Raw genomic sequence first — 72,089 nt, forward strand, 5'->3', positions numbered from 1 at the left:
AATCTCCACCAGAAGATTTATCATTCACAACTTTTATCCAGGAAATGGCTGACACCATACCTTTCACTTTGGTCACAGAGCAGGACGTAAGGCAACAAACATTGGAGGTTCTCCAATTTGTAGACCCTCCAAAGCAAGTGGTAGCCATACCAGTCCATGATGTCCTTCTCGACTTGCAACATCGGATTTAGGAACAGCCATGCTCAGTGCCTGCTGTTAATAAAAGAATGGACAATACATATTTGGTACAGTCTGCTCCTGGCTACCAAAAATCACAGCTTCCCCACCAGTCAGTAGTGGTAGAGTCTGCGCAAAAGAAATCCAAGAGGATAAGGCCACATTCCTCAAATCCCCCCAGGTAAAGATCACAGATTCTTGGATTCCCTGGGGCAAAAAGTCTTTCAAGGAGCCATGTTAAATTCTAGAATATCTTTGTATCAATTATACATGACTCGGTACCAAAGAAATCTGTGGAAGCAGATGCAGGACTTCATACCATCGCTTCCATCACAACATCAGGAAGCAGCCCAGGCACTTATCCACAAAGGACTGGAGGCAGGCAAGTACTATGACGGCTTCGAGACAGCATCCAGAGTGGCTGCATCAGGTATAAGTGCAAGACGTTGGGCTTAGCTTAAAGCCTCAGACCTCAGGCCTGAAGTCCAAGACAAATTAGTCGACCTCCCATGTCTGGGAGATAACCTCTTCGAATCCAAAGTACAGGATGCATTTGCTCTATTAAAAGAGCACACGGAGACCCTGCGACAACTTTCCTCAATTCTGCAGGATCCACCTTCACAGCCATCTCGAAGGCCTCAAAGGAAAGACCCTAGAAGAGTCTTCTACAGTCAGAGACGGTACTACCCTCCAACAGCTAGGAGCAGATCTTCTAGGCCACAACAAAGGCCTCAGCCCAGACAACCTAGGGCAACTAGGCCTCAACCTCCACCACAGACGGGACCGGCTGCTGGCTTTTGAGGCCTTTCCCAGAGACCAAAGCCATCTCTCCAATCCTCATCCAGAGCTTCCGGTAGGAGGTCGAGTATCCTCCTTTTCAACCATTGGGTTCAAATAACAACAGACCAATGGGTACTTGCAATAATATCTCGAGGCTACCAACTCAATTTCCTCTCAGTTCCAACAGATTCTCCTCCGAGACCTCTTTTTGTAAGAGAAAATTTATTTATTTATTTATTTATTGTCTTTTATATACCGGTGTTAGTAGGTACATCACATCGGTTCACATTTGAACTAAAGCATAGAAAATACATCATAACAGGTAATGGGAAACTGGGAAAGGGATAACATAAGTGCAGCATGGAAAGTTAGGTTAACAAAACAGCCAACATAAGTTGAGCATAGGAATCCTTAACGGCAGGATAGGGGTATAATACATAAATGCACATGGGAAGACATTTTTGTGATAGGGGCTATTCAGGGTAGGCTTTTCTGAATAACCAGGTTTTTAATTTCTTTTTAAATTTGATAGTACAAGGTTCAAGGTGCAGGTCTGGAGGCATGGAATTCCAGAGTGTAGGGCCCGCAATTGAGAAGGCACGGTCACGTCTGGTGGCCAGGTGGGCTGTTTTTAGGGAGGAAACAAGTAGAGTGCCTTTATTAGTGGTTCTGGTGGGCTGGGTGGATTGGTGGCGATTAAAAGGGATGTCTAACCAGTTGGAGTTGTGAGAGTGAATGGATTTGTGAACAATAGTTAGGGCTTTGTAGTGAATGCGGGAAGGGATAGGGAGCTAGTGTAGATCTCTGAGGATAGGGGTGATGTGTTCAAATTTACAGGTATTTGAGATGATTCTTGCTGTTGCATTTTGCAACATTTGAAGTGGTTTTATTGTGGAGTAAGGGAGCCTTAGGAGGAGTGCGTTACAGTAGTCCAGTTTGGCTGAGATGGTGGCTTGGATCACTGTACAGAGGTCCTGGGTGTATAGCAGGGGTTTGAGTTTCTTCAGGACGTTGAGCTTGAAAAAACCTTTTTTAAGAATGGAGTTAATGTATTTCTTCATATTTAGTTGATGATCGAGAAGAACTCCAAGGTCCCTTACGAATGGTTGTGCTGAGGGTGTGTTAATCCTAGGGTCAAGAGATAGTGAGGGGGGCAGAGGGGCTTGTGGAGAGATGAGAAGAAGTTCGGTTTTGTTGGTATTGAGTGCTAGGTGGAGGTTGGTGAGTAGGGAGTTGATGGCGGTGAGGCAGTGATCCCAGTGTTCTAGGGCATCAGCAATAGAGTTTTGAATGGGGATGATGATCTGGACATCATCAGCATAGAGATAAAATTTAAGTTGCAGTTCTGAGAGGAGTTGGCAGAGTGGGGTAAGGTAAATGTTGAAGAGGGTGGAGGATAGGGAGGAACCTTGTGGGACTCCTTGTTGTAGGGGATGTGGGGTGGAAATGGCATCTCCAAATTTGACTGAGAACATGCCATACTGGGTCAGACCAAGGGTCCATCAAGCCCAGCATCCTGTTTCCAACAGTGGCCAATCCAGGCCATAAGAACCTGGCAAGTACCCAAAAACTAAGTCTATTCCATGTAACCATTGCTAATGGCAGTGACTATTCTCTAAGTGAACTTAATAGCAGGTAATGGACTTCTCCTCCAAGAACTTATCCAATCCTTTTTTAAACACAGCAATACTAACTGCACTATCCACATCACCTGCAACAAATCCCAGAGTTTAATTGTGCGTTGAGTAAAAAAGAATTTTCTCCGATTAGTTTTAAATGTGCCACATGCTAACTTCATGGAGTGCCCCTTAGTCTTTCTATTATCCGAAAGAGTAAATAACTGATTCACAATTGCCTGTTCTAGACCTCTCATGATTTTAAACATCTCTATCATATCCCCCCTCAGCCGTCTCTTCTCCAAGCTGAAAAGTCCTAGCCTCTTTAGTCTTTCCTCATAGGGGAGCTGTTCCATTCCCCTTATCAGTTTGGTAGCCCTTCTCTGTACCTTCTCCATCGCAATTATATCTTTTTTGAGATGCGGCGACCAGAATTGTACACAGTATTCAAGGTGCAGTCTCACCATGGAGCGATACAGTGGCATTATATTTTCCGTTTTATTCACCATTCCCTTTCTAATAATTCCCAACATTCTGTTTGCTTTTTTTGACTGCCGCAGCACACTGAACCGACGATTTCAATGTGTTATCCACTATGACGCCTAGATCACTTTCTTGGGTTGTAGCACCTAATATGGAACCCAACATTGTGTAATTATAGCATGGGTTATTTTTCCCTATATGCATCACCTTGCACTTATCCACATTAAATTTCATCTGCCATTTGGATGCTCACTTTTCCAGCCTCACAAGGTCTTCCTGCAATTTATCACAATCTGCTTGTGATTTAACTACTCTGAACAATTTTGTGTCATCTGCAAATTTGATTATCTCACTCGTCGTATTTCTTTCCAGATCATTTATAAATATATTGAAAAGTAAGGGTCCCAATACAGATCCCTGAGGCACTCCACTGTCCACTCCCTTCCACTGAGAAAATTGTCCATTTAATCCTACTCTATGTTTCCTGTCTTTTAGCCAGTTTGCAATCCACGAAAGGACATTGCCACCTATTCCATGACTTTTTACTTTTCCTAGAAGCCTCTCATGAGGAACTTTGTCAAATGCCTTCTGAAAATCCAAGTATACTACATCTACCTGTTCACCTTTATTCACATGTTTATTAACTCCTTCAAAAAGTGAAGCAGATTTGTGAGGTAAGACTTGCCTTGGGTAAAGCCATGCTGACTTTGTTCCATTAAATCATATCTTTCTATATGTTCTGTGATTTTGATGTTTAGAACACTTTCCACTATTTTTCCTGGCACTGAAGTCAGGCTAACCGGTCTGTAGTTTCCCGGATCGCCCCTGGAGCCCTTTTTAAATATTGGGGTTACATTTGCTATCCTAATAGGTTTGAAATTTCATTTTGTTAGTTCCTTCAGAACTCTGGGGTGTATACCATCTGGTCAAGGCGATTTACTACTCTTCAATTTGTCAATCAGGTCTACCACATCTTCTAGGTTCACCGTGATTTGATTCAGTCCATCTGAATCATTACCCATGAAAACCTTCTCCATTACGGGTACCTCCCCAACATCCTCTTCAGTAAACACAGAAGCAAAGAAATCATTTAATCTTTCCACGATGGCCTTATCTTCTCTAAGTGCCCCTTTAACCCCTCGATCATCTAACAGTCCAACTGACTCCCTCACAGGCTTTCTGCTTCGGATATATTTAAAAAAGTTTTTACTGTGAGTTTTTGCCTCTACGGCTAACTTCTTTTCAAATTCTCTCTTAGCCTGTCTTATCAAAGTCTTACATTTAACTTGCCAACGTTTATATTTTATCTTATTTTCTTCTGTTGGATCTTTCTTCCAATATTTGAATGACGATCTTTTGGCTAAAATAGCTTCTTTCACCTCCCCTTTTAACCATGACGGTAATCGTTTTGCCTTCTTTCCACCTTTCTTAATGTGTGGAATACATCTGGACTGTGCTTCTAGAATGGTATTTTTTTTAACAATGACCATGCCTCTTGGACATTTTTTACTTTTGTAGCTGCTCCTTTCAGTTTTTTTCTAACAATTTTTCTCATTTTATCAAAGTTTCCCTTTTGAAAGTTTAGCATGAGAGCCGTGGATTTGCACACTGTTCCTCTTCCAGTCATTAAATCAAATTTGATCATATTATGATCACTATTGCCAAGCGGCCCCACCACTGTACCTCTCTCACCAAGTCCTGTACTCCACTGAGAATTAGATCTAAAATTGCTCCCTCTCTCGTCGGTTCCTGAACCAATTGCTCCATAAAGCTATCATTTATTCCATCCAGGAACGTTATCTCTCTAGCGTGTCCCAATGATACATTTACCCAGTCAATATTGGGGTAATTGAAATCTCCCATTATTACTGCAATACCAATTTGGTTAGCTTCCCTAATTTCTCTTAGCATTTCACTGTCCGTCTCACCATCTTGACTAGGTGGACGGTAGTATACTCCTATCACTATAGTCTTCCCCGACACACAAGGGATTTCTACCCATAAAGATTCAATTTTGTATTTAGTCTCATGCAGGATGTTTATCCTGTTGGACTCTATGCCATCCTGGACATAAAGTGCCACACCTCCTCCCGGGTGCTCCTCTCTGTCATTGCGATATAATTTGTACCCCGGTAGTGCACTGTCCCATTGGTTATTCTCCTTTCACCATGTCTCTGAGATGCCAATTAAGTCTATGTCATCATTTACTGCTATACATTCTAATTCTCCCATCTTACTTCTTAGACTTCTGGCATTAGCATACATACATTTCAAAGTTTGTTTTTTTTTGTATTTTCATTCTGCTTTTTAACTGATAGGGATAAGTTAGAATGTTTTAGCTCAGGTGAGTTTTTAGTTACAGGCACTTGGACTACTTTTCTTATTATTGGAACCTCACTGTCGGGATGCCCTAATTCTAATGCATCATTAGTATCCTTTGAAGATACCTCTCTCCGAACCATGCGCTGCTGAGCGACTGTCGGCTTTCCCCTTTGTTCTAGTTTAAAAGCTGCTCTATCTCCTTTTTAAAGGTTAGCGCCAGCAGTCTGGTTCCACCCTGGTTAAGGTGGAGCCCATCCCTTCGGAAGAGACTCCCCCTTCCCCAAAAGGTTCCCCAGTTCCTAATAAAACTGAATCCCTCTTCCTTGCACCATCGTCTCATCCACACATTGAGACTCTGGAGCTCTGCCTGCCTCTGGTGACCTGCGCGTGGAACAGGGAGCATTTCAGAGAATGCTACCCTAGAGGTTCTGGATCTAAGCTTTCTACCTAAGAGCCTAAATTTGGCTTCCAGAACCTCCCTCCCACATTTTCCTATGTCGTTGGTGCCTACATGTACCACGACAGCCGGCTCCTCCCCAGCCCTGTCTAAAATCCTATCTAGGTGACGCGTGAGGTCCACCACCTTCGCACCAGGTAGGCATGTTACCAGGCGATCCTCACGCCCACCAGCCACCAGTTATCTACATTCCTAATAATCGAATCACCAAATATGACGGCCAACCTAAGCCTCCCCTCCTGGGCAGTAGGGGGAAAGAACTGCAAGGTAGATAGACTATGGCAAAGTGGCATCAAAAGTGGCATAAATATTAGACTAAGGCTTTGCAAAGGGGTAAAGGGATACCAGGCTTCCAGCATTAGCAGGAGTAGAAGAGCAAAGAAGCAGCAAGAGAAAGAAGAACACAGCTGGATCAACTGAACCAAATCATGATGAGCCTGGAAGATGTGGTAGACTTGATTGACAAACTGAAGAGTAGTAAATCACCTGGACCAGATGGTATACACCCCAGGGTTCTGAAAGAACTCAAACATTAAATTTCAGACCTATTACAAGTAATTTGTAATCTATCACTAAAATCATCCATTGTACCTCAGACCTATTGATAACAATTTGTAACCTATCATTAAAATCATCTTATGTACCTAAAGATTGGAAGATGGCCAATGTAACCCTATATTTAAAAAGGTATCCAGGGGTGATCCGGGAAACTATAGACACAACCAGCACTGACTTACCAAGGCAAGCCTTGCCTCACAAATCTGCTTTACTTTTTTGAAGGGGTGAATAAACATGTGGAAAAAAGGTGAACCAGTAGATGTGGTGTATTTGGATTTTCAGAAGGCATTCCTCCCTTCCAGGAAGGAAGACTTAGAACCAATGTCAGGAAATATTTCTTCACTGAGAGGATGGTAGATGCCTGGAATGCCCTTCCGAAGGAAGTGGTGAAGACTAAAACTGTGAAGGATTTCAAAAGGGCATGGGATAAACATTGTGGACACCTAAAGGCTAGAGGATGGGAATAAATAAAGCTTAATCGGCATGGAGCTGCTGTTACTACCCTTAACATGGAAGTAACCTGCACGGAGCAGCAGTTACTACCTTGGGAAGCTTGTTGGGAAGACTAGAAGGACCATTTTGGTCTTTTTCTGCCGTCATTACTATGTTACCATCTAAAGTCCTGCATGTGAGGCCTCTAAGCAAACTAAAAAGACATGGGATAGGAGATGATGTCCTTTTGTGGATTGCAAGTTGGTTAAAAGACAGGAAACAGAGCGTAGGATTAAATGGTCTGTTTCTCAGTGGAGAGAGGTAAACAGTGGAGTGCCTCAGGGATCTGTACTTGGACCGGTACTTTTTAATATTTTTATAAATAATCTGAAAAAGGGCACAATGAGTGAGGTGATCAAATTTGCAGATTTATTTATTTATTTAAAAACTTTTATATACCGGTATTAGTATGCATACATCATACCGGTTTACAATGTAACTTTAAAGGTAGAAATTACAATGAACAGGGAGGGCGAACAAGGAGGAGTATACAAAGAGCAGGAGGTGGAGGAATTAAAGCAATAAATAAAAACTGCAACGGACTATTTACAGGAATATACAAGGCGTAGGCAAGATACTTGCAGAAGTCGGTGTACTTAATCAGGGTAGGCTTGTCGGAAGAGCCATGTTTTAAGTTTTTTTCTGAACTTGGCGTAACATGGCTCTAGCCTGAGAGTGGTAGGGAGGGTGTTCCATTGTTTAGGGCCTGCAATGGATAGTGCACGGTCCCTAGTAGAGGAGAGGTGGGCTTTTTTCAATGGGGGAATGGAGAGGGTGCCTTTGTTGACAGTGCGAGTGGGTCGTTCAGTGCGTATAGGACGAAAGGGTTCATCCAACCAATTGGAATTGTGCGAGTGGATGGACTTGTGCACTATGGTTAGATTAAAATTATGCAGAGTAGTTAAATCTCAAATGGATTGTGATGCAGGAGGATCTTGCGAGACTGGAAGATTGGGCTTCCAAATGGCAGATGAAATTTAATTTGTGGACGAAACTAAATTATTCACAGTAGTTAAATCTCAAGCGGATTGTGATGAATTGCAGAAGGACCTTGCGAGACTGGAAAACTGGGCATACAAATGGCAGATGAAATTTAAGATGGACAAGTGCAAGGTGATGCATATAGGGAAAAATAACCCTTGCTGCAGTTACACAATGTTAGGTTCTATCTTAGGAGCTACCACCCAGGAAAAAGATCTAGGTGTCATAGTGGATAACACATTGAAATCATTGGCCCAGTGTGCTGTGGGAATCAAAAAAGCAAACAATGTTAGAAATTATTAGTAAGGGAATGGAAAGTAAAATGGAGGATGTAAATGCCTCTGTATTGCTACATAGTGAGACCGCTCCTTGAATATTGTGTGCAGTTTTGGTCATCGCATCTCAAAAAGGATATAACTGCACTGGCAAAATTGCAGAGAACAACTAAAATGATAAGGGGCATGGAAAAGCTGCTCTCTGAGGAAAGGCTAAAGTTAGGGCTGTTCAGTTTGGAGAAGAGACAACTGAGAGGGGATATGATAGAAGTCTACAAAATTATGAAAGGACTTGAACAAGTTAATGTATATCGGCTATTTACTCTCTCAGATAATAGAAGGACCAGGGGGTACTCCATGAAGTTAGCAAGTAGCTCATTTAAAACAAATCAAAGAAAATTCTTTTTCACTCAGCACATAGTTAAGCTCTAGAATTCATTGCCAGAGGATGTGGATATAGCAGTTGGTGTAACTGGGTTTAAAAAAGGTTTGAATAAGTTCCTAGCGGACAAATCCATAAACTGCTATGACGGTAATTAATAAGCAATAGTAGCTTGTGATCTATCTAATATTTGGGCACTTGCCAGGTTCTTGTGGCCTGGTTTGGCCACTGTTGGAATCAGGATGCTGGGCTTGATGGACCCTTGGTCTGACCCAATATGGCATATCTTTTGTTCTTATGTTATACCTCAAAGTGCAAAAACAGGATGCCAGCAATAGTGACATACACAATGGCATCACAAGAGGCAAACTGGCACCACCCTAAGTGACATACACAATGGCATCACAAGAGGCAAACTGGCACCACCCTAAGGCACCATGAAGGGGGGAAGAAAGTAGAAAATATGGCAAGAAAAATCCCAAGGTACAGATAAAGTATAGGAGAGGTGCACCGCAGCACCCCAGATTGGCAAGAAGACTTCAAGGGGTAAGAACTGGAGTATGCCAGGAAGGTACAGTGGCAGAAAGAAGTTAATAATCCCAAGGCATAAAACTCATGCATGGCGGCAAGGCCACGTGGCACTAGGATCCGAAGGTGTAGGATAGTGGACATACCATACCATTAAGGCAGAGTGGCATGGGAGATGCCACTCATTCTGTTCAATCATACCAATGTAATCCAACACTGTTCCAGTAGTAAATCAAATACAAAAATCTATCAAACCAGAGGAATGGACAAACTAAATAAATAGGAGGATTATTAATGAGACCCTCATATGTTGGAGTGATATTATATTCACTTAATCGTGTTCCACCCTTCTTGGTGAATTCAAAAGGGAACTCAAAACATTGTATTTCACTCATACATTGTAATCATTGGTTGCAATGTGCCATGCTCAAAACCATTTTTTTAGAATTCTATTCTAATTCATTTATCATTTGTTTTTTAGGAACAAGAGCTTCCATTATTTATATTAATGATATTTATCTCAAGAAAATGTTGAGAGCCCTTTCAGTATTCGAAAATGGCAGAAAATTGCTCTGCCCAACGCACAGTGGGCCAGATCTTAAAAAAACGCACGGGCGTAGATTTGTTTGCACAACCCGGCGCGAACTAATCTACGCCCGATTTTATAACACTGCCAGCTGCCTCAGGAGTCACCAGAGGCCAGAAACTCACTTGCTTTGCTTGTTCCCCCTTTTCTTTTTTGTTTTTCAGATGCTGCACCTCCGATCCCGGTAGAGACACGCCCTGCCCCCTTGGCTGACGCTGCTGACATCAGCAGCGTCGGAAAAGCGCGCCAAGGAGTGGTTTAAATCCGGACCAGGACCAGAGGCATCGCGCGCCAGCGTCGCGCGTCGAAGGGGCGTGACAAAGGGGCGTACACCTTGAGCTGCAAATTGAACCTCCAACACAACCATCTGGAACAAAACAGAGAAAAAAAAACAAAAAAATGAATGAAAAGGAAAAAACGCAAGACACACACCCAATACAGGTCTGCCTGAACCGAGGTTAGTACAAGGACAACTCCACAAGAAAACCCAAAGAATTCTACCATGCGATAAAAACAAAAAATAGAAACTCAAACAACCTCATCCCAATAAAAAGGACATTTAGTGCAAATAATGTAACTATAAACAAATTAATGATGATGATAACTTTCCTACTAGTGAATGCCCAATCCGTAAAGAAGAGATTTCCAATAATCACATATCTACTTTACAACACAAAACCTAGTTTCATTGCAATAACTTAATCATGGTTAAAAAAATCAGACACAATTCTGAAAAATCAAATAGCATATAAAAACTACGATGTTTTCTCAATCCCAAGAACAAATAAAAGAGGTGGTGGCCTACTACTAATCACTGAAAAGAAATTCCAATGCAAACTGTTACCAAACACACCACCTCAGAATCATGAAATCGCAATATTTGAAACTAATTACATACAAATTTGCCTTATATACTGTCCACCAACCCTCCTAGAACTGAACATCTCTCCATTAATTGAATTCCTCACCCTACATCTCAATATTTCAAAACCCTCCATTGTACTCGGAGATTTTAACCTTCATATGGACGTATACCCATTATCAACTACCTGCAAAACCCTAACCGATATAATGAACGCACTAGGATTCAAATTAATTATAGACAATCCCACACACAAAGCAGGACACTCCCTAGACCTGATTTTTATCAACAACAGTCTCCTCGAACAATTAAACACAAATTACACGCAAATCCCTTGGTCAGATCACTTTCTCATTCAATCTACCATTAAGTTTCTAAATCCACTGGAAAAAACAAAAAAGGAACCTATTGAATTTAAGTACCATCCTCCATATAACTTAGAAAGACTAAAAGAAAAATTAGAAGAAAATTTAAATGAGTTTTACTATAAAAAATTGCTGCTCTGCTAGATCAGCATGGGTGAATATGACTAATATAATAACTGACAAAATAAACCCCACAAATTACATACACATCAAAAAACTAAAACATACAAATCCCTGGTATTCCGACAAAATAAAAGAAATCAAACGAAACCTTAGGAAAAAAAGAAAAAGAATGGAATAATCACAAAACAGAAAACCTAGCCAAATACAGAAAACACCTAGCATACTATAAAAAAAATAATCCTTGAGGCAAAAAAATCAATTTTACAGCTCTAAAATAGAAAAATTCACGAATAACCCGAGAACACTATTCACCATAGTAAAAGAACTTACCAGTGACAAAACAGATTCGCCCCAAAATCTGCCAGAAAACAGGTGCAACGAAATAGCACAATTTTTCTCGGACAAAATCATAAACTTAAGAAACAAAATACCTAGCACCACTAAGCAAGAGATTAAAATGGCTACAAGAGAAGTTACACAATGGACCGAATTCACTGAAACATCTAGCCCAGGGGTCAGGAACCTATGGCTCGGGAGCCATATATGGCTCTTTTGATGGTTGCATCTGGCTCGCAGACAAATCTTTAATAAAAAAGTAAAAATCTAACAAAATCCCCCACCCTCCTGAAGCCCCCCAAGACCGCCAAAATTAATTTACTACAACCCCCACCCTCCTGACCCCCCCCAAGACCTGCCAAAAAGTCCCTGGTGGTCCAGCGGGGGTCCAGGAGCGGTCCGGGAGCAATCTCCTGGACTTGGGCTGTCGGCTGCCAGTAGTCAAAATGGCGCCGACGGCCCTTTGCCCTCACAATGTCACTGGGGTTGACCAATGGCGGCAGTAGCCCCTGTGACATAGTAAGGGCAAAGGGCCGTCGGCTGCCAATAATCAAAATGGCATCGACGGCCCTTTGCCCTTACTATGTCACAGGGGCTACCGCCGCCATTGGTCGACCCCAGTGACATAGTGAGGGCAAAGGGCTGTCTGCGCCATTTTGACTACTGGCAGCCGATAGCCCAAGTCCAGGAGATCACTCCCGGACCCCCGCTGGACCACCAGGGACTTTTGGCAGGTCTTGGGGGGGGGTCAAGAGGGTGGGGGTTGTAGTAAATTAATTTTGGAGGTCTTGGGGGCGTCAGGAGAGTAGGGGGTTGTAGTAAATGAATTTGGTAGGTCTTGGAGTCAGGAGGGTGGGGGGTTGTAGTTAGTATGGCTCTCACGGAATTAATTTTAAAATATGTGGCGTTCATGGCTCTCTCAGCCAAAAAGGTTCCTGACCCCTGATCTAGCCGCACCCCATATAGTTGACACACTACCCACTATCGACATAAAAAAGTTAGCGAACATAGCCTCCCCAATGCTAACTCAGATCATAAACCTATCCCTAGATGAAGGATCTTTACCTGATATGCTAAAAGGAGCAATCATTAAACCAGTCTTAAATACTGAGCAACTACAGACCAGTGTCAAACCTACCTTTAATTGCAAAATTTATTGAAAAAACTGTACAAAAACAATTAGCAGAATATTTAGAAATCAACAATATCCTATATCCGTCACAACATGGCTTTAGGAAACACTACATAGAAACATAGAAACATAGAAATGACGGCAGAAGAAGACCAAACGGCCCTCAAGTCTGCCCAGCAAGCTACGCACTTTATCCATTTTTTTCCCCTTTTTTTCTCTCCCACCTATTACTATTGGCTTCCAGTACCCTCCAGCCCTAATTCCCCTCCACCCCACCACCAATTTAGAGAGCAGCGCCGTATCTGCATCCAAGTGAACGTCCAGCTCAATTAGGGGTAGCAACCGCTGTAACAAGTAGGCCACACCCTTACCCCATACTCTTACCCACCCCTGTTTTTATTTTTTTTGTTTGTTTTTTTGTTTTGTTTTTTTTTTAGAGATAGCAGCCCTCCATCCTTCCGCTCCGTGAAGGTGGAACACCAACTGCTGGCCACTGGCATCCCGCTCCGTGAATGCCTCTGTGGCTACTGCCGCTCCGTGCAGTGTTTGAATGCCTCTGTGGCTACTGCCGCTCCGTGCAGTGTTTTGCTGCCTCCACTTTATTCACGCCCTCTAGACTTGATGGATCCACAGTGTTTATCCCACGCCCCTTTGAAGTCGTTCACAGTTTTAGACTTTACCACTTCCTCCGGAAGGGCATTCCAGGCATCCACCACCCTTTCCGTGAAGAAATACTTCCTGACATTGGTTCTTAGTCTTCCTCCCTGGAGCCTCAGCTCGTGACCTCTGGTTCTGCAGATTTTTTACTGCTAGCACTGTCAGACAATATCCTGAGAGGATTTGACAGCAGGAAAACACTATGGGGTAGATTTTTAAAAACGGCGCGTTCACGTACTTTGTTGGCGCACCAGTCGCAAACAAAAGTACGCTGGATTTTAGTAGATACGCGCGTAGCCGCTAAAATCCAGGATCGGCGCGCGCAAGGCTGCCGATTTTGGGCAGCCGGCTCGCGCCGAGCCGCGCAGCCTGCCTCCGTTCCCTCCAAGGCCGCTCCGAAATCGGAGCGGCCTCGGAGGGAACTCGCTTTCGCCCTCCCCTCACCTTCCCCTCCCTTCCTCTATCTAACACCCCCCCCCCGGCCCTATCTAAACCCCCCCACTACCTTTGTCCGGGGATTTACGCCTCCCGGAGGGAGAAGTAAATCCCCGCGCGCCAGCGGGCCGCTAGTGCGCCGAGACGTGACCCGGGGGCGGTTCCGGAGGGCGCGGCCATGCCCCCGGACCGCCCCGGGCCGAAACCAGGCCCCCGGGCCCGCCCCCAAAACGCCACACCCTGCCCCCAAAACGCCGCGTCGATCGGCCCCGCCCCCGACACGCCCCCGACAAAAAACCCCGGGACTTACGCGAGTCCCGGGGCTCTGCGCGCGCCGGCAGGCCTATGGAAAATAGGTGCGCAGGCGCGCAAGGCCCTGCTCGCGTAAATCCGGGCGGATTTACACGAGCAGGGCTTTTAAAATCCGCCCCTATATTCTTGTACTATTGGACCTATGAGCAGCTTTCGATACAGTAAACCATGAAATACTCTTAAAAAGATTGGAAGAAATAGGATTAGAAAACAAAACAATTCCCTGGTTCAGATCATACCTTGGTAATAGATTCTTTCAAGTACAATTCAAAAATGCATATCAGGTAAAACAGGAGTGCCCCAAGGCTCAGCACTGTCCGCGATACTATTTAATATTTACCTACTACCCCTGTGCCATCTACTGGCAGTCCTGGGAATCATACATTACATTTATGCCGATGACATTCAACTAATCTTACCAATTGATGACTCAATTGAAAAAACATTAAACCTAGCAAACATCTATCTTGACATAATAAAACAACTACTAAACCAAATGGAACTAGTCATAAATATTGATAAAACTGAATTCATACACCTGGAATGGAAAAAACATTGATATCATTCAAACCCCAATTATACTGAAGAACAATCAAAAAGTAGAATTAGTTGAGAAGGTGAGGAACCTTGGTGTAACAATCGGCATAGAAATTAATCTTAAACACATAACACTGAAAGTAAGAGAAGGCTACGCTAAACTAATGATCCTCAGAAAACTAAAACCGTTATTAACACTGTCATATTTCCGAACAGTCCTACAGGCACTGATATTTGCAAGCACTGACTACTGTAATGCCCTGTTCTTAGGTTTACCATACACAACCATAAGACCACTCCAAATATTACAAAACTCTGCTGCACGAATACTCACAGGGAAAAAAAAGAGATCACATTACTGAAACACTAGCAGAATTACATTGGCTGGCTATTGAACACAGAATACAATTTAAAGTACTCTGTACAGTACATAAACTAATTCATGATGAAAAAGTGGAGTGGCTCAACACAGCACTGCATGTACACGTTCCACAAAGAAATCTCAGATCAGCCAACAAAGCCCTCCTATTTATTTATTTTATTTATTTAACACTTTTTCTATACCGACCTTCATGGTAATAACCATATCAGATCGGTTTACATCGAACAGGGTAAAAACTGAAACAAAAATACACATATGAACGGAGGTGGCAAAGTTACATTCAACAAGGAGGGTGAACTTGGAGGCTTAATCAGCTGGAAAGAGAGGTCTAGGATGGCAGAAAACTAGTAATATAATACAATAGAGTAAGCAGGCTAGTGCTTAATGAACTTAGAGGTACAAGGTTCCATCGCTCATAAAGGGAATTAGGTCATCTAGTGTGTATCCGGGGGATCTGAGAAGGCTTGGCAGAAAAGCCATGTCTTAACCATCCCCTCTGTAAAAACGGCAAGACTTACACAAGTGAGGGATCGAGCACTGTCCCTGGCAGGACCATTACTTTCGAATAATATGCCCATTGAAGATTACAGAGCAATTACAAACTAATCAAAAGTAGCTTAAAAACCTGGCTTTTTAAACAAGCATTCTGCAAAGCAAACGGAGAGTAAGTTGAGAAATACAACTGGCATTAATGCTTCAACAACCAGCACTCAATTTTAACTTTAATTAATAGTATGCAGCTCACCTTTAAAAGGACAAGATTTATGAAAGTCACTCAAATAGTCTTTATTTTGAATTTTGATGTTACCGAAACCTTTTGGCACCATTATACACGTATTACCCAGTTTGTTACTGAACATTTAAATTTGTGCCTTTTTGTAAACCATTGTGATGGTATATAACTTAACAACAGTATAGAAAAGGTTTTAAATAAATAATATGTGTGCGTACATCACCATTGAGACATGACTCCACTGACTTCCCTTACTTACTTTGCCCCAAACAGTTGTTTAGGAAAAGCAGGCTGGGGAATCCAGTGGATTCATGACCCAGTAGTGGTGTTTGGGGAAAAGGAGGAAGAGGAATTTAGTGGCGTCATGCCTCAGTGGTGGCGTTTTGGGAAAAGAGGCAGAGGAACTCAGTGGAGTCATGCCTCAGTGGTGGTGTTTGGGGAAAAGGAGGCAGAGAAACTCAGTGGAGTCATGCCTCAGTGGTGGTGTTTGGGGAAAAGGAGGCAGAGAAACTCAGTGGAGTGATGCCTCAGTGGTGGCGTTTTGGGAAAAGGAGGCAGAGGAACTCAGTGGAGTCATGCCTCAGTGTGGCGTTTTGGGAAAAGGAGGCAGAGAAACTCAGTGGAGTCATGCCTCAGTGGTGGTGGTTTTGGGAAAAGGAGGCAGAGGAACTCAGTGGAGTGATGCCTCAGGGGTGGTGTTTTGGGAAAAGGAGGCAGAGGAACTCAGTGGAGTCATGCCTCAGTGGTGGTGTTTTGGGAAAAGGAGGCAGAGGAACTCAGTGGATTCATGATCCTGCATTAGTGTTTGTGGATAGGCAGGTGGAGTATCTCAGTAGATTCATGAAGCTGCAGTAGTGTTCAAGGAAAAAGAGGCAGAGGATCTCAGTGTAGTCATGAATATGCGGTTGTGTTTTGGGAAAAGGAGGCAGAGTTACTCAGTAGAGTTATGCCCCAGTAGTGATGCTTGGAACACGGCAGGCAGGAGCAGGATGTGTCAGACTCATGTGGTGGTGTTAGGGGTATGGCAGTGGAAGGCTGCTGCTGGATATGTTTTGAGACCCCTGTGCTGTTTGTGTTGGGATTTGGAAGTGGAAGGCTACTGCTGGATGTGCCATCAGACTCCTGTAGTGTCAGGGCCCAGTTTTATGAGGAAGCAGGAGGAGTGAAGCCCAGTGTTGTTGGGGATGTGTCAGGAGGAAGCAGGACAAGTGAAGCAACTGTGTTGTTGGCGATGTGTCAGACCTCAATGTTGTTGGGGGATGAGACAGAAGGAAGAAAGAGAAATAAAGCCCTAGTGTTGCTGCTGGAGATGTGTCAGAGGAGGCAGGCTAAGTCAAACCTAGCGTTATTGTTGGGGACATGTCAGGAGGCAGCAGAATGTGTCAAGCTCCAGTGTTGTTGTTCAGATGTGTCAGGTGGCAGCAGAATGTGGCAAGTGTTGTTGTTCGGGGACGTGTCAGGAGGAAGCAGGATGAGTGAACCATCAGTAGTGTTGGGAATATCTCAGGAGGAAGCAGGAGGTATGAAGCCCCAGTTTTGTTGTTGGGAATGTGCCAGGAGGAAGCAGGCTGAGTCAGGCCCCAGTATTAATTTTGGGGATGTGTCAGGAGACAGCAGGAGGAATGAAGCCCCAATATTGTTGTTGGAGATGTGATAGGAGAAATCAGGCTGGGTCAGGCCCCAGTGTTGTTGTTAGGGACTTGACAGGAGGAAGCATGAGGAATGAAGCCCCAGTATTGTTGTTGGAGATGTGATAGGAAAAATCAGGCTGGGTCAGGCCCCAGTGTTGTTGTTAGGGACTTGACAGGAGGAAGCATGAGGAATGAAGCCCCAGTATTGTTGTTGGAGATGTGATAGGAGAAATCAGGCTGGGTCAGGCCCCAATGTTGTTGTTAGGGACTTGACAGGAGGAAGCATGAGGAATGAAGCCCCAGTATTGTTGTTGGAGATGTAATAAGAGAAATCAGGCTGGGTCAGGCCCCAGTGTTAGGGACGTGACAGGAGGAAGCATGAGGAATGAAGTCCCAGTATTGTTGTTGGAGATGTGATAGGAGAAATCAGGCTGGGTCAGGCCCCAGTGCTGTTGTTAGGGACTTGACAGGAGGAAGCATGAGGAATGAAGCCCCAGTATTGCTGTTGGAGATGTGATAAGGGAAATCAGGATGGGTCAGGCCCCAGTGCTGTTGTTAGGGACTTGGCAGCAGGATGCATGAGGAATGAAGCCCCAGTATCGTTGTTGGAGATGTGATAGGAGAAATCAGGCTGGGTCAGGCCCCAGTGTTAGGGACTTGACAGGAGGAAGCATGAGGAATGAAGCCCCAGTATTGTTGTTGGAGATGTAATAGGAGAAATCAGGCTAGGTCAGGGCCCAGTGTTGTTGTTAGGGACTTGACAGGAAGAAGCATTTATTTATTTATTTATTTATTTATTTAGGGGTTTTTTATACCGACATTCTCGATATACATATCAAATGAAGTCGGTTTCCATAGAACAAAACTGTCGCCGGTGAAGCGTTACATTAAACAATAATTAGAGTATTGAACCAAAAGAACGTAATACAATAAATATTAAATGTTGAATATAAAAACTATAAAAATATAAAATAGACAACAAAATTTGTCAAAAAAGCAAGGATAAATGATACGATTAATTACAATTACTTTGTAGGTAAGGTTGAGGTGCACCGGTTGGGGTATGGGCGGTCGTGGACTTTATATTGAGCTATTTTGCTCTTTGATCGGTGTCGAAGTGATCCTGCGATTCCGGAAAGGCTTGCCGGAAGAGCCACGTTTTTAGGTTTTTCTTGAAAGTTAGATGGCAGGTTTCTAGTCGAAGATCTGGCGGTAATGAGTTCCAAAGGGTGGGCCCGGCTGTGGAGAGTGCTCGTTTAGCTAGAGAAGTTTTAATCGGGGGAGCATGTAAAGTACCTATATAATTGTATCTGATAGGTCTTTTTGATGTGTGAAGGCGGAGTTGCGAGATAAGATTTAGATGGGCGCTGCCCATAATGTCCTTGTGGATCATTGATAATGTCTTGAAGGTGATTCTAGTTTTTATAGGAAGCCAATGGAGGTATAGCAGAATTGGTGTGATGTGGGCTCTTTTGTTGGTGTTGGTGAGTAACCTCGCCGCAGCGTTTTGTACCATCTGTAAGGGTTTTATGGATGAGATCGGAAGACCTAGCAGAAAAGAATTGCAGTAGTCTAACTTTGACAGAATTATAGACTGAACTACTAAACGGAAGTCACTGAAGTGAAGGAGTGGTTTCAGATTTTTGAGCACTTGGAGTTTGAAATAACATTCTTTGGTTGTGTTGTGGATGAAAGATTTAAAGTTGAATTGATTGTCGAGGCGCACCCCTAAGTTTCTGACAGAAGGAGAGTGGTTGATGGGTGGTATTGTGGATTTTGATGAGCTTTGGACGTTGAAGCGAGTGTGGTTTTCGTCTGGCGAGATGATGAGGATTTCTGTTTTGTTTGTGTTAAGTATAAGGTTGAGGCTGGATAACAGGGAATTGATGGATAGTAAGCAGTTGTTCCAATGAGCCCAAGTTTTTTGCAGTGATTCTGTGATGGGAAGAAGTATCTGAATGTCATCGGCGAAAATGTAGTGCTTTAGCTTGAGGCTGGAGAGAAGGTGGCAGAGTGGAAGCAGGTAAATGTTAAACAGGGTAGGGGATAGTGATGAACCTTGAGGTACTCCTCTGATTGATTTGATAGGTGGTGATTCTGCGTTATTTATCTTGACTTTATAGGATCTATTTTCTAGGAATGATTGAAACCATCTGTGAGCTTCTCCTTGGATTCCTATATCTGATAGCCGCTCGAGGAGGATGGCATGATTGACTGTGTCGAATGCGGCGGATAGGTCGAGAAGAGCGAGGAGGTATGATTGTTTTCTTTCAAGGTTGAGGAGGATGGTGTCGGATAGTGATGTTAGAAGAGCTTCTGTGTTTTGTGATTTCCTGAATCCGAACTGAAAGGGGGAGAGTATATTGTTCTCCTCCAGGTAATCAGACAGTTGCTTGTTGACGAATCTTTCCATCACTCTTGAGATTAGGGGTAGGTTGGCGATGGGGCGGAAGTTAGCAGGGTCTGTAGTTGGCAAGTTAGGTTTTTTTAGTAAAGAAGCATGAGGAATGAAGCCCCAGTATTGTTGTTGGAGATGTGATAGGAGAAATCAGGCTGGGTCAGGCCCCAGTGCTGTTGTTAGGGACTTGACAGGAGGAAGCATGAGGAGTGAAGCCCCAGTATTGTTGTTGGAGATGTGATAGGGGAAATCAGGATGGGTCAGGCCCCAGTGCTTTTGTTAGGGACTTGACAGGAGGAAGCATGAGGAATGAAGCCCCAGTATTGTTGTTGGAGATATGATAGGAGAAATCAGGCTGAGTCAGGCCCTAGTGCTGTTGTTAGGGACTTGACAGGAGGAAGCATGAGGAATGAAGCCCCAGTATTGTTGTTGGAGATGTGATAGGAGAAATCAGGCTGGGTCAGGCCCCAGTGCTGTTGTTAGGGACTTGACAGGAGGAAGCATGAGGAATGAAGCCCCAGTATTGTTGTTGGAGATGTGATAGGAGAAATCAGGCTGGGTCAGGCCCCAGTGCTGTTGTTAGGGACTTGACAGGAGGAAGCATGAGGAATGAAGCCCCAGTATTGTTGTTGGAGATGTGATAGGAGAAATCAGGCTGAGTCAGGCCCCAGTGCTGTTGTTAGGGACTTGACAGGAGGAAGCATGAGGAATGAAGCCCCAGTATTGTTGTTGGAGATGTGATAGGAGAAATCAGGCTGGGTCAGGCCCCAGTGCTGTTGTTAGGGACTTGACAGGAGGAAGCATGAGGAATGAAGCCCCAGTATTGTTGTTGGAGATGTGATAGGAGAAATCAGGCTGGGTCAGGCCCCAGTGCTGTTGTTAGGGACTTGACAGGAGGAAGCATGAGGAATGAAGCCCCAGTATTGTTGTTGGAGATGTGATAGGAGAAATCAGGCTGGGTCAGGCCCCAGTGTTATTGTTAGGGACTTGACAGGAGGAAGCATGAGGAATGAGGCCCCAGTATTGTTGTTGGAGATGTGATAGGAGAAATCAGGCTGGGTCAGGCCCCAGTGTTAGGGACAGGTCAGGAAGAACAAGGACGAGTGAAGCCCCAGTGTTCTTGCTGGGAGCCTGCATGAGGAAGCAGGATGAATCATACCCCAGTGATTTTGTTGGGGATATATCAGCAGGATGTGTCAGGCTCCAGTGTAGTTTTTAGGGATGTGTCAGAAGGCAATAGGAGGAGTGAAGTCACAGTGGTGGTAAAAAGGGCAAGACAGGAATATGGTGGGACCAAGGAACTTGGAAATAGCACAGGAAATTCAGTGTTCCTTTTGATGACTTTTATGAGGTTACTCATTTACATAAGGTCCATCTTGCTAAGTTTAATTTGGAATTCAGCGTAAACTGAGATGATAAAGGCCAGGATAACTGTAAGAAAATACAAGCCACTGGACAGTGCCTAGAGATGGAAAACAGATGACTTTGTCACTACTAGGACTTGGGGTATGATGGTGTGTTTAATGTGTAGTATGATGCCCATATTGCAGGTTAGGGCAGTTATGGGGAGCTCTGTCCCTTACAGGGTCACCTTTGAATGTATGTGACAGGGTCACTAGGTGATAGTATAATAAAAATAGTAACTCCATGCATCTGAGATTTACCTTTTGGGCAGGGAAGGGGAGCTCTGCCCCTTACAGGGTCACCTTTGAATGTATGTGATGGGGTCACTAGGTGATAGTATAATAAAAATAGTAACTCCATGCATCTGAGATTTACCTTTTGGGCAGGGAAGGGGAGCTCTGTCCCTTACAGGGTCACCTTTGAATGTATGTGACGGGGTCACTAGGTGATAGTATAATAAAAATAGTAACTCCATGCATCTGTGATTTACCTTTTGGGCAGGGAAGGGGAGCTCTGTCCCTTACAGGGTCACCTTTGAATGTATGTGACAGGGTCACTAGGTGATAGTATAATAAAAATAGTAACTCCATGCATCTGAGATTTACCTTTTGGGCAGGGAAGGGGAGCTCTGTCCTTTACAGGGTCACCTTTGAATGTATGTGACGGGGTCACTAGGTGATAGTATAATAAAAATAGTAACTCCATGCATCTGAGATTTACCTTTTGGGCAGGGAAGGGGAGCTCTGTCCTTTACAGGGTCACCTTTGAATGTATGTGACTGGGTCACTAGGTGATAGTATAATAAAATAGTAACTCCATGCATCTGAGATTTACCTTTTGGGCAGGGAAGGGGAGCTCTGTCCCTTACAGGATCACCTTTGAATGTATGTGACGGGGTCACTAGGTGATAGTATAATAAAAATAGTAACTCCATGCATCTGTGATTTACCTTTTGGGCAGGGAAGGGGAGCTCTGTCCCTTACAGGGTCACCTTTGAATGTATGTGACTGGGTCACTAGGTGATAGTATAATAAAAATAGTAACTCCATGCATCTGAGATTTACCTTTTGGGCAGGGAAGGGGAGCTCTGTCCCTTACAGGGTCACCTTTGAATGTATGTGACTGGGTCACTAGGTGATAGTATAATAAAAATAGTAACTCCATGCATCTGAGATTTACCTTTTGGGCAGGGAAGGGGAGCTCTGTCCCTTACAGGATCACCTTTGAATGTATGTGACGGGGTCACTAGGTGATAGTATAATAAAAATAGTAACTCCATGCATCTGAGATTTACCTTTTGGGCAGGGAAGGGGAGCTCTGTCCTTTACAGGGTCACCTTTGAATGTATGTGACGGGGTCACTAGGTGATAGTATAATAAAAATAGTAACTCCATGCATCTGAGATTTACCTTTTGGGCAGGGAAGGGGAGCTCTGTCCTTTACAGGGTCACCTTTGAATGTATGTGACGGGGTCACTAGGTGATAGTATAATAAAAATAGTAACTCCATGCATCTGAGATTTACCTTTTGGGCAGCGAAGGGGAGCTCTGTCCCTTACAGGGTCACCTTTGAATGTATGTGACGGGGTCACTAGGTGATAGTATAATAAAAATAGTAACTCCATGCATCTGTGATTTACCTTTTGGGCAGGGAAGGGGAGCTCTGTCCCTTACAGGGTCACCTTTGAATGTATGTGACGGGGTCACTAGGTGATAGTATAATAAAAATAGTAACTCCATGCATCTGAGATTTACCTTTTGGGCAGGGAAGGGGAGCTCTGTCCCTTACAGGATCACCTTTGAATGTATGTGACGGGGTCACTAGGTGATAGTATAATAAAAATAGTAACTCCATGCATCTGAGATTTACCTTTTGGACAGGGAAGGGGAGCTCTGTCCCTTACAGGGTCACCTTTGAATGTATGTGACGGGGTCACTAGGTGATAGTATAATAAAAATAGTAACTCCATGCATCTGAGATTTACCTTTTGGACAGGGAAGGGGAGCTCTGTCCCTTACAGGATCACCTTTGAATGTATGTGACGGGGTCACTAGGTGATAGTATAATAAAATAGTAACTCCATGCATCTGAGATTTACCTTTTGGGCAGGGAAGGGGAGCTCTGCCCCTTACAGGATCACCTTTGAATGTATGTGACGGGGTCACTAGGTGATAGTATAATAAAAATAGTAACTCCATGCATCTGAGATTTACCTTTTGGGCAGGGAAGGGGAGCTCTGCCCCTTACAGGATCACCTTTGAATGTATGTGACGGGGTCACCAGGTGATAGTATAATAAAAATAGTAACTCCATGCATCTGAGATTTACCTTTTGGGCAGGGAAGGGGAGCTCTGTCCCTTACAGGATCACCTTTGAATGTATGTGACGGGGTCACTAGGTGATAGTATAATAAAAATAGTAACTCCATGCATCTGAGATTTACCTTTTGGGCAGGGAAGGGGAGCTCTGTCCCTTACAGGATCACCCTTGAATGTATGTGACGGGGTCACTAGGTGATAGTATAATAAAAATAGTAACTCCATGCATCTGAGATTTACCTTTTGGGCAGGGAAGGGGAGCTCTGTCCCTTACAGGATCACCTTTGAATGTATGTGACGGGGTCACTAGGTGATAGTATAATAAAAATAGTAACTCCATGCATCTGAGATTTACCTTTTGGGCAGGGAAGGGGAGCTCTGTCCCTTACAGGGTCACCTTTGAATGTATGTGACGGGGTCACTAGGTGATAGTATAATAAAAATAGTAACTCCATGCATCTGAGATTTACCTTTTGGGCAGGGAAGGGGAGCTCTGTCCCTTACAGGATCACCTTTGAATGTATGTGATGGGGTCACTAGGTGATAGTATAATAAAAATAGTAACTCCATGCATCTGAGATTTACCTTTTGGGCAGGGAAGGGGAGCTCTGTCCCTTACAGGATCACCTTTGAATGTATGTGACGGGGTCACCAGGTGATAGTATAATAAAAATAGTAACTCCATGCATCTGAGATTTACCTTTTGGGCAGGGAAGGGGAGCTCTGTCCCTTACAGGGTCACCTTTGAATGTATGTGACGGGGTCACTAGGTGATAGTATAATAAAAATAGTAACTCCATGCATCTGAGATTTACCTTTTGGGCAGGGAAGGGGAGCTCTGTCCCTTACAGGGTCACCTTTGAATGTATGTGACGGGGTCACTAGGTGACAGTATAATAAAAATAGTAACTCCATGCATCTGAGATTTACCTTTTGGGCAGGGAAGGGGAGCTCTGTCCCTTACAGGATCACCTTTGAATGTATGTGACGGGGTCACCAGGTGATAGTATAATAAAAATAGTAACTCCATGCATCTGAGATTTACCTTTTGGACAGGGAAGGGGAGCTCTGTCCCTTACAGGATCACCTTTGAATGCATGTGACGGGGTGACTAGGTGATAGTATAATAAAAATAGTAACTCCATGCATCTGAGATTTACCTTTTGGGCAGGGAAGGGGAGCTCTGTCCCTTACAGGATCACCTTTGAATGTATGTGACGGGGTCACCAGGTGATAGTATAATAAAAATAGTAACTCCATGCATCTGAGATTTACCTTTTGGACAGGGAAGGGGAGCTCTGTCCCTTACAGGATCACCTTTGAATGCATGTGACGGGGTGACTAGGTGATAGTATAATAAAAATAGTAACTCCATGCATCTGTGATTTACCTTTTGGGCAGGGAAGGGGAGCTCTGTCCCTTACAGGATCACCTTTGAATGTATGTGACGTGGTCACCAGGTGATAGTATAATAAAAATAGTAACTCCATGCATCTGAGATTTACCTTCTGAGAGCGCTGCTCCCTTCCTCAGGTCAGTGATCATGTGATTAATGCACTGTGCTTCAGTGGATCAGTTTATGCAGAAATACAAGACAAATCCTGCTCAGGGCAGATAGAGAAAGCAGGAAAATAAACCAGGCTTCCTAGGACACTTTGACGCTGCTTAATGCTGATTTTATTTTGGATGGATGATTTCATGTGCTCTATAGTTAATCATTTCTACCACAATACAAGAGGCTCAGTGACACAATGATGCTTCATGATGCAGAGGTACAGGAGAGAATCTGAGAGGTGATCTCTCATACTGCAGGTGCTGTGCTCTGATCTTTGCCCGCTCAATCTGTTATCCCTTTTCCAAATCAACATCTATGAAATATCCCAGTGACCCCATTGGTTCTCTTACAGACACCGCATCCGACCTCATCCAGGACTGGAAGCTGCAGCCAGGGTAACTCATGTGCTGCTCTGTCACCCACAGAACCAGAGCCCAGTGCTGACCTCCCTGACCCGGGCAGCCATAGCTGTGGCCAATGGACAGAGAGCCAGTGACCGGGAGGAGCAGCAGTTATGATTCAGTTGGTGGTGAGTTGAAATAGGATTTATGTATATGGGGCAATGTATGGGTTAGGCTAAGCTTGCTAAGGCTTTTTATCACAGTAATGTTCTGTGAATATTTAGATATATGAATCATGAGCTTTGTGATTATGGGATCATTAAATGTCCTTCATTCTGCAGTCATAATTAGGAAATGAGTTGGGTCCTGCTGCCCTCTGCTGGTGGTGCCTCAGTACTGCACATTAGGTGAATGGTTCTGCAGGAAGGCCTCCAGGTTTCTGTTGTGTTTCAGGGGTGGATTCTGCTGCAAGGCTTTTAAGATTCTGTGGCACACTTACATACATCTCACATACATGGGTTTCTTGTAAACACTGGGGTCCCTGTGCACCTCCCTCTGATGTCTGTCTTCCTCTTCCCTGCAGACACTGATCTCTCTCCTCACCCCGTCCCTTGCCATTCCCCGCTCCCTCATCGTTAGCCGCTTGCCCTGGTGCTGCTATTCTGAGCCTCCTTTGGCTCCTTATGCCCTTGCTTACTGTGCCAGTCAAGCTCTCGTCAGATTAGCAGGCACTGGCAGCAAACACTTCAGAGGAGGCAGAGCTGTGTAATACTGGGGGAGGCTCAGAGCAGGGGCAGCCTGTGCCGCCTCTACCAGTGAGAGAGCGATGGTAGGAGAGAGGTCGATGGGAGAAACGGGTCCTGTGCAGGGAGGAGGAGAGGAAACGAGGCTGCCGGTATCAATGGGATGGGAAGAGGGGAGGAGAGAGCTTGTTCTCCCAATTCTGCAGGAAAGAGGAAAATTATGGGACAATTCCTGCAGGAATCTGCGGGTCAGGGCATCCATCTGTCACTGTTTGGATCCACAGGAAAAGAAAGGAAATCAAGAAAGAGCTAAAGGTATTAATGCTTGAAGGAAAGGGTTTCTGATTTTTAGCATGATGGAGTTTTATTTCTTTGGTGAGCAGCGAGGTTGTTGGGAGCCGAGGTGTCTCCTTTGAGCTGAGGGTCAGAGTTGTGTTAGAGGACCTCTCTTCCAGGCTGTATGGCTGCTCAGTTAGCTTTCATTTATTGGTTTCTATGATTAACCCTTGGAGGGCAGTCAAAGGGATGCACGCAGGCACCGGATCTACCATTCTGATAAACGTGCCCTGGCTTACAGAAGCAGCCTGAAACACACATCGCGGGACAAATCCTAGGTGACTCGACATTCAGGTCGTCGTCACAGTTTATCTGCTCACAGGGGCTCCCACAGGTTTTATACTCGCTGTTCTCTGGACAAAGACCTTGGCACTCACTCGCAAGCACACACTCCCCAGATATATCATCTTTAAGCACATATCCTGGATCGCAGAAGCAGCCAGAGGCACACTGCCTTGTGCAGGTCCGGGCCTTGTCAAAGAGATTGTAGCAGTTCGTGGGACAGGCAGATCCACATTCATTATACGTCTGGTGCAATCCACATTGTTCTGCAGTGGAAGAAAGAGTTATGTGTTAGTCACATGCACATTTTTACTCGCTAGTGTCTCCAACTGGGGTTTTTGATGTATTCATTAGCAGACATGAACCTCTTTTAGGTCAGAATACAATGGGTATCACCTTAATCTGTCAGATTTGCTGCTATTACTCTTCTTAACACTTAGATTATGTCAGAGAGGCTCCATCTGGAGGTCAGGGGGTGTTTTATATATAAATCATATGAAGGTGCAAGACCCTATGGAGCCCACGCCAGTCCTTAATAACACAGAGCCCCAGAGCAGCGCATCTGAAAATCACTGGGGCCTGAGTGCTGAGGCCTCTCTCACTCGTTCCTTCTCCCTTCCCCACAGAACATCTTGGGTCCTCACCTAAAAACAGTCAACCCCCTGATATCATCCCGTCTCATTTTCACACTTCACCCAATCTGTGGATCTCAGCACCAGCAGCCACTCCCCTTGCAAACCTCAGGAAAGCTCCTGGTGCAGCAGATCTCAGTGATCCAGCAGCACAAGGAAGCCGTGGCCACTGGTTTGGTTCCTGATGCCAACAGCAGAAGCAGACAAATAGGAGAGAGGCACCAGGATGGGATTTTAAATCCCAAGGTTTCTCTTGCACAGTCAAGAACTTAGCCAGACGGACCTCATATAAAGTAGTAAACCCATGACAGTCACCACAAGGATCACTTGTCCTATTTCCAATTTCCTCCTCTCCCTTTCTCCAAAGAAACAATGCATCTACGCAAGGGGTAGGTAACTCCAGTACTGGAGTGCCGTAGCCTGGTCTGGTTTTCAGAATATCCACAATGAATATTCAGGAGGTAGATTTGCATATAATGTAAGGAAGTGCATGCAAATGTACCTCATGCATATTCATTGTGGGTATCCTGAAAACCAGACCTGGTTGAGGCACTCCAGGAACAGAGTTACCTACCCCTGATCTACAGCAAATGTAATTCACCTCCATTCCCTCCTCATCTACACTTATTTATCATTTGCTTTCCTTTACATTAACATTTCACTGCTTTGTAATTTGAAGTCAGTAATTCTCACTTTTGAGTATTGTACAATCTAGAGAATGGGGGGTGGAGGGGAGATGGGTAACTAACCAACAAGCACACAAGGGATCTTCCCTCACAGTGTACAGGGGTGGTGGTGGCTTCTTGTAGACCCGGCAGTGTCTGATCAACCAATGTGAAACTCAGGAATTGCAGCTATGACCCCACACTCTCAGATCTCACCAAAGCATAACCTCCTACCTCCCATCATTGTACCTGCAATATGAGGTCACAGACAGACGGACAGGTGCAATCTCCCATATGGCGTTCTTCCCGTACTTCATGCAACAATGCTGAGAAAGCAAATCCCTTTCTGCACATAACACAGGCCTCCGTATGGATAGATAATGTTACTTAGCAGAGTAAGTATATTTTAAACAAGTAGTTATCTGAGTCTCTTACTTATTGCCAAAGCTGCTGTCATCTGTACTTCCAGAAGTAAGGCAGGTAATGCTGGAATTAGAACAGTAATAATTAGCACCGTTACATCTCTCTATTTTATAACATTTAAGGGACTGTGGGGGAGCATCAGAGCATGCAGGGGCACCAGAGCAAAGCCCACAGGAGCTTGGGGATGGGCTTCCCTTCTACCATCACTGCAGGAGGCCTCAGGTAGTGGGATAAGCGGTGGTGGGGCGCAGTGATGGCAGCAGCAACAGCAGTGGACAGGCTGGTGAGGTTTCCCAGGCGCAGGAAGACGAGGCCCGAGAGGGAAGAGGTTGACTGAGAGGAGAGGTACGTTGGGAAGGAGGAGGAGAGAGGCGATACATGAAGGGAGGGGTAAGTAAGATGGGAGGGAAGACAGGGAAGGGATGAGTGAAGGGGTGGGAAGGAATGGAGAGGAGGGGAGGGAAAGCAGGGATGGGGTGTGTGAGGTGGACTGAGGTTAGAGAACACAGGAGGAGTTAAGGAGAGGTTGAGAAATAGAAAATATTGAGAGAAGTGAGGGATGCAGTAGGGTAAGATTACACTCCCCTATCCTGCCTCCAGTTGGGGCAGGTGATCGGGGATACAGTCCTTATTACAATTGCTCTTCAGGCTTATTTTTGGCCTACAAACCCAGCACAGAATTTGAGCTATGAACTGAGGACAGAAACGTCTTGGCCTTTTGGTTAAGATTGAGAGCCTGCCAGCCGTCCACACTGAGGGCATAAGAGCAAAGCTTTGCCATACTGGGTTAGACCAAGTTCATCAAGCCAAGTATCCTATTTCCAGAAGTGGCCAATCCAGGTCACAAGTACCTGGCAGGATCCCAAGGGGTAGATAAATATCATCATGCTTATCCCAAGAATAAGCAGTGGTCCTGCAGATGAGGGAAGTACTAAAGCTTTGGCATAAATTAGAGTTTTCTAAACTAATGGATGCCGGAGACACTTTGAGCCAATGCAATAAAGTGCACTCAGCCTAGCAGTTAATCTGCAGTTGGATTTGCGTTTTGGACATGCTAGACTAACACCCGATGTAAGAAGGGGATTAGCACATCCAAACAAACCCATAGTTAACAGATCCCATCACATGTAAATACTATGTAGATGAGGCTATTAGCTATTACTCCCGAGGTGGGAAATTTAGCACCAGCCCTGGAGCTGGCATTAAGTCAAAGCGTGAGTCTTTGGTTACTCTTACTTAGTATATACTAGTATACTTAGTAGATATTACTTACTTAGTAGATATTAAGATCTACTGCTTGTGGCGATAACAGTTAAAGGAAAATGAAATGGGCTGAGAACCAAAAACCAAAATTTCTGGGTGCACAGTGTACATGCAAAATAGGCGATGCTCTTTTACACGGCAGGTTATTTAAATGTAGCATCATACTTCGGAGATCTTCTCCGGTGCAGATTCTTAAACAAATCAAGGACCCGGAGGGGCGCTACATAATTTTGGAAGGGGTTTATAATCAAGCTCCTCTGATTCTCTGCAATGTATACGCGCCTAACGTGTAAAGCGCTTCCTTCTACCAAAAAATTCAAGCTCTCTTGTTGCCGTACATGGATGAGATGTTAATCATGGGAGGGGATTTCAACGCGGTTAGAGATCCTTCTCTGGACAGGGACTCTACGGCGCAGGGCCGTTGTGGGCCTAGCAAGGGGATTAAATTTTTAGAGACCTCCCTTCACCTGGTAGAGGTTTGGAGGATGTTACATCCAACTGAGAAAGAATTTACGCACATCTCTCGGGCCCATGGCTCCCACTCGCGGCTGGATTATTTTTTATTCAGTTCACATAGCTTTTTTCGGGTGGTGGACGCGGGGATTGAGGATGTGGTTTTATCGGATCATGCCCCTGTTTGGTTGGCTCTTACGGCTGCTAGACCACAGTCTTGTACTCCCCGGTGGCGGTATCTGTATTATTTAGCGGAGGATGTACAATTCCAGGCCCATTTGAGAGCATGTTGGGATGCCTTTGAAGCCTCCAATGCTCAACATAAAGATGATCCCGTCCTCTTTTGGAATACAGCGAAAGTGGTGTTAAGAGGTGAGATCATTTCTTATGTCGCCCACAGGAAAAAAACACTAGATAAACAGCTCATCCAGTTGACAACACAAATGCAGAGGGCTAAACGAGAATTGCTTGCCGGTCCTTCGAAGGTGCGTAGAGATCATTACTTGGCCCTGCAGACTTCTATTAATACCCTTCTGCATCAACGAGCGAAGAAAAGTTTGCTTTTCTATCAATATAAATTATTTCAGTTTGGCCAAAAGTCCGGTAAAATGTTGGCCCATTTGGTTAAGTCCGCTCGGGGGTCCCGGCACATTCCTGCGATAAGGAACGCTAGTCAGCAATTGGTGACAGATGGAGACGATATTGGCTGGGTTTTTCGGCAGTATTATGCCCACTTATACCAATCAGGGGACTGGGCGGAATCTAAATGGGAGGAATTTGGGGACTGGAGTCATTTTCCCTCTTTGACAATAGAGCAGTGTGGGCATCTTAATGTCCCCATTTCGGAAGCAGAGGTCTCCAGGGCGATAATGACGATGCATAAGTTAAAGGCTCCGGGACCTGATGGGTTTAGTGCAGAGTTCTTTAAGTGCTTAATAGGGCCCCTGACAAAAACTCTGCCTGCTGTCTATAATGTGCTAGTAGAGCGGGGTGCGTTTCCTCCCAAAGGGAATCTTGCTTATGTCACCTTGATTCCTAAGGCGGGTAGGGATCCGTTGCTTCCTGAATCTTATCGGCCCATCTCCTTATTAAACGTTGATCACAAGCTTTTGGCCAAAATCCTAGCAGAGCGCCTGGCGAAGGTTTTACCAGGTTTGATACAGCCGGGACAGGTGGGCTTCGTTAGGCAGCGCTATGCCATTCGGAACCTGAGACAGGTGGCTCTGGCAATGGCTCTTTGTCAGAGGGTGGAGGAGCCTTATTTGATCACTAGTCTAGACGCCAAAAAGGCGTTTGATAGAGTGGAGTGGGGCTTTATGCTCCATATTCTAAGAACTATGGGGTTTAGTAGTTTCTTTTACCAGGCGGTGGCACTTCTTTATAGTACCCCGGAGGCCTGCATCCAAGTCAATGGGAGATTGACTGATCCCTTTTCGGTTGGCCGAGGCACTAGACAGGGGTGTCCACTATCCCCCATGCTTTTTTTGATTACCTTGGAGCCCTTTTTACTGGCCATACAGGCGCACCCGGGTATTAGAGGGATACAATTTCGGGAGGGGCCGCACAGGGAACTGTTTAAATATGCGGCTTTCGCTGATGATGTCTTATTGTTTCTTACCACACCACAGCGTTCTTTGCAAAATCTCCTTGGTCTTTATGGTCAGTATGCTGAACTATCTGGCATGCGGGTCAACTGGGAGAAGTCTGAGGCGCTGGCTTTCCCTGATGCACTTAAGGAGAGATGGGAGGGGCCCTTCCCTTTGAAATGGGCGCGTGGGTCCATTAAATATTTGGGTATACATATCACGACTGAGGTGCGGAATATCTATTCTTTAAATATTGCCCCTCTACTGAAAGCGACCCAAGAGAAATTGTTGGCGTGGCGTAATTTACCGCTTTCCTTGGGGGGGAGGATAGCTCTATTCAAAATGGTGATCCTACCCAAATGGCTGTATGTGTTACAGACATATCCCATGTTGCTACAGCACAAAGATCTCGCTCGGGTAGACCAACTATTACGTCATTTTATTTGGAAAGGGGGGAGAGCTAGAATATCTCTGTGCTGGTTAAAACGGCCCTGGTCGGAGGGAGGTATGGGACTCCCGAATTTACAACATTATGGGTGGGCGGCGAATTTGCGTCTGATCAGAGGCTGGCTCCTGGGGAGGTCGTCATTTATTAATTTAGTGGCGGAAAATACATTTACTAGTCCACTGTCTTTAAGTTATGTACTGATGGGCCGGGGGGACAAATTATCTTCACTATTGACGCATCATCCTATGGTCTTTCCGTTGCGAAAGACATGGGCACATCTTACTAAGATTTTAGGGCTCAGTACTCAATGTACCTATTTAACCTCCTTGAGAGGTAATCCTGATTTCACCCCTGGTTCTACGACTACCTGTTTTGTTGACTGGCGGGCGCGGGGAGTGGAATATGTGGGGCATGTCTTTGACTCCGATGGACGCTACATGTCCTTTGAGACTCTGCAGGAGTTGTACGGCATTCCCAATAAACATCGTTTTGGCTACATCCAACTGAGTCACTATATCCGCACTCTGGGGGGGTCGGAGCAGCATCTGGCGGCTTTTAATGTCCTCAATGAAGTCCTGCATTTTGATGCTCCTAAGGAACCTTCCCTCTCCATGTATTACAAGGGCGGGCTCGCTTTGATACTTACGTGCTGTCTGTCGCACGTTGGAACAAAGATGGGAGTTTTCAATTGACGCCACGTATTTTGGCGGGCAGCGTGAGGGGGGTACTACCTGTCACAAGTAATATGTATTTCCGGGAAATGCATTTTAAATTTCTGTGTCGGGCTTATGTCTCACCATATATGGCCTTTAAATTTGGGGTCAGTTCCACTGCTGGGTGCCTGCGGTGTGGAACACATGTTCTGGGCCTGTTCACACACGCAACGATATTGGCACCGAATTTCTGCTTATCTGGAGGGTCTGGTGGGAGTGCAGTTGCCCTTCTCACCATATTTATGGCTGTTTCACTGTGTCACTAGACACCTGGTACCTAATTCTGGACTTCGGACTTTGTTAAAGAAAGCCGGATTAGTGGGGAAAAAAATGCTTCTTCTGTACTGGCGGGATGCTAAAGGACCCTCCTTTTGGACCTGGAGAGTACATTTTCATCGGCTGATGGAGTTCGATAACATGTCATCTCGGACCTCCTTGAACAGTCGTCGGCTGTTTCTACAGACGTGGGACGCTTATATTCAGCATCTGCCCCACAGAGCTAGGAGTTTGATTCTCAATAGTGGATGTTAAACATGCTGGACTGCAACCCGAGAACTTTGGTTATACGGCACTGAACTCTGGGGGGCTACATTGGGGGGTGGGGGGAGGGGCATTCGGCGGCTAGGATATTGTGACAAGCTACTGGAGCTCAGTTGCGAGACTGGGGTGCCAGGGTGCTAGTGAAGTGGGTTACACTGCCGCGGGGGGAGAAAATGATAGTGGTATCATTTGTCTGTATAAGATGGACACGTTATACTTGTCGCTTGGACGTGTGTTGTTGCCTGTATGGTGTTACATGCCTGTTGTATTTGGAGTTAGTGCACCACTTGATAATAAAAATATTTTACATAAATGTAGCATCAGGCGCCCAGGAGAGGTGGAAGTGCACGTGTTAGGAAAATGGGCGCTCAGTATGATGATATTGCAGCGGCCCTTTCTATTTTTGGGATAGAAGAAGTTAGTGGCGTGCACAAACAAAGTGCTCTATTGAACCAGGAGCATGAAAATGAGATCAGCAGAAGGCAAAAAAGTTTAAAAAACACTACAGAGTCTCATCCAAAGGATGTATGGTGCATAAGGCTTTGTATTTTATCCTGTATTCGATGGGTAACCAATGTAAGTCTGCTAGAGTTTCGGTTATATGGTCCCTCCTCTTTTTTCCCGTTAGTATTCTGGCTGCAGTATTTTGAAGTATCTGGAGTGGTCTTATCGATGTGCTTGGGAGTCCTAGTAAGAGTGCGTTGCAGTAGTCAGTGCTAGAAAAGATAAGTGTTTGCAATACTGTTCTGAAGTGAGCAGGTGTGAGTAATGGTTTCAATCTTCTGAGGACCATAAGTTTTGCGTAGCCTTCTCTTACTTTTATAGATATGTGTTGCTTCAGGTTGATTTCTGGGTCCATTATTACTCCCAGATTCCTTACTTTTTCGGCTAGCTCAATTTTTTGGTAATTTCTTAGGGTTATTGGTGTTTGAATGATTTTAGTATGTTTTCTCTCAAGGTGAAGGAATTCAGTTTTGTCAATGTTGATAACCAGTTCCATCTGGTTTAGTAGTTGTTTAATTATGTCTAGGTACATGTTAGCTAGACTTAATGTTTTTTCAAGTGTGTCGTCTATTGGTAGAATTAATTGAATGTCGTCTGCGTAAATGTAATGTATTATCCCTAGGCCTGCCAGAAGATGACATAAGGGTAGCATATATATGTTAAAGAGGGTAGCAGACAGCGCTGAACCCTGATGTACTCCTGTTTCAAGTTTAAATTTTTCTGATAATGTGTTTTTTATCTGGACTTGAAAGAACCTGTTGTTTAGGTAGGATCTGAACCAGTTTAATGTTTTGTCACATAATCCAATTTCTTCAAGTCTTTTTAGTAGTATTTTGTGGTTTACTCTATCAAAGGCTGCAGATAAGTCGAGCATTATAAGGATATAATGTTTACTGATATCAAAACCTCTTAGTATGTTGTCTGTTAGTGAGAGAAGTAATGTCTCAGTGCTGTAGTGTTTTCGGAAGCCGTGTTGTGAAGGGTACAGTATGTTATTATTGTCTAGATGTTCAGCTAGCTGTTTCTGTACTGTTTTCTCTATTAATTTAGCTAATAATGGAAGGTTTGAGACTGGGCAGTAGTTAATGAGGATTAATGGGTCACTGTTTTTCTTTTTGATGATTGGCTTAATGATTGCCCCTTTTAGTGTATCTGGCATTAATCCTTCAGTTAGGGATAGGTTTATGATATTAGTTAGTGTTGGGGTTACTACATTGGTAATCTTTTTTATCTCAGTTGTTGGTATTGTATCGATTTTATGTGGAGCAGGGTTTATATTTTTTATCATTGATTCAACTTCTTGTTCAGATATTTCTATAAATGAGGACCATATGTTAACATCTCTTTTTTGCATTACGATTGCTTGTTTGCTGTTTTTGGGGAGTTTGTTCCTTAGGTTTAATATTTTGTCACTAAAAAATTTAGCTAATTCATTGCATTTTGATTCAGGAAGACTTTGAGGTGATTCTTGTTTGTCATTTGTGAGCTTCGTTACTATGGAGAATAAGGTTCTTGGGTTATTAGCAAACTTTTCTATTTTATTGGAATAGTATTCTTTTTTAGTATTAAGGATCAGTTGTTTGTAGAAAGCTAAATGTTTCCTGAATTTGGTTAGGTTTTCAGTTGCTTTGTGTTTTCTCCAGATTTTTTCAAATTTTCTGAGCTTTCTTTTTGCATCTTTTATTTTTGCATTATGCCAGTGGTTATTTTGTTTTGTTTCTTTGATAGTTATTGTTTTGATGGGGTTTATTTCATCGGCTATTTTTTTCGTTGAGTCTAACCAGAGTTCTGTAGCTGAGTTACAATCATTAAGTGTTATGTCTTTTAGTTCTTCTTCTAATTTGTCCTTTAGTTCATCGTTGTTATAGGGTGGTCGATATTTAAATTCTATGGGATTATGAGTTTGTATGGTCTGAGGATTGAGAATATTAATATTGGACTGAATAAGGAGGTGGTCAGACCAAGGAATTTGTGTGTAGCTTGTTGCTAAGTGATCTAGATAGTTGCTATTTATGAATGTTAGATCAAGTGAGTGTCCGGCTCTTTGTGTTGGTTTATCGGTTATTAGTGAAAACCCTAGTGCTCTCATGGCATCCATTAGTGTCTGGCATGTGTTAGAAAGGGGTTGGATATCCATGTGTAGATTAAAGTCACCTAACACTATGGTAGGTTTAGAGGTGTTTAGATGTGTTGTCAGAAACTCGATTAGTGGTGACATATTTAGCTCTAGTAAACTGGGAGGGCAGTATATAAGGCATATTTGTATATTGCTAGTGCTGAAGATGGCAATTTCATGGTTAGGTGGAGGTATTATTGGGATTAGTTTACATTTAAAAGCTTTTTCGATAATTAGTAGTAGGCCGCCTCCACGTTTATTTATCCTTGGGATTGAGAATACCTCATAATTTTTGTGCGCTTTGGAAGTTAAATCTGAAGTCAGAACAGCAACATGTAATGGGAAAGTTTAAAATCAGCCAATATGCTGATTTGGGTTTGGGCATTTTTAAAATAAATGTGCCCCTCACCCCCGCACTAACCCAAAAAACGAATTTTTCCTGAATATCTGGAAAAATCCGTTTCGGGATTCAGGTCTCCCGAACCAGGGAGACCTGAATTCGTTCTAAATGAATGCACATCCCTAATAGGTGCACCCTGGGTGAAGGACCCAGTGGGTGATGGTACCAGTCTTGTTTGGGTAACCCTAATGTGCGGGGTGAGCATGACCCTATAACCCCGATTCCAAGCCTTGCTGCTGGAGGCCAGATGAGAGGGGGATTGGGGGTGTGAGGCACTTTTCTGGATGGGATACAGGGGGAGTGAAAAATGCTCAGACCAATGGGTCCAAGCTGGGGGGGGGGGGGGGGGGGGGTTATGAATTGAAGTGCCCCTGTTTTCCTCCTTTTTGCATGCGTGGGACCAGGCATTTAGCCTGGGCCACCTTAACTCCTAAGGAAGAGAGAGTCCTGGGGAAGGGGAATAAGAATGTGAGCCGAGCTGGGATCAGGAGGCCCCCTACATCTCCACATCTTTTTAACTCAAAATACAATTAAGCTCTGGAATTCATTGCCAGAGGATATGGTTAAGGCAGTTAGTGTAGCTGTGTTTAAAAAAGGTTTGGATACGTTCCTTTATCCCAGGATAAGCAGGATGCTAGTCCTCACATATGGGTGACGTCACTGACGGAGTCCTATCGCGGGAAAACTTCTGTCAAAGTTTCCAAAAACTTTTGACTGGCACTGTGAGGCCACTGAGCATGCCCAGCATGCCATGATATTCTCTGCCACAGGGGTCTCACTCTATTCTTCGTTTTTCCACGCTGCTATAAGCATCGTGGAGATAGGAGCCCCTGAGTTTACTCACTATATTCTGACTGAAAAAGTCATTCTTTTCAAAAAATTTCTCCCATACGGGATCTCACGCTCACTTTTTTCACCGGCCAGTGACATTTTCACTGTTTTTACATCGAGTAAAAACAAGAATTTTTCTCTTCACAGAAATTCCCCCATCTTTATCGACAACCGTCGATACTATCATGGCTTCGGGATTTAAGAAATGTCCGATTTACAATCGGAACATGTCTCTCACGGATCCACACCTTGAATGTGTGCTCTGTTTAGGAGACAAACATGATATTTCTTCCTGCCCACAGTGCGCAGAAATGACTCCTAAAGGACGAAAACTTCATCAGGAAAAAATGGAGCACCTTTTCCAACTCCAACTGCTTCCTTCTCCTTTGATGTCATCAAGATCGTCCCCAGCAGGAGTGACTAAAAAAGTCCTGCTGAAGAAATGTCGTCCAGACGGATCCGGAGACAAAACATCACCAACACCGTCGACAGCATCGATCAGGTCGGTAACTGAATCGCGGCCTAAACACAAGTATCGACACCACCACGCCCCAACGTCACCGTTAGTGCCTTCCCAAGAGGAACCGAGCACAAAGTGGCAAAAACGTAAAGAAGCATCGCCACAATCAGGGCCTGCATCGATGGAACCATGCAGCCTTCACATATTTCTCCATCGGCGCCCACCGTTCCATCGTTGCCACAGGACTTGGCACTGCTAATCAAACAAGCAGTAATGCAAGCCTTACAAGAGCAAATTCCGGCGACCGTGCCGATGCCGGCGATATCGCCGATGCCGGTGATGTCATCGATCCCGGTGACATCACTGATACCAGTAACAGTACCGATGACGATGCCATCATCGATACCGGTGATATCACTGATGCCAGGACCAATCCCAATGCCGGGGGAAGCCCCGATGCCAGTGGAAACATCGATTCCACCGATGACTTCGATGACATTATCGATGCCAACGTCGGTACCTTTGTCCCTACCAAGTACGACACCGATGTTGATGGCTCTTTCAATTCCAGCACCGATGCCACTATTCACTCTAGCACTGATGCCGGGAAAACAAGATAGAGTATCTACTGTGCCTTCAAAGACATCGAAGACACTGGTGGTTACATCAAGGCCGAAGCCTTCATCAACAGTGCCACGCCTTCCTGGGGCTCCAGGACAAACCAGAGTCAACACTCCACCATATCCTTATGAAAAGATATCAGGAATTATTGGATTCTCTACCTTCTAATCCAAGGGAGGAAGATCCAGAGGATGTACCTCATGAAGATCCATTACCAGGACCTTCTGGCATTCCTCCCCCACCAAGGACTTGGCAACTCCACAACAAACCCAAGATTATGATACTTGGAGTGACACAGACATATCATCGGAGGATTTCATGTCAGAGTCATCACCACCAGATCCCAGAAAGAAATCTCCTCCAAAAGATTTCACTTTCACCACTTTCATTCAAGAAATGACAGATTCCATTCCCTTTAATGTAGTGACAGAACAGGATTCCAGACATCAAACCTTGGAGGTACTTCAGTTTGTCTACCCTCCAAAACAGATAGTGGCAATTCCAGTGCATGATGTTCTCTTGCAGTTACAACATCGTATATGGGAACATCCCTGCTCCGTTCCAGCAGTGAACAAGAGAATGGATAGTACCTACCTAGTACAATCCACTCCTGTTTATCAAAGGTCTCAGCTCCCTCACCACTCAGTCGTGGTAGAATCAGCACAGAAGAGATCTAAAAGGACAAGAGCACATTCCTCCAATCCCCCAGGTAAAGACCACCGTTTTTTGGATTCCCTGGGTCGTAAAGTGTTTCAAGGGGCCATGATGAACTCAAGAATTTCTTCCTATCAGCTCTACATGACCCAATACCAATGGAATTTATGGAAGCAAATCCAGGAATTTGTTCCATCTCTCCCCACTCAACATCAGGAGGCTGCCCAGGCCATCATCCACAAGGGTCTGGAGGCCGGGAAACATGAAGTCCGTGCGGCCTATGATGGCTTCGAAGCAGCTTCAAGGGTAGCTGCATCAGGCATCAGTGCCAGGAAATGGGCATGGCTTAAGACCAGAGGTCCAGGACAAGTTAGTGGAGGTCCAGGACAAGTTAGTGGATCTACCTTGCCTAGGAGACAATCTTTTTGGATCTAAAGTCCAGGATGCAGTGGCTCAACTCAAGGAGCACATTGAAACACTGAGACAACTTTCCCCCCTCCCACAAGATCCCCCTATGCACTCTGGGTGTAGGCCCCAACGAAAAGACAAGAGAAGGCCTTTTTACAGGCAGCAAAGTTACAATCCTCCTATATCTCGTGCCAGGCCTTCCCGAACTCAACAGAGGCCACAAACAAGACAACCAAGAACAGCAAGGACTCAGCCTCCTCCACAGACACGACCTGCTGTTGGTTTTTGAAACCACATCCAGAGAACTCAGCTACCTCTCCAATCCTCAGCCAGAACTTCCAGTAGGAGGCTGGATATCCAAATTTTACAACAATTGGATACCAATAACATCAGACCAATGGGTTCTGTCAATAATATCTCGAGGTTATCACTCAATTTCCTCTCAACCCCCACCGATTTTCCTCCAAGATAATTTCATCTCCCAGAAAATCACATGCTTCAATTACAAATAGAATTATCCACCCTTCTGAAAGTCAGGGCTGTAGAACCAGTGCCCAGGTCTCAGCAGGGCAGAGGATTCTATTCCTGGTATTTCCTCATTCCAAAGAAAACCGGAGGCCTACGTCCCATCCTAGACCTCAGAAATCTCAACAAATTTCTAAAGAAGGAAAAATTCAGGATGGTTTCGCTAGGCACCATGCTTCCCCTTCTTCAAACAGGAGATTGGCTTTGTTCTCTGGATCTTCAAGACGCTTACGCTCACATATCAACCTCAGTAGCACACTATCGTTCAGTGCCAATCCTTGACATATGTAAAGCAGCAACATGGAGTTCTCTTCACACCTTTGCAGCTCATTACTGCTTGGACAAAGAAGGAAGACAAGATTCAGCCTATGGACAATCTGTCTTAAAGAACTTGTTCCCAGTTTAATCCCAACTCCTTCTACATCCAATCTACTGTGATCTTCGGCTGACTCATTTTCAACAACAATACTTCACTGTTGCTTCAATACAAAATGACTCAGCCTCTAGCTTGCTAATAACCCATCTGTGAGGACTAGCATCCTGCTTGTCCTGGGATAAAGCAAAATTGCTTACCTTGTAATAGGTGTTATCCCAGGACAGCAGGATGTAGTCCTCACAGAACCCACCCGCCACCCTGCGGAGTTGGGTCTCATACCTTTTTTTATTTTATTTTTTGCTAAAGCTTATTGCTACAATATGAGTCTAGAGTGAGACCCCTGTGGCAGAGAATATCATGGCATGCTGGGCATGCTCAGTGGCCTCACAGTGCCAGTCAAAAGTTTCTAGAAACTTTGACAGAAGTTTTCCCGCGATAGGTCTCCGTCAGTGATGTCACCCATATGAGAGGACTACATCCTGCTGTCCTGGGATAACACCTATTACAAGGTAAGCAATTTTGCTGAATGAGAAGTCCATAAACTGATATTAATCAATAGCCAATCAATAGCCAATGTTTGTTGCAGGCATTCATAGCATGAGATCTATTTAATGTTTGCGTACTTGCCGGGTACCTGTGACCTGGATTGGCCACTGTTGGAAACAGGATGCTGGGCTTGATGGACCCTTGGTCTGACCCAGCATTGCCTATCTTATGTTCTTATGTTATGTCATTGAATGTCCTCTAGTCTTTGTACTTTCTGAAAGAGTAAACAACTGATTAATGTTTACTTGTTTCATTCCACTCATTATTTAAAAGACCTTTATCATATCTCACCTCATCCAGCTCTTCTCCAGGCTCAACAGCCCTAACCTCTTTAGGCTTTCCTCATAGGGGAGCTATTCCATCCCCTTTATCATCTTGGTTGCCCTTCCCTTAACTTTTCTAATTCTGCTATATCTTTCTTGAGATGCGGTGACCAGAACTGCACACAATACACAAGATGAGGTCGCACCATGGAGTGATACAGAGACATTATGATATTCTCTGTTTTATTCTCCATTCCTTCCTAATAATCCCTCGCATTCTATTTGCTTTCTTGGCTGCTGCTGCACACTGAGCAGAAGATTTCAATGTTTTATCAACTATGACATCTGCATCCTTTTCCTGAGTGGAGACTCCTAATGTGGAACCTTGCATTTTGTGGCTATAACTTGGGTTACTCTTCCCTAAGTTCATCAGTTTGCATTTGTCCACATTAAATTTAATTTGCCATCTGCATGCCCAGGCTCCCAGTCTTGCAAGGTCCTCTTGCAGTTTCTCAGAAGCCTCTTGTGATTTAACAATTTTGAATAATTTTGTGTCATTGGCAAATTTTATCACCTCATTCGTTGTTCCCATTTCCAGGTCATTTATAAATATATTAAAAAGCAGTGGTCCAATAACATTTCCCTTGGGCATTCCAGTATTAACCGTTCTCCATTGGGAGCATTTGCCATTTAGCTCTACTCGCTGTTTTCTATCTTTTAACCAGTTCCCAATCCACAATAGGACACTGCCCCCATCCCATGACTTTTACATTTCCTAAGAAGTCTCTCATGAGGAACTTTAGTGCTTTCTGGAAATCCAAATACACTATATCAGCTGGCTCACATTTACCCACATGTTTACATATGCCCTCATCAAAATGTAGCAGATTGGTGAGGCAAGACGTCCCTTGGATAAATCCATGTTGGCATTGTTCCATTAAGATATGTCTTATCACAAATTACAATAGAACATTCAAGGCAATGCCTAAAACATATCTTTTTAAATACACCTTTTAATTACTTATTGAATACATATTTGTTTTAATTAATATTTTGCTTTCAGGTTAACTCATATTCTTACTGCATCTGTTTGCATTAACTATTCACTAACGGGCCGATACAGTAAGGAGCGGTAGGAAGAGCTGCATTAGTGCCGGGCGCACCAGCGTTTGCCGCACGCACTGTATTTAAATAGCTTGCAAATGCAAGCTGCGTCCAAGAAGCATCCGTGAAGCATTAGGTCCACGCAATCCATTTTACTGTATAGAGCGCTATACAGCGCCTATACAGTATCCTGGGAGCGCTGGTACCTGTCATTTCAAATGTCATTTTTATAGTAGCAGCCAGGAGACCTTGCAAAATGGAATTGCAGTAGTCAATCTTGGAAAACAGAATTACTGTGTTACTATATTTGTTAGCTTCCCTAATTTCTTTTAGCAATGTCTGTTCATTCTGGCCAGGTGGATGGTAGTACATACCCACTGCTATTCTATTCCCTTTCTCACCTGAAATTTCTATCCATAAAGATTCAATATTGCATTTTGTCTCCTACAGACCTTTTATCCTGTTTAACTCTACGCCCTCTTAACATATAGAGTCACCTCTCTACCAATTTGATCCATTCTATCACTGTGGTATAATTTGTACCCTGGTATCACAGTGTCCCATTAGTCAACCTTCTTCCACCAGGTCTCTGAGATGCCAATTATATCTCCCTCTTCCTTCAGTGCTATACCCTTTAACTCTCTCATCTTATTTTTTATACATCTAGTATTTATATACAGACATTTCAAATTATGTATTTTATTTGAATTAACAATCTGCTTATCAGTTAATGGGGTAAATTGGAATATTTCTGCTTTTTATTTAAAGGCACATGGGCAATGTTAACATTTATTGCAATCTCTCTACTGGGATGCCATCATTTCCCTGTTCATTTAGTATCCTCCAAATCATTCCAATCTATGCACTTCTGAGTGACCGTCAGCATTTTCCTATCATCTGGTTTAAAAGCTGCACTATCTCCTTTTTAAAGGTTAGCGCCAGCAGCCGTTTGTATAATCCTTGCAGTTAATTCAATGCAGGATTTTCTCTCACTTACCCATCAGTAGGAACAGGCTGGAGCGTATCTGCATCATGCTCAGTCTTCTGGAGATCTGTAAAGAGAATTGAGAAGAGACCATCCTCAGTCATTCCCATGTCAGCAGAGACAGAGAAAGGAGGGGGAGCAGAGAAAGATGGAGAGACAGAATGAGAGAGGAAGAGAGACAGAGAACAGGTAAGATGAGACCATCCTCAGTCAGTCCCATGTCAGCAGAGACAGAGAAAGGAGGGGGAGCAGAGAAAGATGGAGAGACAGAATGAGAGAGGAAGAGAGACAGAGATCAGGTAAGAAGAGACCATCCTCAGTCAGTCCCATGTCAGCAGAGACAGAGAAAGGAGGGGGAGCAGAGAAAGATGGAGAGACAGAATGAGAGAGGAAGGGAGACAGAGATCAGGTAAGAAGAGGCCATCCTCAGTCAGTCCAATGTCAGCAGAGACAGAGAAAGGAGGCAGCAGAGAAAGATGGAGAGACAGAATGAGAGAGGAAGAGAGACAGAGATCAGGTAAGAAGAGACCATCCTCAGTCAGTCCAATGTCAGCAGAGACAGAGAAAGGAGGGGGAGCAGAGAAAGATGAAGAGACAGAATGAGAGAGGAAGAGAGACAGAGATCAGGTAAGAAGAGACCATCCTCAGTCAGTCCCATGTCAGCAGAGACAGAGAAAGGAGGGGGAGCAGAGAAAGATGGAGAGACAGAATGAGAGAGGAAGGGAGACAGAGATCAGGTAAGAAGAGACCATCCTCAGTCAGTCCAGTGTCAGCAGAGACAGAGAAAGGAGGGGGAGCAGAGAAAGATGGAGAGACAGAATGAGAGAGGAAGAGAGACAGAGATCAGGTAAGAAGAGACCATCCTCAGTCAGTCCCATGTCAGCAGAGACAGAGAAAGGAGGGGGAGCAGAGAAAGATGGAGAGACAGAATGAGAGAGGAAGGGAGACAGAGATCAGGTAAGAAGAGACCATCCTCAGTCATTCCCATGTCAGCAGAGACAGAGAAAGGAGGGGAACAGAGAAAGATGGAGAGACAGAATGAGAGAGGAAGAGAGACAGAGATCAGGTAAGAAGAGACCATCCTCAGTTAGTCCAATGTCAGCAGAGACAGAAAAAGGAGGGGGAGCAGAGAAAGATGGAGAGACAGAATGAGAGAGGAAGAGAGACAGAGAACAGGAGATAAAGCTGGCACAGGGAATGAGAGAAATTAATAAATGCAGGAGAGAGATGGGAGGGATACAGAGAAAAGGGAGAGAGGACACATAAAAGGGAGCTGAAGGTCTTGAGGATACAATAAAAAAGAATCAGAGGGAAAGAAAGAGATGCAGAGAAAGAGAAGATAGGAAACAGAGAAGAGGAAGAAGGAACAGGAAACAGAAAGAGAAGCACAGAGAGCACAGAAGAGAAACATAAAGAAAAAGGGAGATCCCATGAAGGAGGAAGCTATAAAGAGGATAAGCAGGAGAGAGGGGAAGGTACAAACAGAACTAAAGCAAACCCCGACTCTCAGCAGCATAAAACGTTAGAAACGGTGGAGGATTTCTGTGAATATTTTGCATCAGGAGCTGGAGAGGACTCGCGTGCCATAGAAAATATAATTTTGCAAATGTGCTAGGAGAGGAATTACAGAAGATGCTGAAAGTTAAATGCACTTATTGGTGCAAGCCCCCATTCTTAGGTGTGTGCAGGCGTTTGTGGGGGACACAGAAGGAGAGGTTATCCTGGGATTCTGGATGGGAGCAGGGGGGAGAGGAACCTGGCAGTAATTGATGGTGGTGGAGGTTTCCACCTTGACATGGAGTCTCTGCTCATAAGTAGCAGACGTCTCCTAATCCCTGCACGCCTGTTTCTGTGAAACACCTGGAACATCTGGACATGCTTACCAGAAGGTTCTTTACTCTTTCCTATCCCAGAGCTTTTCTTAAATCCGTTACACTCACAGCTCAGCTCAGTGCCTGACAGCGGCCAAGAAAGCAAATAGAGATGTGAAAAGGGATGGAGCCTAAATCAGAAAATATCGTATTGTCCTTGTACTGAGCCAGGGAGGGACCCCACCTTGAGTATTGTGGGCAGTTCTGATCTCCCCATCTCAGGAAAGATAATAGCAGGACTAGAAAAAGTGCAGAGGAGGAGGATGGAAATAACAGAGAGAGAACATTTCTCCAGGGATGAGAGGCTACACAGGCGAGGGCTCTTCAGCTTGGAAAAGAGACGGCTGAGAGGGGACAGGATGGAAGTTTTATATAATCATGATGGGGTGCAATGGGTACATTAAAGATGGTTAATTATCCTTTCAAATAATACTAAAACAAGGGGACACTCCATTAAATTTACCAGCAGCAGATTCAAAACAGTTCTTTCCCATTTAGTGTACTATCAAGCTGGGGAATCTGCTGCCAGTGGACGTGGACAAGGTGACGAACATAGCAGGATTTAAAAGATGCAAGTTCCTGGAGCAAAAGTCCCTGATACATTATTAGCCAGGTAGAGTAAAGAAAGCCAATGCTATCCCTGGGAGTGAGTGATAGGTATTAGATCTACTTTATGGGATCTGCCGGGTCTTGCACCTGTATTGGCCACTGTCTGATAGAGGTTGCTGGGCTCAATGTTCTAATATAAAAGTAAATATGATTAGAAAATAGTTGCCTGTGTATTTCTCCTATTTTATCACTGGTTCTAGCTCCATCCCTTGCAGCTGGGACACAGGGTTAAAATAACTCACCTCTGCCCTCTTCAGCCCGTGAGATGTCCTTCTCTTAGGTATTGCTTGCTGAGGTGACCAAAGCTGTGGAGATCTGAGGCTTTATGGGTAATGTTCCAGAGGGTGTTCCTGCACCCTGACCAATCACAGAAGGAGTTGGACTCTAGACTTTGTACAGTCTATAATGACCTCCCCTACCCCCATGCATTGTCCCTTTCCCAAACACACATCAGTGATGGATTGTTTGACTTTTACAAAAGAAGAACGTCCGGTGACTTGGCTAACAAGGTGTGTGGGTGCGTCAGAGTTTTATATTGTTTGCTTGCAGCAATGGATTGGGACATCTCTTGCTTCATAGCCTGGGATTCAGGCTGCTCCAGAACTGCTCTGTTCTTCACCACCCAGACATTGCTCTGTTCTTCACCACCCAGACATTCACCACCCAGACACCCTGCTATGTTCTTCACCACCCAGACATTATAGAAACATAGAAACATAGAAATGACGGCAGAAGAAGACCGAATGGCCCATCCAGTCTGCCCAGCAAGCCTCACACATTTTTTCTCTCATTCTTATCATTATAGAAACATAGAAACATAGAAATGACGGCAGAAGAAGACCGAATGGCCCATCCAGTCTGCCCAGCAAGCCTCACACATTTTTTCTCTCATTCTTATCTGTTACTCTTAGCTCCTTGTTTCTATTGCCCCGTCCACCCCCACCATAATGTAGAGAGGCAGTGCATGAGGCCTGCATGAAGTGAAATATCTAGCTTGATTAGTTAGGGGTAGTAGGGGCAGTAACCGCCGCGATAAAGCAAGCTACACCATGATATTTGTTTTACCTTTAGACTATGTTTGTACAGCTCTTGTTGGTTTTTTTTTTTTTTTTTTTTTTTCTTCTCCCCTGCTGTAGAAGCCGAGAGCCATGCTGGATATGCATTGAAAGTGAAGTATCCATGGCACATTTGGTTGGGGTAGTAACCGACCGTAACAAGCCCAGCTAGCTACTCCTCGCCGTTGTGATGCGAATCCGTTTTTTTCTTCCACCCCTGTCGTTGAAGCTAGACAGGATATGCTGAAGGTAAGCATCAGGTTTTTTGTTTTTTTTTTTCCCCTGCCCTGAAGCAGAGAGCTATGCTGGAAATGCGTGATGTATTCAAGTCTTCTCCCATGCCGATGCAGGAGGAGAACCCTGCCTGGATATGCATGATGGAAAGTGAAGTTCAGGCACCAATTGGTTTGGGGTAGTAAGCCGCCGTCACAAGCCAGCTACTCCCCGCGTTTTGAGTGCAGACCCTTTTTCTTCTCCTTTGCCGTTGTAGCAGATGAGCTCTGCTGGAATGTGTGAAGTACTCAGTTAGTCTTCTCCCCCTGTCATTGAAGCAGAGAGCTATGCTGTATATGCATTGAAAGTGAAGTATCAGGCATATTTGGTTTGGGGTAGTAACCGCCGTAACAAGCCAGCTACTCCCCTCTTTATGAGTGCATTAAGACTCTACTGTTTAGACAAGCTTTCCCATAACCACTCGCCGTTCACTACTACCTCCACGGAACTTCTCATCCTAAGCTTAGGTTCTTAAGTTCATTTTCTTCACCGCCTTAGCTTTCTATTTTTTGCATCTGATCCCCATTAAAACTGTAATAACCCTTCTTCCCTCCACCCCCCTCCTCCTGCCAATCCTCTCTCTCCCTGTTTGCCTATTATCCCAAAAATGTTTCCAGTTCTTTCAGTTGACACTTTACATCTCCCCTTGCTTAAGTTGCACCCAAGTTATTGCCTTACATTACAACCAAAACTGTCTTTTTTGGTTGTAATGTAAGGATTGATAATTAACTCTGTTATTTGAACTTCGGTATAGAAAAAGTAATAAATAAATAAATTGTCAGATTGTTTGTGACCTTTCCTTGAACCTTCATGTCCTGTGTCCTAATGTGTAAGTCCTCAGGTCTATAGAACTGGACAACCTTGAAACTACCTTGAGTAACAATCTCTATTAAGTCAGAAAAATGTGTGCATATGAAGGTCCATATCAGCAGTCTGGTGAGCAATAAGTAACCTGGGTAATGTTATCCAGATATTCAAAAGAATATACTTGACTATAGTTTCCCAGGTCACATGAGGTCAGCATTTTTTCTCACAGGACAAGCAGGATGGTAGTCCTCACATAAGGGTGACATCATCAGGATGGAGCCCAGTCACGGAACACTTTTGTCAAAGTTTCTAGAATTTTGACTGCCACCTACTGGGCATGCCCAGCATGGCACTAACCCTGCATCCAGCAGGGGTCCCCCTTCAGTCTCTTTTTTTCCGCGCAGCAGTAACCACGAGGATTAAGGAGCTCTCTAGAGATTCCTGACAGGAATTTTCCTCACGGAATTTCTTTCAAAAGCAGTACTCCGTGGTCGAAAGGTAAGGTTTTACCCTCGTTGCGGTTGATTCCCGTCGAGTTTTCCCTTCGGGGCCTACTGGCCATTGACTACACCGTGGCTAAATTTTTGTCAAAGCTATGGCGTTGGGTTTTCGTCAGTGCCCCGATTGTCCTTGGACAATGTCCATCACAGACCCGCATAGGGTTTGTTTATTGTGTTTGGGGTCCGACCATGACATGCTAACTTGCACCAAATGTGCCCAAATGACTCTGAAGGGCCATAAGGCCCACTCAGAAAAAATGGAGTTTCTTTTTCAGTCAAAACCCCCGACTCCATCAACCGCTTCAACTTCGTCTGAGCTGGTGCCATCGACCTCTCGCCAGCAGTGGGACACTGGTGCTGTCTGACCGGCATCGACTATTTCAAAGGTGTCGACCTCTTCCTCATCGCCTCAGGAGAAGGATCGAGGAGAACATCGTGAAAAGCATCGACACTGTCATCGGAAGGCTCGGTCCGCTGATCCAGGCAATCCTTCGGCATCGGCGTCGATAGAGCCACCGATAAAGAAATCCCGTCCTGAGAAGGCCCCATCCTCCTCTGCGACTGGGTCACCGAGGCGTTCCCCACCTTCTTTGGTACCGGGAGCCGCGATTCCACTTTCATTGGTGGATCCTCCAGCTACGCTAGTGTTGCCTCCTACTCCGGAGCCGGGGTTCCATGCCCCAGGCTTCCACAAGGAATTGGATCGGATGATCCAAGAGGCCATCGGTAAGGCACTGCAGGGCTTTCAACCTCCATCGGTATTGATGCCAGCCCCAGTCACCGACCCGATTCCCATGGCACTCGCACCACTGCTCGGCAGGCTGGATGCGTTGATTGGTGCTCTTCCGCCGCTGGAACTGAGGACACCAGTATGTCCACAACCTTCCACGCTGATACCTCTGTCATCGGAGGATGAGGAAACACCGATATCCATACCGCCTTCTGGGATCTTGCCACCGACTCATCCAGCGATGTCGCCGGTTCCATCGGTGCCTATGCCTCCATCAGTGCTGCCATCGATGCCGTCGGTGCCTCCTCCAATGCCGTTGATGCCTAGGCCTGGTCCATCGGGAATAGCACCATTACTCCCCTCTGGAGATCCTTTCAGAGCTGGTGATCAACCTTACACTCCTTGGACCGATGATTCTTCCCAGGATACTGATGACTTACCTTCAGAGCCATCTCCACCTGAGGAGAGAAGACGTACTCCTCCAGAGGACCTGTCTTTTATTAATTTTATTAAAGAAATGTCTGAGACAATTCCATTTCAGCTCCAGATGGAAGAGGATTCAAGGCACAATATGCTGGAAGTACTCCAGTTTCTTGATGCCTCAAAGGAAATCATGTCTATTCCTATTCATGAAATCCTAATTGACCTGCTGAAAAGGAATTGGGAGCACCCAGGCTCGGTACAGATGCCACCTACCTTGTCCAGCAGCCCCTGGGTTTCAAAAAACACAGTTGGATCAACATTCTGTGGTTGTGGAATCAGCCCAGAAGGCACGACGCTCTAAACCTCATTCCTCCATACCTCCAGGGAAGGAACAGAAGTCCCTGGATGCTTTTGGCAGGCGTGTCTTCAATGGCTCAATGCTTATTTCTCGCATTGCTTCCTACCAGTTATACATGACCCAATATAACAGAGACCTATTCAAAAATATCCAAGATTTCACTGAATCTTTACCAGAACAATTTCAGGATCCACTCAAAGCTCTGTCTCAAAAGGGCCTAGATGCTGACAAGCATGAGGTCCACACTGCCTATGATATTTTTGACACTGCCTCCAGAGTGTCTGCAGCGGGGATTAGTGCAAGAAGGTGAGCCTGGCTGAAGTCCTCAGAACTAAGACCAGAGGTGCAGGACCGGTTAGCAGACCTACCCTGCGCTGGAGATAATCTCTTCGGGGACAAAATCCAGGAAACAGTGGCACAGCTGAAGGACCACCATGAAACACTGCACCAGCTTTCCTCAGTACCTTCTGATTTCTCTTCCACTTCTAAGAGGACATTCCGAAGGGATTCTAAGCGACCGTCTTTCAAGCCACTGAGATATTATCCTCCTGCTGCTCGAGGTTGTCCTTCCAGGCCCTACCAGAAGGGTCAGCCCAGGCAAGCCCGACCCCAGAAGACCCAGCCAGCCCCTCAACCGGGCCCAGCTGCTGGATTTTGACTCCTCGCTGGAGAGCATAAGCCAGCCTCCTCTACCGTCCGTACCAATCGGCGGTCAATTGTACCATTTTACCAACATATGGCACATGATCACTTCAGACCAGTGGGTACTTGCTGTATTGACCCAGGACTACCACCTCAACTTCCTGTCGGTACCAGCAGACTCCCCACCTCAGTCGACATGGGCTTCATCCGACCACAATCTGACCTGAAATCCCAGGCAATAGAACCAGTGCCCCTCTCTCAGCAGGGGCAGGGGTTCTATTCCAGATATTTCCTCATCCCAAAAAAGTCAGGCGACATTCGTCTAATTCTGGACCTGCGTGCCTTAAACAAATATTTTCAGAGGGAAAAGTTCAGGATGGTAACCTTGGGTTCTCTACTGCCTCTTCTACAAAGAGGAGATTGGCTTTGCTGTCTAGATCTACAAGATGTGTATACACACATCTTGATCACTCCATCCCATCGCAAATTCCTTCGTTTCCTGGTCAGCCCCCGGCATTTTCAGTACCAGGTACTGCCATTCAGTCTATCATCCACTCCTGAGTCTTCACCAAGTGCCTCGTAGTGGTCGCGGCCTACCTGAGATGTCAGGGCGTTCATGTCTACCCTTATCTCGACGATTGGCTTATAAGTGCCCCGACTCAGGGGATGCATTAGCCTCCTTACGTCTAACAATCCATACGTTGCTGTCTCTCGGGTTTCTGATCAACTATCCCAAGTCCAGCCTAGTTCCATCTCAGACCTTATCCTTCATAGGAGCCGACCTGGACATCAGGCAGGCAAATACATTCCTCCCTCAGGATCGAGCTCGTACTCTAATATCCCTTGCACAATGCCTCCAGAATCGGCGTTATTCGACAGCTCGTCATTTTCTTATTTTGCTGGGTCACATGGCAGCGTCAGCTGTGCATGTCACTCCAATGACACGCCTCGCCTTGAGAGTCATGCAGTGGACTCTAAAGTCCCAGTGGACTCAGGCTTACCACCCAATGTCCAGCATTGTCCACATTACCAAGCAGCTCCGGTTATCACTGGCCTGGTGGGTTCAGCTCTCCAACCTCCTTCAAGGCCTTCCCTATCAGGTCCCAGAGCCTCAAATTGTCCTTATGACAGACGCCTCCAATCTAGGTTGGGGTGCTCATGTCAATGACCTACACAGTCAGGGTCCCTAGTCTCCAGAGGAAGCCAAACATCAGATAAATTTCTTGGAACTTCGAGCAATCAGATATGCCCTGAGAGTCTTTCAGGATTGACTCTCAAACAAGACCATCCTGATTCAAACCGACAACCAGGTAACAATGTGGTACATCAACAAGCAAGGGGAAACTAGCTCCTACCTTCAGTGTCAGGAAGCTGCACGGATATGGGCGTGGGCTCTTTCCCACTCAATGTACCTCAGAGCGACCTAGTTGGCGGGCGTGGACAATGTTCTGGCGGACAGCTTGAGCCGGACCTTCCATCCGCACGAATGGTCTCTCAACCCTATGGTAGCGGACACAATCTTCCAACATTGGGGGTATCCACATATAGACCTCTTTGCATCCATCCACAACCGCAAAGTAGAGAATTTCTGCTCCCTCACTCGTAGCCGCCACTCACAGCCGAGGGACACTTTTGCCCTCTCCTCTCCTCTACACATATCCCCCACGTCCACTCATATCAAAGACTCTTGTGAAGTTACAAAGAGACAAGGGCTTAATGATTCTGATAGCCCCTCACTGGCCACGCCAAGTCTGGTTCCCAATGCTCAAGGATGTATCAATTCACCGGCACATTGCTCTAGGGAAGGACCCGCTTCTGATAACTCAGAATGACAAGTGCCTACGCTACCCCAACCTCCAGGCCCTGTCGCTGACAGCTTGGATGTTGAAAGGTTAATACTTCAACCCCTTAACCTTTCAGAGTCGGTATCCCAAGTCCTGGTAGCTTCACGAAAGCCTTCCACGAGACGCTCTTATCGTTCCAAGTGGAAAAGGTTTATGGTCTGGTGCACGTCCATGTCCATAGACCCCTTCACCTGTTCCACTGCGAAGTTTCTGGACTATCTCTGGCATCTGTCAGAATCAGGCCCGAAAACTTCCTCTATAAGAGTACATGTCAGTGCGGTAGCCGCCTTCCACAACGGAGTAGGAGATGTTTCTATTTCGACACAGCCCTTAGTCACACGCTTCATGAGAGGCTTGTTCCACCTGAAACCTCCATTGCGCCCTCTGGCTCCCGCTTGGGACCTTAACGTGCTCTTAGGGCGGCTCATGAAACCTCCGTTCGAGCCTCTCCACTCCTGTGATCTACACTATCTCACTTGGAAAGTAATTTTTCTTCTCGCTATAACATCTGCTCGTAGAGTTAGTGAATTACAGGCATTAGTCACCTACCCGCCTTACACTAAGTTTCTACATGACAGAGTGGTTCTCTGTACACACCCTAAGTTTTTACCAAAGGTAAAATGATTCATCTTAATGAATCCATCATCTTACCTACTTTCTTCCCAAGACCCCATTCAAACCCAGGAGAACAGGCTCTACATTCCCTGGACTGCAAACGTGCCCTAGCCTTTTATCTGGAGTGAAGTCCACTCAATTATTTGTTGCGATAACATCAAATTGGGAAATCCAGTGGGAAAGCAGACCCTTTCTTCCTGGTTGGCAGACTGTATCTCCTTTTGCTACCAGCAAGCAGGCATTCCGCTACAAGACCGTGTGAAAGCACACTCTGTTAGGGCTGTGGCACACCTTCGTTCGGTGCCACTTATTGATATTTGTAAGGCTGCGACCTGGAGCACTCTCCATACCTTCACAGCCCATTATTGCTTAGATAAGGCTGGCTGGCAAGATTCCGTCTTTGGTCAGTCTGTCCTACGCAACTTATTCTCAGCTTAACTAACAGTTCTCCAGCTATCACTGAATATTGGCACTAGCTGGATAGATGTTTACCTGCCCTCCCCCCCCAGGACCTGGCTCTCTTTATCTGGCTAAATGTTTGCCAGTGAGAGGGGTAGCAAATTGAAATCTCAGGATTTGTCCTGCTAACGTACAATAAACACACAGAGTGATCGAGTTAGCACAAGTTTGAAATTTGTGGGCAGCTGCGTCAATCATCAAGGCTTCAGCCCAGGCTCCCTTGCTGTCCATCATGTGTCCAATAGATGCACATTATTTTCCAGTGTGATTGCATGGAATTTGCATGTGTAGCAAGGAAGTGGATCCCCTGTTTGGGCTGTGCTATGAGTAGCCAGTCGCGGAACCATTGCCACCTCAATCCTCTTCGCGGCAGCAGGAACGCTGCCACCATGCTGCCTTCGGCCCCCCCCCCCCCCCTCCCTAAGCATGCTCTCCTCTTCTTAAAGGCCCCCACGGCAGGAGACTCAGAAGCCAGAGCTCAATTATGATGTCTCAGGGTGGGGTATTTAAAGAACCAATGCCTCAGCAACAAGTCCTTCTACCTGTGGTAGTGCATGCTGCTTGTTCCTTGCCATCTTGCTTCGTCTCATCCAGTCTCGCCCTTTTCAACGTCAGCAGCCTTGCGCTTTACCTCTGTCTTCCCCCGGATTGAATGCTGGATCTGACCTTTTGCCTGGACACTGACTACCCTTTCTTGCCTTCCCCTGAGAGATTGAGGGCTCAATTTGTGGGGAAAGGGGCTAGTAAAGGTGAAGCCCCCCCTGTCTTGTCTCCCTGCCAGCTATCGGCGTGGCCCTATGGGGTTGTCTCCCTAGGCAGTGTCGAGCACACCTTAGCAGCAAGGGTCTGCTGCTGTTACAGGCTGAGATCATCACCTGTCTGAGAGGTACTAGCAATACATTTAATGAAACTGGACAGTCTAAAATCCTATAGAGAATTAATCAAGCTTTGAAAATGGTATTGTAAGAGAATACGGATCGTGGTAGAATCAGGGGCATTGAGTGATTCTCGTTTTATTTTTTGTGATTTTAGTTCCATTCACCAGGACTGCATCCCATCTACTTTACAAGAAAAAATGAATGCTTCTCTTCTCCCCTCTCAAGGACCAGCACAATCACCTACACTTCTGTTCACCTACATAAGAACATAAGAAATTGCCATGCTGGGTCAGAGCAAGGGTCTAACAAACCCAACATCCTGTTTCCAACAGTGGCCAATCCAGGTCACAAGAACCTGGCAATTACCCAAACACTAAGAAGATCCCATGCTACTGATGCAATTAATAGCAGTGGCTATTCCCTAAGTAAACTTGATTAATAGCCGTTAATGGACTTCTCCTCCAAGAACTTATCCAAACCTTTTTTAAACGCAGCTACACTAACTGCACTAACCACATCCTCTGGCAACAAATTCCAGAGCTTAATTGTGCGTTGAGTAAAAAAGAATTTTCTCCGATTAGTCTTAAATGTGCTACTTGCTAACTTCATGGAATGCACCCCAGTCCTTCTATTATTCGAAAGTGTAAATAACCGAGTCACATCTACTCGTTCAAGACCTCTCATGATCTTAAACACCTCTTTCATATCCCCCTTCAGCCGTCTCTTCTCCAAGCTGAAAAGTCCTAATTTCTTCAGCCTTTCCTCATAGGGGAGCTGTACCATCTCCTTTAGAATTTTGGTAGCCCTTGTCTGTACCTTCTCTATCGCAATTATATCTTTTTTGAGTTGTGGTGACCAGAACTGTACATGGTACTCAAGGTGCGGCCTCACCATGGAGCGATACAGAGGCATTATGACATTTTCTGTTTTATTCACCATTCCCTTCCTAATAATTCCCAACATTCTGTTTGCTTTTTTGACTGCTGCAGCACACTGAACCGACGATTTTAAAGTATTATCCACTATGACGCCTAGATCTCTTTCCTGGGTGGTAGCTCCTAATATGGAACCTAACATTGTGTAACTACAGCAAGGGTTATTTTTCCCTATGTGCATCACCTTGCACTTGTCCACATTAAATTTCATCTGCCATTTGGATGCCCAATCTTCCAGTCTTGCAAGGTCCTCCTGTAATGTATCACAATCTGCTTGTGATTTAACTATTCTACATAACCTTGTGTCATCCACAAATTTGATAACCTCACTCATCGTATTCCTTTCCAGATCATTTATAAATATATTGAAAAGCACCGGTCCAAGTACAGATCCCTGAGGCACTCCACTGTTTACCCTTTTTCACTGAGAAAATTGACCATTTAATCCTACTCTCTGTTTCCTGTCTTTTAAACAGTTTGTAATCCACGAAAGGACATCGCATCCTATCTCATGACTTTTTAGTTTCCTTAAAAGCCTCTCATGAGGAACTTTGTGAAATGCCTTCTGAAAATCCAAATATACTATGGGGTAGGTTTTCAAAGGGTTATGCCTGTAGGTTATGCGCATAACCCCAAAAACCTACTCCAAACCCCCCCTGCGCGCGCCGAGCCTATGTTGCATAGGTTCGGCGGCATGAGCAAGCCCCGGGACATGAGTAAGTCCCTGGGCTTTCCGGGGGGGGGGGGGCGTGTCGCGGAGGCGCGTCATCCGGGGGCAAGACTGGAAGATTGGGCATCCAACTGGAAGATGAAATTTAATGTGGATAAGTGCAAGGTGATGCATATAGGGAAAAATAACCCTTGCTGTAGTTACACGATGTTAGGTTCCATATTAGGAGCTACCACCCAGGAAAAAGATCTAGGCATCATAGTGGATAATACTATAAAATTGTCAGCTCAGTGTGCTGCAGCAGTCAAAAAAACAAACAGAATGTTAGGCATTATTAGAAAGGGAATGGTGAATAAAATGGAAAATGTCATAATGCCTCTGTATTGCTCCATGGTGAGACCGCACCTTGAATGCTTTGTGCAGTTCTGGATTCTGAGTGCAACCTCTAGCTTTCCTTCTCTTACAGCTACAGGTTGTGTAATGTAAGCTAACGCTTCCAGTGCTCCCTATCTTAGAGCTGCGCTGGGTATGCTGGGAGCGGGGCAGAGGGTCCTTTGCTCCTGGCAATAAAAAAGAAGGTACTGGGAGGAATTCATGCTATTTCTCTTCTGGGTGCAGACTGTTAGTCAAAATTTGTAAAAAAAGTAAAAAACAAACAAACAAACAAACAAACCAGGACAGGGAACCTCGGCTCCAAAATGTTTTGGGGGTTTGAGAAGAGAATGGCCTGATAGGGGGGGGGGGGAAGAGATGGGATTGCCCCAGAAGCTCCTATATTTTATAGGTTTTCCATTCTTATGACGGCGTTACTTAGCCGGATATCATTTAAAGTTATGTGGGTAAGTAGTGAGTTACCTTGCCACTCAGGGCCGAATAACCCAACCAGGTATAATATCCGGATAACAACATAGCCTGCTATAAGTCAGCTAGATAACGGGCTGAAATTGGCATATTAGTCATTTACATGGATAAGTTCTGAATATCTACCCACATGGAGTGTCCCCTCGTCCTAGTGTTGCTTGAATGGGTAAATAACTGTCCTCATTTCACCCATTCCACCTCACTCATTATTTGTTTGAAAGAGTAAATAGCCATTCTCTATTTACCCGTTCCAGCCCTCTCATGATTTTATATTTTTTTATAGTATTATTTTACCTTATCTTATTTTGTTATTTTATTTTAGGTTTATAGTGATGATTTTAGGTTTATAGTGATGTAAGCTTCACATTGGCTTCCCATCCTTTTCCGTATACACTACAAGACCCTGACCATAGTACACAAATCTATCCACACACACAACTCCAACTGGCTTGACCTCCCTTTCACTGCGCCCCTGTCCTCCCGAGCCACCAGATCTGCCAACAAAGGTAATCTACATGTACCGTCCTTGAAGGCAGCTCATCTCTCATCCACCCGTGACCGCTCCATATCCATTGCCGGCCCCGCCCTCTGGAACTCCCTACCCGTCCACTTGCGCCTTGAACCCTGCGCCATCAAATTCAAAAAGAAACTAAAAACATTCCTGTTCAACCAAGCCTACACAGAATAGACCCTCCCTTCCCTCTATTGCTCATACCCCCTAGGTGACCGCCCTTTTCCTTATATCAAGGAATCTAATCACAATGTACATTGTTGTCTTCTTGTTATGACCTCTTGTTGATTTCTTGTTGTTTAATCTATTTTCCCTACTGCTCTAGGTTAACCCCCTGCCCAGTTCGCCTCCCCTGTTGAAATGTACTTCTAAATCTTTTGTTAATATGTGAACCGGTATGATGTCCCCACTAATACCGGTATATAAAAGTTTCTAAATAAATAAATAAATGTAAGTGTGTGATCTACTTGTATTGTACAATGAGTTATTTTTTAGATTAACTGCTTTTGAAGAATTTTATTTTGCCTAAGTTTTAAGATTTGTTGGACTGTTTTATGTTGTATTTCTATTTATGACTTAGTCTGTATTTGTTTTTGCCCTGTCAACCGACATGAAGTTAACACGAATGCCGGGATATTAAAAGTGAACAAATAATAAATCTCAGTCATCGCCCCTCGCAGTCATCTCTTCCTCATGAAAAGAGTCCTGATATATCTGTTTGGCCTTTCTCCATTAGGGAGCGTTTCCATCCCCTGTATCATTGTTGTTGCCCTTCTCTGCACCTTTTCTGTGTCCCCTATGTCTTTTATGAGACGGGACGAGCAGAACTGCACTCTGTACTCAAGGTGCGGTGACACCATGGTTCAATAGAAAGGCATTATGATATTCTCAGATTTCTTCTCTCTTCCTCTGCAAATAATCCCTAGTCTTCTATTTGCTTCTTGACCCCCACCTCACACTGAGCTGAAGATTTCAAGATATTTGCTTCAAGGATTCTGAAGACCTTTTCCTGAGGGGAGACTCCTATCCTGGAATCCAGCATTGTGTACCTGCAGTTGAGATTATTTTTTTCTACGTGCATTATTTGTATTTGTCCATATTAAATAGCATCTGCCACTTGGTGGCCCAGTCTCTTAAAGGTGAATTTTAAAAGACTTGCATGCATGCATGTGGCCCCAGTGTGCATGATCTGTTTAAAAAGGGGGTCACATATGTGTGCATATGCGCCAGTGCAGGTATAAGCGTCCAATCTGACATCTCCTGCCACAGCGCCTCTGAAACGGTGCTGAGTACCAGGGCCAGTACAAGGGGACTAGGCACCTTCTGTCTTGCACTGGCTCCCCCCCCCCCCCCCCCCCCCGTCTCGCTACCATCACCAGGTCACGCCACTTCCCTGGTCATGCCGCCACCGCCATTAGGGGGCACGAGCCATGTGGGGCCGCTAGCAGTGGTTCCGCAGCAGCAAAGAGGAATGGAGATTATCAAATCTCCGCTCCTCTTTGGCGCCGCTCCATGCGACCCCACATGGCTCACGCCCCCTAATGGTCGGTGCCCTTGGCCCAGGCCTAGTACGCTTAGGGCTTCTGCCGGCCCTGCTGAGCACCAACCATTCTGCAGTGAAACTAACTTGGCTGTCAGGCCCCTCAGCTGTCATCCTGGCCCGCTTCCCCTTCACCAACTGTCAGAGGTCCCACTACTTGTGGCTCAGGTCTTTCACACTGCAGTGGTTGTGATAGACCACATTGAGTTGGTGGCAGATATTATCCCACAGCTGCTCCTTCCTGTAGGAACTGGGAGCCATACAGGACCTGCTGGACCTTCGTGACCTCATGGTCAAGATGGTCCACCTGCGTTGGTAGGATGTTGGGCTTTCATAGAAGTGTTCCATGTCTCTAGGAAGACATACAGTACAAGTCAACCCTTTTATACAGGCAGGCACGTGTAAATTGTGCATATTTGTGATTATATAGGGGAGTGGTTCATGCGGGTAAATATTACACATGCTTATGATTAAAATAGGAAAATTATGTTCTTTGATAGTTACTCGCTTATCCACATGCTAGGCAGTCTTGTTTTCTGCATATACCGTATGATAAAGATTGAGAGTGAATAGCATACAATGCAGGCAGTGCATGATAATCAAGCTAATGCATATTTGTTGAGGATATCCAGGAAACCTGAATGCCTGGGTGTTTCCCAAGGACTGGGGTTAGATTCCCTGGTCTATACTTGGGATAAGAGTAGGATCCATCTCCTCTGGGACTATTGGATTTGGCCCATTCTTTCTCCACAAAGATAGCAATGTGGGAAAGGTCTAGACTGGATCAGCCTGATGTCATGAATGCAGCTCCTTATCCACCACCACAAGGTTTATCTTTGATTTGCTGACAGCATGGACTGTGTGGATGAACAGATAATTATCAGAGGTCTGATTGATTATTATTTTGCCCTTGGCCTTATTCCCTCTGAAGCAGTATTTCTATCCATTGGCAAATGGACCTTATCTTTAGAAGTATGTATTGCCGAGTCAGTTATATGTGTCCTGTGTCCCTCTACATATCCGGTCCAGCTTTTTTATTCATACTATATATTGCCTTCTACCCTCCCAGCCCTTTGTTCTCTTAAATGAGTATGAATGGTAAAGTGCTGCTGACATGCACACTTCACATCAACTTCCAGGGTGAACACTCTGAATTCCGATCTGTCCACAGTCTCTTCCTTTCTCACAGGACAAGCAGGATGGTAGTCCTCACATATGGGTGACATCATCAGGATGGAGCCCAATCATGGAAAACTTCTGTCAAAGTTTCCAGAACTTTGACTGGCCCCTACTGGGCATGCCCAGCATGGCACTAACCCTACAGCCAGCAGAGGTCCCCCTTCAGTCTTCTTTTTTCCGCGCAGCAGTAGCCTCGCGGTAAAGGAGCTCTGAAGAGATTCCTGACAGGAATTTTCCTCACGGAATTACTAAAAGTTAAATTTCCCCACAGGGGTCTCTCCTCCAACTTAAGTTTTTACCTGTTTCCCGTCAATTACCATCGAGTTTGGCTCTCGCGGCCTACTGGCCGTCGACCGTACTGCGGCTTGATTTTTTCCCATGGCCATGGAGTTGGGGTTTCGTCGGTGCCCGGACTGTACCCGCACCATGTCTATCACAGACCCCGATAAGGTCTGTGTAATGTGTCTAGGACGCGAGCATGATGTCTTGACCTGCACCAAATGTGCCCTAATGACACCGAAGGGTCGCAAGGCCAGAGTGGAGAAGATGGAACTTCTCTTCCATGCTCAAACCCCGATTCCGTCCATTGCATCGATGTCATCGGAACCAGCACCGTCAACTTCGCATCAGCATCGACCACCGACCGGTGACCAACCGGCATCGACGACTTCTCGGCCATCGACACCCTCTGCTCCCCCTCAGGATTGACGGGATCGCAGGGAGAAACATCGCCATCGACACCGTAAGACTCGGATCATCAAGGGAGCGAAATCATTGACCTCGCCATCGTCCGAGCCGCTGTCAAAGAAACCCCGCCCAGGAAAGGCACCGACTATTCCTGCGACCGGGTCACTGAGGCAACCCTCACCCGACAGGGGATCGGGAGCCGCGACTCCGCCTTTAACGGTGGTCTCTCCGGCTATGCCTCTGCTTCCTTCTTCTGTTCCAGAGCCGGGGCTGCTTGCTCCAGGTCTCCGAGAAGAACTGGATCGGATGGTTCAGGAGGCCATCGACAAGGCGATGCAACGTCTTCAGGTACCTCCGGCACCGCCTGTGGAACTGATCATCGACCCGATTCCGGCAGCGCTGGCACCACTGCTATCCAGGATGGAAGCACTTATGGCCGCTTTTCCCCCGATGGACCCCGGGTCTCCAATGGCTCCGATGCCCTCCCCATTGACAGCATCATCGGGAGGAGAAACACCATTCCGCATCCCTCCATCGGGAGTTATGCCTCAGCCATCGATGCCGATATGTCCCTCGCCACCGATCCAACCATCGGTGCCGAAACGCCCATCGGCGCCACCTAGCCATCCATCGATACCCTCGATTCCTGCGCCGGGGCATTCGATGCCGTCATTGGTGCCTCCAATAATTCCTCTGATTCCTTCAGAACCTAGACCAGGTCCTTCAGGTATCCCACCACCCTGTCCCCCTCTAGCTCCTAGAGGGACACATACTGATCCTTATGATACTTAGGGTGATGATACCTCGACAGACACCAATGATTTACCTTCACCACCTTCACCCACTGAAAGTAGGAAGCGTTGTCCTCCAGAGGATCTCTCCTTTATAAACTTTGTGAAGGAAATGTCTGAATTGGTTCCCTTTCAATTACAGACGGAACAGGATGATAGGCACCAGATGATGGAGTTGCTCCAATTCCTGGATGCCCCCAAGGTAATCACCTCTATTCCCATCCATCAGGTCCTTCTCAATCTCCTCAAGAAGAACTGGGAACATCCTAGATCAATTGCTCCAGTACACAGGAAAGCTAACTACCTATTTGGTGCAGTCAACCCCAGGTTTTCAAAAATCACAGCTTGATCATCACTTGGTCGTGGAAGAGTCGGCACAAACGAAGGCAAAGAGGTCAAAGCCTCACTCGTCTGTACCTCCTGTTCCTAGATAACATTGGTCGCCGAGTATTCCAAGGAGCCATGCTCATCTCCCGAATTGCCGCCTATCAGCTTTATATGACCCAATATAACAGGGTCATTTTAAAGCAGATACTGGACTTCTCAGACTCCCTGCCTCAGCAATTTCAAGAAGAATTACAAACCCTAGTAAACAAGGATTTTGAGGCAGGCAAGCATGAGATTAGAACATCTTATGACATTTTTGACACTTCTACCAGAGTGTCTGCAGCTGCCATTTCGGCGAGACGGTGGGCCTGGATCAAGTCTTCTGACCTTCGCCCAGAAGTACAGGACTGGTTATCTAACCTGCCTTGTGTTGGAGATAATCTGTTTGGCGAACAGATTCAACGGATGGTGGCAGAATTAAAGGACCATCATGAGACCCTAAGACAGCTCTCTTTGATGCCTTCCGACTTCTCCTCAAAACAACCCTTCAGAAAGGACTCTAAGAAGTCCTTCTTCCGCCCGAAGAAGTCTTACCCGCCACCAACCAGATCCCGTGCCACAAGACCTTATCAAAAACCGCAGTCTCGTCAACCCCGTAAACAAAAACCATAAGCAGCTCCTCAACCAGGACCTGCTTCAGGTTTTTGACTTCCACTTAGAGAGCAGCAGCCAGATTCCTCTGTCGCACATACCAGTGGGAGGTCGATTGTGCCACTTCCTCAACATGTGGCATTCAATCACATCCGACCAATGGGTATTGGCAATCATTGCTCATGGTTACCATCTGAACTTTCTTGCCCTGCCACCGGACTCCCCACCTCTACAGACGTGGAGAACATCCGAACACTCCATTCTTCTGGATCAAGAGGTTTCCCTCCTTCTCCAGTCAAGGGCTATAGAACCCGTTCCATACTCTCAGCAAGGCCTAGGGTTCTATTCCCGGTACTTCCTAATCCCCAAAAAATCGGGAGGCGTCCGTCCTATTCTAGACCTACGGGCCCTCAACAAGTACCTCCAGCGAGAAAAGTTCAAGATGGTCACCTTGGGATTGCTTCTACCTCTCCTAGAAAGAGGAGACTGGCTCTGCTCTCTGGACCTCCAGGACACATACACCCACATTGCAATAAGCCCAGCTCATCGCAAGTACATGAGGTTCCTAGTAGGCCCCAAGTACTATCAATACCGAGTGCTTCCATTCGGCCTAGTGTCTGCACCATGAGTCTTTACAAAATGTCTCGTAGTTGTCGCAGCCTTCCTCAGGACACAAGGTGTTCACGTCTACCCCTATCTGGACGACTGGTTAATCAGGGCTCCCACTCAGCAAGCAGCTATGTGGTCCCTCAATCTAACCTTACACACTCTAATTTCATTAGGATTTCCCCCCAATTATGACAAATCTACTTAGTCCCATCTCAAACCTTGTCGTTCATTGGGGCAGACTTGGACACCTTACAGGCAAAGGCTTTCCTGCCTCGACAACGAGCACTGACTCTTGTATCTGTTGCTCATCAGCTGCAGTCTCAGCACTCTGCGACTGCACGCCAATTTCTCGTCCTCCTGGGACACATGGTGTCCTCAGTTCATGTCACACCAATGGCTCGCTTGGCCATGAGACTCATGCACTGGTCTCTGAGGTCTCAATGGACTCAAGCTATTCAGCCTTTGTCGGCCATTGTCCATGTCACGGACTCACTCCGTCTGTCTCTCGCCTGGTGGGAAAATCTGACCAATCTCCTCCAGGGATTGCCCTTCCAGGTTCCAAATCCTCAAATCATTCTCACCACCGACGCTTCCAACCTCGGGTGGGGAGCCCACATAGCCGATCTGCAGACACAAGGCTCTTGGTCTCCAGGGGAAGCCAAACACCAAATACATTTCCTGGAGCTTCGAGCAATCAGATATGCTCTCATGGCTTTTCAGGATCGCCTATCAAATCAGGTCATCCTGATTCAGACGGACAACTAGGTGGCCATGTGGTACATCAACAAGCAGGGAGGTACGGGCTCCTTTCTTCTGTGTCAGGAAGCTGCACAGATTTGGGCAGAAGCTCTCTCCCATTCGATGTACCTCAGGGCCACCTACTTGCCGGGAGTGGACAATGTGCTCGCAGACAAGCTGAGTCGAGTTTTTCAACCGCACGAGTGGTCTCTCAACCCCTCAGTAGCGGACTCCATCTTCCAACAATGGGGATATCCTCGAATAAACCTCTTTGTGTCCCCACAAAACCGCAAAGGGGAAAACTACTGCTCTCTCATTCACAGCAAACACTCTCAACCCAGAGACGCATTCTCCCTCTCATGGGCAACCAGTCTGCTCTACGCATTCCCTCCACTTCCTCTTCTCTCGAAGACTCTTGTGAAGTTACGTCAAGACAAGGGAACCATGATCCTGATAGCACCTCACTGGCCACGCCAAGTGTGGTTTCCAATACTTCAGGATCTCTCCATCCGCAGGCATATTCCCTTTGGAAACGACCCGCTTCTGATCACTCAGATCGAAGGGAGCCTACGTCATCCCAATCTTCACACCTTATCCCTGACGGCATGGATGTTGAAAGGTTAATCCTTCAACCACTTAACCTTTCTGAACCAGTTTCCCATGTCTTGATTGCTTCACGGAAGCCTTCCACGAGAAAATCTTACTCTTACAAATGGAAAAGGTTCACATCATGGTGCTCTTCTCAGTCCCTTGACACCCTTTCCTGTCCAATCCTGAAGTTTATGGACTATCTCTGGCATCTATCTGAGTCAGGTCTAAAGACTTCCTCCATCAGAATGCATGTCAGTGCGGTAGCCGCCTTCCATAAAGGTGTCGGGGATGTCCCTATATCAGTACAACCCCTTGTAACACGCTTTTTGAAGGGCTTGCTTCATATCACCCCTCCACTATGTCCTTCGGCCCCTTCTTGGGACCTTAATCTCGTTCTGGGTCAGCTCATGAAACCGCCATTCGAGCCTCTTCATTCTTGTGAACTTCGATATCTCACATGGAAAGTGATTTTCCTTTTGGCAATCACTTCAGCTCGCAGAGTTAGTGAATTGCAGGCTCTAGTTACCTATCTGCCTTACACTAAACTCCTGCAGGACCGGGCGGTACTCCACACTCACCCTAAATTCTTGCCTAAGGTAGTTTCGGATTTTCATCTTAAACAGTCCATCATACTACCTACCTTTTTTCCCAGGCCCCATTCCAACCCAGGAGAACAGGCTCTGCATACACTTGTTGCCAGAGGATGTGGTTAGTGCAGTTAGTGTAGCTGGGTTAAAAAAAGGTTTGGATAAGTTCCTGGAGGAGAAGTCCATTAACGGCTATTAATCAAGTTTACTTAGGGAATAGCCACTGCTATTAATTGCATCAGTAGCATGGGATCTTCTTAGTGTTTGGGTAATTGCCAGGTTCTTATGGCCTGGTTTGGCCTCTGTTGGAAACAGGATGCTGGGCTTGATGGACCCTTGGTCTGACCCAGCATGGCAATTTCTTATGTTCTTATGCAAACGGGCTCTAGCATTTTACCTAGACCGTACAGCTGCCCACAGGAAAAGCACTCAATTGTTTGTCTTTTCCACCCTAAAAAGTTGGGGAAGCCTGTGGGTAAGCAGACTCTCTCCTCCTGGTTGGCGGACTGCATATCCTTCTGCTATCAGCAAGCGGGCATTCCACTCCAAGACCGTGTTAAAGCACACTCTGTGAGGGCCATGGCGACTTCAGTAGCACACCTGCGATCGGTGCCGCTTCCTGACATTTGCAGGGCTGCCACCTGGAGTTCTCTCCACACCTTTGCAGTTCACTATTGCTTGGACAAAGCCGGAAGACAGGATTCCATCTTCGGTCAATCTGTCCTGCGTATCCTGTTTACAACATGACGTACCAACACCCTTCCGCCTGCCCGGTGGGGTTCGGGATGCCCTCTACCAAATTCCACCCCAGTTGTTGTGCCTGTTGCACGCCGTTGGGTACATTTGGTGCATGTCCGGACATCCTCAGCTCGGTACTCACCCATATGTGAGGACTACCATCCTGCTTGTCCTGTGAGAAAGCAAATGTTGTCTACCTGTAACAGGTGTTCTCACAGGACAGCAGGATGTTAGTCCTCACGAAACCCGCCCGCCGCCCCGCGGTGTTGGGTTCGTTTCGTTTTGTTATTTTATTTTTCGGCACTGCCTGTAGCTTTCAAATAAGACTGAAGGGGGACCTCTGCTGGCTGCCCAGTAGGGCATGCCCAGTAGGGGCCAGTCAAAGTTCTGGAAACTTTGACAGAAGTTTTCCGTGATTGGGGTCCATCCTGATGATGTCACCCATATGTGAGGACTAACATCCTGCTGTCCTGTGAGAACACCTGTTACAGGTAAGCAACATTTTGCTTTCTCTGGTATAGATTACTGCAACACTCTCTTAATAGGTCTCCCAGGATAGGCTTCCCGTCCCCTACAAATTATACAAACCTTGGTGGCAAGATTTCTAACTGAAACTTCTATATATGAACATATTACTCCAGTCCTTGAAAGATTGCACTGGTTCCCAATCTCACCCCACTTACGATACAAGCTTGCTATGATGATTCACTCATGGATATACAATATGCACGCCCCCTGGATGTCTCCACACCCCTTCGTGGTCCCTTAGGTCGGCAATCTGAAGGCTACTCAGTGTTCCATCTCCGAAGCTGGCCCATCTTGATGAAACCAGAGAACAGGTCCACTCCTGAGCAACAGAAGTGAGGTGTCTCCACAAAAGAGCTTTCTTTAAAAAAGCATTAAAGACCCATCTCTTTAAAAATACCTTCCCAACATGAAGCGACAATTTATACTTCCTAACACTACCCCCTTTTGGAGTTCCTTTAGCCCCCCCCCCCCCCCACCTGAATTGCTTGTTATCTTCCCTGTGATCCTTCTACTCATGTCTATCCTATGCTCAATATTTGTTATGGCTCCGACCCGTGAAGGTTCGCAGGCCGGCCCTTCACTCACCGCGGGACGACTCGTGGCGACAGCGATATCCTCTAGGCCTGCTCGGGCCTGCCTGGCTCCTCCACGCGGCACTTCCTTCGCTGGAAGACGCCGCCGACACTCACAGCTGGCTCTTCCCCTGTAGGCGTGCGCGCGCGCCACGGCACTGAATTTAAAGAGGCCAGCGCAGGAAGAGGTGGCTCCGCCCCCCCCGAAGGACGTCAGACGCTGGCAGGGATTTAAAACCTGCATTCTGCAGTACCCCTTGCCTTGCAACGAGGTTCGCTCAGTCTGAATTGCTAGTTGCTGCATCAGGACTCCTGTCTGATGTCTGGCTTCTGACCCTGCTTCGTCCATTGACTCCGGCTTCAGCTTCCGTCCCTGGTTTTGGCTTCTGACTTCTGGCTTCTGACCTTGCTTCGTCCACTGACTCCAGCTTCAGCTTCCGTCCCTGGTTTTGGCACCCGATGTCTGACTTCTGGCTTCTGACCCCACTTCGTTCATTGACTTTGGCTTCAGTCCTCTCCTCTTCTACAGGTATCCGGTTCTTCACTGGCCCGGAGGATTCTCCTAAGTCCCAGCGGCTCGGGTCTTCAAGGGCTCCTCCCGGAAGGACCATGGGCTTCCAAGGGTGAAGTCTCTTCCTGCCTCCTGTGCTCAACCCCGTCCGTCGAATACCTCTCCGGCTGCTTCTCTGGTCCTTGGTCGCATAGGATCCCTCCTAAGTCCAAGAGGCCTGGGTCCCTACAAGCTCCTCTTGGGGGGACCTCGGGTTTCCAGTGGTGAAGCCTTCTTCGGAACACCTCTTCAGCGCCACCTCCCGGCTGCGACGCCCACTGTCGGCCCCCACAGTGCAACCCCATCAGTCGCAGCCGGCCCAGGGGTCCACTCCCCGTAACAATATTATTCATAATGTCTTAACTGCTTAACGGCAATTTTATTGACTGTTATCTCCATATGTGTCCGTGCTATATAATGTTTGGCTTTACTCATATTGTTGATTCACTTAACAGTTTCTTTCATTAGCTAGTTGATATAGTATGTGTGTTCTTAATGTACCCTGCTCTGAACGTAGGAAGGGTGGGTAATAAATGCTTATAAATAAATAAAATAAACAAGCTCTGATGAATCTCTAAGTTTAAATCTTTTTTATTGAATTTTGCAAAGAAAACAAATTGCATATAAAAGCAAGCATAAGTGGTGAGTTATTTCTGCACACCACCATATGAATAGCCAAATACACAGTACTTACATCGTACAAGCAACAATGCTTACTATAAATAAGACTCACAAAACCCACCCGCAACCACCGTCCCCCATTCCCAATGGATGTGTCAACAGTCATTGGAGAACAGCCCCAAATTATTGAATCAGCAATTCAAGGAAACTTTCCAAAAGGCTACGATAAATGAATCAGTATCAGGCTAATGTTCTATGAGTGGTAAATACTGTAAATATGAATCCCAGTGCTAAAAGAGCACTTTATGTATTTTAATCACATCTCCAGATTCATTATATTTCTCCATAAGGCAAACACAGTATAAGGTATTTCTCATTTGCACAAGGATGGGAGCGACAGGTATTAGCCAACTCTGTAAACTCACTTCTTCAGCCAGAACCAACACCTTCTTCACCTTGTATACTTATCCTTAAAGCATACGCCCCACCCCTATGTCATCTTAAAGAAAAGAATAGACCTACAAAGATAACATTGTTTTCATTACATGCAAAATTTTGCTTTTTATCAAACAAAATTATTTTTCACTTAATGCACAATGAAGCTCTGCACTTCATTATCAAAGGATGTGTTTAAGGCAGTTAGCATAGCTGGGTTTAAAAAAGGTTTGGATAAGTTCCTGGAGATATCAACAAACTGTTATTAAGCAAGCAGATTTATGAAATAGCCACTCCTTATCACTGTGTGATAGCAGTATAGGATTTATTTACTGTTTGGGATCTTGCCATGTACTTATGACCTGGATTGACCACTGTTGGAAGCAGAATACTGGACTTGATGTACCCTTGGTATGACCCAGTATGGTAAGTTCTTATGCTTTTAACATCCAAACATTCTAGATAAGTGAATAAGACCAAAATTGATACCCTAAGGAATCAATTTCATTTTTTTTTTCAAAATAATTTTTATTAGCAGGAATACGATACACATTCATGAGATAAAATAACATAATACAATTAGAAAACAGTGTACATGTAAAGTGTTGTACATAAACGAATCGTACAGCAACCAATTCCACTGTGGTCGCATTTCCTGGTTTTACTTTTATTCCCTACATCCATTCCCCTCTCTACCACCCCCACACCGCAGAAACAACTCCAAAGCAATCCCAGTCACACCTCATGCACACCACATGCAAACCACCCCCCCCCCCCCGAACCTCAGTTAAAACCATAGAGGCTTATATCCATTATTGCTGAGCTCGGTCTGTAAAGCAGGAGGAAACAGCACATAACATGCATTCCAACAGGCGCAATATATCTTGTCCGGCTTCCTCTTACCAAAACAAAAGTCCATATATTCCATCTGTAATAGCGAGGCCATCCTGCCAAACCATGCGTCAAATGAAGGCTGTGCCAAAGGGTCAGTCCAGATAGCCAATATGGTGTAGCACGCCATCATAACCGCTAGGCGTTCGAACATTGCTCTGGAGCACGTACCGGGAACCCGACCTGTTTGCTGATGAGCCAACAAAAGGCGCACCGTATTAGAGATGACACAGCCGTTGCTTTTATTGATCACCTCAATAACTGACCTCCAAAAAAGTTCCACTCGTGGGCACGTCAGCAAGCGATGGTATAAGTGGCCTTCAGCAGCGCCACACTTGCTACATAAAGGGGACTGAGTAAGCTTCATGTGAAACCTGAGAACATCGTCACAGTAGATATGATGAAGAATTTTAAATTGAACCTCACGAACACAGTACACGAACAGCTCTTCAGGTAATTTGGAGCAAGCGGTGAAATTTCCCCAGCTGAAGTCGTCCTGCCTGTCCAAGTGATTGACCCAATTTTTTCCATCCAGTAATCGTATTAGTGAGGCGGGCAGTGTCAAAGACTTTAGTAGCAAACGCAGTTTCCGCTGTCATTTCCTCCACAGACCAGGAGAAGGATTGGATATAATGGCGGGCTTGCAGGTACACATAAAAATACTTGGTAGGTAACCGAAATGTGTGGGCTAGAGTGGCAAAATCTTGGATGGCGTGGGAGTCCGGAGCTAACAGATGAAAGATATATACCACTCCATTATCAGCCCAAGCCTGGAAAACAGCCTTGCTGTCCCGCCCCGGCACAAAACTCGCATTCCCCAAAAAGGGCAGAAAGAGGGAGGCTATGCCCCGCAATCCCCATTGTCTCCGTAACTACCTCCAAGCTCGTATACATGGGTGTAGGAATATTCTGGGATATACCATGGTACATCGCAGCCCCGGGCGCAGCTGAAGAATACTTAAAGGGGAGTTAGGGTGAGACATCCTATTTAACATCCCTGGTGCACAGTAACAGTAGATCCCAGTGATCCATTCACCCACGTAACGCACCTGACATGCCACATTATAGAGTCTGAAATCTGGCAAGTTAAGCCCTCCTTGCTCCCGGGGACGCTCCAGGACTGTGAATGCCAACCGGGCCTGCTTCCCATTCCATAAGAACCTTTGTAAACTAGCACGCAAGTGACGAAGGTTGCCGGCCCGCAGCCAGCAAGGAATCATATGCAGCAAGTAAAGAAGCCGTGGCACCAGCACCATTTTGATAAGGGCACTCCTACCTAGTAGAGAGAGAGGCATTGGGGTCCACAACTTCAGCTGCACCCGAAGCTTAAGGAGACAAGGGGTAATATTTAACTCATAAAGTCTTTCCAATTGCCGGGGAACCCAGACACCCAAATATTTGAACTTATTGGGGGCCCACTGAAAAGGAAAAGGGCCATCCCAGGATCCCTGCAGATCAGCATTTAAAGCCAAGGACTCTGACTTTCCATAATTGATTTGCAGCCCCGCCACCAGTTGGAACTGATAAAAAAGGTTAATAATAATAGGCACACTGGTGCGAGGTCAGCCCACAAATAGAAGGATGTCGTCAGCAAATAAAGCAGTCTTCAAGGGGTGGCCATCTACACTAATTCCTGTGAATCCCCGATCGCACCGTAGCTGGATGACCAGCGGTTCCAAGGCTAACACAAATAGCAGCGGACCCCGCAATACAAAGAAAACGGTTCTGTGGGCTCCCCATTAAGCAAAATAGAGGCACTAGGGTTACGATAAAGAGCCTCCAGTCATTGAAGGTATGCCCCTGAGAATCCATAGCGTCGCAAAGCCCAAAACATATATTCCCATGATAAGGAATCAAATGCCTTTCCTGCATCCAGACTCAGGACCAAGGCCTCCGCTGTCGGTTGATAACTTAGAACCGCCAGCAGTTGCCGCACATTGCATAACCCTTGCCTTCCTTTTACGAAACCCGTCTGATCATCCTGGATAAGAAGAGATAAAATTCCATTTAATCGAGCTGCAAGGACAGCTGCCAGGATTTAGCAGGGAAATGGGTCTATATGAACCCACCTTCAAGGGGTCTTTCCTTCGTTTTGGGAGAACAACAATGACAGACCGATTGGAGGCCTCGGTAATACGATTAGTGATTAGTGAATCGGTTATTTATTTATTTATTTATTTATTTATTTATTTATTTAGTGATTTTTTTATATACCGCGGCACGTTAAAAACATCACCTCGGTTTACAATAAACAATAACACAGCAATAAGCTTTACGTTCAACAGGAAATACAATGTACAAAATGGTTCAATTATTAACAAGAATTTAAAACAAGTACAATAAACCAATGAACGAATGCAAAGAACAGTTCAATGTTAAATAGTAAGTCGAGTGTTAATCATGTGATCAGAGACAGTAAAGTCAATTTATAGCAGCGAGGAACATCTATACGGGTCAGCAGTGGAGGATCGTAGGAGAAGGGTTATACAGGATAGATAAATCGGAAAATCAGGAGTAGACATGGTCAGTGAGTGTAAGCTTGCTCAAAAGCCAGGTTTTGAGGTTCTGCTTAAATTTCTTGTGGCAGGGTTCTAGGCGTAGATCAGTGGGCATTTTGTTCCAAATGTTAATGCCGGCTATCGTGAATGAGCATTCTCTAGTGGCTGCATGTTTGATGTGTTTAATTGGAAATAACGAAAGTTTGGCTTGGTGCATTTTTCTAATTGGTTTCTTTGAAGTGTGGAAAGTAAAGTGGTCGTGAAACCATTGCATATCTTGGTTGTAGATCGACTTATGGATGAGTGTGAGAACTTTGAAAAGAATCCTAGATGCTACAGGAAGCCAATGAAGGAACAAGAGAGCTGGAGTAATGTGATCATGGCGGTGTGTATTAGTGAGTAGGCGAGCAGCGGCGTTTTGTAACATCTGAACTTGAAATTGGATTCTTCACATCACACCAACTCCAAATCCTTCTCGTC

General features: G+C 45.4%; 1 protein-coding gene and 1 long non-coding RNA gene across 2 annotated transcripts in view; one reads left to right on the forward strand and one right to left on the reverse strand.

Moving 5' to 3' along the window:
- LOC115083489 overlaps positions 1–10,743 on the forward strand; it is a 96,062-nt gene extending 85,319 nt beyond the window's left edge. Inside the window, exon 3 of the long non-coding RNA XR_003854344.1 lies at positions 9,802–10,743. This is a non-coding gene — a long non-coding RNA (uncharacterized LOC115083489). The remainder of the gene's footprint in view (positions 1–9,801) is intronic.
- Positions 10,744–24,913: 14,170 nt separating this feature from the next.
- On the reverse strand, positions 24,914–45,858 carry LOC115083484 (zonadhesin-like). The gene is made up of 4 exons (XM_029587340.1): positions 45,758–45,858; positions 43,048–43,102; positions 28,252–28,302; positions 24,914–26,785 (listed from the first exon to the last, which is right to left on the reverse strand). The coding sequence occupies exons 2-4, from the start codon at positions 43,082–43,084 to the stop codon at positions 26,385–26,387; spliced, it is 489 nt and encodes a 162-aa protein (XP_029443200.1). The 5' UTR covers positions 43,085–43,102; positions 45,758–45,858; the 3' UTR covers positions 24,914–26,384.
- Between the last annotated feature and the right edge of the window lie 26,231 nt (positions 45,859–72,089).

This window comes from Rhinatrema bivittatum, chromosome 2 (assembly GCF_901001135.1).
Source record: "Rhinatrema bivittatum chromosome 2, aRhiBiv1.1, whole genome shotgun sequence".
NCBI lineage: Eukaryota > Metazoa > Chordata > Amphibia > Gymnophiona > Rhinatrematidae > Rhinatrema > Rhinatrema bivittatum.

Coding starts and splice junctions, on each gene's coding strand:
- LOC115083484 (XM_029587340.1), bottom strand. CDS start 43,084: ATGATGCAGATACGCTCCAGCCTGTTCCTACTGATGG. Junction 28,303..43,047: donor CAGCCTGTTCCTACTGATGG/GTAAGTGAGAGA, acceptor TTCTAATTCCAG/CATTACCTGCCTTACTTCTG. Junction 26,786..28,251: donor GACAGCAGCTTTGGCAATAA/GTAAGAGACTCA, acceptor CTTCCACTGCAG/AACAATGTGGATTGCACCAG.